At 46.6% G+C, this 71,021-nt stretch overlaps 3 protein-coding genes across 24 annotated transcripts; all 3 read right to left on the bottom strand.

Moving 5' to 3' along the window:
* Positions 1-17,495: 17,495 nt before the first annotated feature.
* LOC109773424 (E3 ubiquitin-protein ligase SINA-like 10) lies at positions 17,496-21,535 on the bottom strand. Of its 18 annotated transcripts, none has more exons than XM_020332120.3 (9): positions 21,007-21,535; positions 20,077-20,811; positions 19,825-19,974; positions 19,466-19,734; positions 19,255-19,329; positions 19,095-19,181; positions 18,783-18,940; positions 18,490-18,645; positions 17,496-18,402 (listed from the first exon to the last, which is right to left on the bottom strand). In XM_020332120.3, the coding sequence occupies exons 5-9, from the start codon at positions 19,322-19,324 to the stop codon at positions 17,722-17,724; spliced, it is 1,152 nt and encodes a 383-aa protein (XP_020187709.1). In that variant the 5' UTR covers positions 19,325-19,329; positions 19,466-19,734; positions 19,825-19,974; positions 20,077-20,811; positions 21,007-21,535; the 3' UTR covers positions 17,496-17,721. The 18 variants fall into 18 exon arrangements, 16 of the variants coding, with proteins under 16 accessions (XP_020187709.1, XP_020187708.1, XP_040245256.1 ...); XM_020332119.3 differs by having other exon boundaries at positions 19,413-19,734; positions 21,007-21,526; XM_040389322.2 differs by having other exon boundaries at positions 18,783-18,959; positions 19,095-19,147; positions 21,007-21,526.
* Positions 21,536-26,063: 4,528 nt separating this feature from the next.
* On the bottom strand, positions 26,064-34,930 carry LOC109773423 (uncharacterized). 2 transcript variants are annotated; one of them, XM_020332115.4, is made up of 14 exons: positions 34,607-34,930; positions 33,368-33,469; positions 32,365-32,433; positions 32,047-32,187; positions 31,705-31,964; positions 31,320-31,473; positions 30,922-31,031; positions 30,760-30,847; positions 29,358-29,669; positions 29,197-29,271; positions 28,481-29,106; positions 28,294-28,402; positions 26,853-27,032; positions 26,064-26,389 (listed from the first exon to the last, which is right to left on the bottom strand). In XM_020332115.4, exons 4-14 carry the CDS (start codon positions 32,185-32,187, stop codon positions 26,228-26,230), a joined length of 2,217 nt encoding a protein of 738 aa, XP_020187704.1. In that variant the 5' UTR covers positions 32,365-32,433; positions 33,368-33,469; positions 34,607-34,930; the 3' UTR covers positions 26,064-26,227. The 2 variants fall into 2 exon arrangements, with proteins under 2 accessions (XP_020187704.1, XP_020187705.1); XM_020332116.4 differs by lacking the exon at positions 33,368-33,469 and having other exon boundaries at positions 34,607-34,903.
* Positions 34,931-38,144: 3,214 nt separating this feature from the next.
* LOC109773422 (uncharacterized) lies at positions 38,145-46,539 on the bottom strand. Of its 4 annotated transcripts, none has more exons than XR_012185031.1 (14): positions 46,240-46,505; positions 45,132-45,518; positions 44,247-44,421; positions 42,374-42,457; positions 42,040-42,281; positions 41,717-41,954; positions 40,656-40,735; positions 40,458-40,542; positions 39,896-40,027; positions 39,695-39,808; positions 39,100-39,625; positions 38,875-38,959; positions 38,723-38,779; positions 38,145-38,632 (listed from the first exon to the last, which is right to left on the bottom strand). XR_012185031.1 is itself a non-coding variant. In XM_020332114.4 (14 exons), exons 2-14 carry the CDS (start codon positions 45,341-45,343, stop codon positions 38,511-38,513), a joined length of 1,674 nt encoding a protein of 557 aa, XP_020187703.1. In that variant the 5' UTR covers positions 45,344-45,518; positions 46,240-46,539; the 3' UTR covers positions 38,145-38,510. The 4 variants fall into 4 exon arrangements, 2 of the variants coding, with proteins under 2 accessions (XP_020187703.1, XP_020187702.1); XR_012185030.1 differs by having other exon boundaries at positions 46,155-46,500; XM_020332114.4 differs by having other exon boundaries at positions 39,100-39,147; positions 46,240-46,539.
* Between the last annotated feature and the right edge of the window lie 24,482 nt (positions 46,540-71,021).

The following is a 71,021-nucleotide window of genomic DNA, read 5'->3' as shown; positions in this document are numbered from 1 at the left end:
AAAGCTCATAAGGTGACGACTATCATTACGACTTTGAGGCCTCTCGAGCTCATTCACTTGGATCTCTTTGGGCCTCCATCTTATGATAGTTTGGGAGGGAGGAGGTATTGCCTTGTCATTGTCGATGACTATACAAGATATACATGGGTGTTCTTTCTCAAGACTAAAGATGAAACTCAAGACACCTTCATCAACTTTGCCAAAGAAGCTCAACGTCAACATAATTGTGAGATCAAGGCAATTCGAAGTTACAACGGCACCGAGTTCAAAAATTACACTATGAACGAGTTCTTGAGCGATGAGGGGATCAAGCATCAATATGCCGCGCCATACACTCCCGAACAAAATGGTGTTGCGGAAAGGAAGAACCGGACTCTCATGGAGATGGCAAGGACCATGCTTGACGAGTACAAGTCTCCATACAAGCTTTGGGCCGAAGCCATCAACACCGCGTGCCATGCTACAAACCGGCTTTATCTTCGTAAGCTCAAGAACAAGACTCCCTACGAACTCCTAATCAGGAGAAAGCCTAACGTCAAATACTTTTGAGTATTCGGTTGTAAGTGTTTCATTCTAAATAAGAAATCCCGTTTAGCTAAGTTTGCGCCTAAAACTTATGAGGGCATATTTGTTGGATATGCATCAAACTCTCATGCTTACCGTGTTCTCAACAAATCCACCGGATGTATTGAGGAAACGGTAAATGTGGAGTTTGATGAAGATAATGGTTCCCGTGCGGAGCAAATTGTTCCTAGTGTTGTAGGTGATGAGGCTCCTTCACAAGCTATAAGGACTATGGGGATAGGCCACATTCGTCCACAAGAAACACCCCAAGTCCAAGTAGAAGAAGAAGGAGTAAGAGCCCCTCTTGTGGATTCTCCACAAGGGAAGTCATCACCGCCACCACAAGGTCAAGATGCTATGGGAAATCATGAACCTATCCAAGAACAAGATCAAGTCCCTCATGTTCCCGAGCAAGATCAAGGGCAAGCTCAACCAAATGGCGAAGAACCAATCCGTGAGGCCCAAGGTCAAGCTCTTGATCAAGATCAAGATCAATCCCAACCTCAAGTGTCTTCCACATCATCACATCCAAGTGATCAAGAACTAGAGGTTGTGAAGAGAAGGGTGTCTCCAAGGCTAAAGCATTCCCAAGGCCAAGCTTCTTCCACAAGTTCAAAACCAAGTGAAGAAGAGCTTACCCTCAAAGTGCAAAAAGCGGCCGCCAAGTTAAAGCATCTTCAACATCTCACCGACAACATTTATGGAAGCATCAACAAAGGGGTAACTACTCGTAGACGTTTGGCAAACTTTTGTGAACATCACTCATTTGTCTCTTGTGTTGAGCCCCTTAAGGTTGAAGATGCACTTGACGACCCGGATAGGGTAAATGCCATGCATGAAGAACTCAACAACTTCACCCGCAACAAAGTATGGACTCTTGTGAAGAGACCCAAAGAACATCATAATGTCATTGGAACAAAGTGGATCTTTAAGAACAAACAAGATGAGCATGGACAAGTCACTAGAAACAAGGCAAGGTTAGTGGCACAAGGGTTCACCCAAATTGAAGGTTTGGACTTCGGTGAAACCTTTGCCCCCGTTGCCCGTCTTGAGTCCATTCGTATCTTTCTTGCATATGCTTCACATCATGATTTTAAATTGTATCAAATGGATGTGAAGAGTGCATTTCTTAATGGTCCTCTTAAGGAGTTGGTGTATGTCAAACAACCTCCCGGTTTCGAAGATCCCGATCACCCCTCTCACGTTTATGAACTCCATAAGGCGCTCTATGGACTTAAACAAGCACCTCGTGCTTGGTATGATCACCTTACGGCGTTCTTAAGCGAGAAGGGGTTCCAGATCGGGTTAATAGATTCCACTCTCTTCACGAAGAGGGTAAAAGGAGAATTGTTTGTGTGCCAAATATATGTTGATGATATTATTTTTGGTTCCACTAACCATGCTATTAACGTTGAGTTTGAGAATCTTATGACCAAGGAATTTGCTATGAGCATGATGGGAGAGTTGAAGTTTTTCCTCGGATTTCAAGTGAAGCAATTGAGAGGAGGAACCTTCATCAACCAAGCACTTTATATTCAAGACATGCTCAAGAGGTTCAAAATGCAAGATGTCAAGCCCATGAAGATGCCCATGCCCACAAATGGCCAACTTAATCTTGATCCCAATGGTAAAGATGTGGATCAAAAGGTATATCGCTCTATGATCGGTTCTTTGCTTTACCTTTGTGCATCTAGGCCGGATATTATGTTGAGTGTGTGTATGTGTGCAAGATTTCAATCCGCTCCCAAGGAGAGCCATTTTTCGGCAGTGAAAAGAATCCTTCGATATTTGGTTCATACCCCAAACTTGGGCCTTTGGTATCCCAAAGGAGCAACTTTCAAGTTATTGGGATATTCGGATTCGGATTGGGCCGGAGACAAGGTAGACCGCAAGTCCACTTCCGGGTCATGTCAATTCCTAGGGAGGTCATTGGTAAGTTGGTCTTCAAAGAAGCAGAATTGCCGCAGGAAGTTGTTGTGCACAATTATTATGGATGAGGCAAACTTTGATGGATTATGGTGTCAAATGTGACAAAGTGCCTCTATTTTGTGACAATGAAAGTGCAATCAAGATCGCCGACAATCCAGTGCAACATAGCCGAACCAAACATATTGAGATTCGTCATCACTTCATTCGAGATCATGTGGCCAAGGGAGACATTGATTTATTCCATGTCAACACCGAGAAGCAACTTGCCGACATTTTCACCAAGCCACTTGATGAAGCAAGATTCCGCGAGTTAAGGCATGAGCTGAATATCGTGGATATAAGTAACTTGGATTGAGGTTCTTGCATACACACACATACTCTACTAGTATCTTGTTTTAGATGTAGGCACCTAAGTAGGGGGAGCTAGCTCAACGAATGAGCTATCTTATCCTACTAGTGCATAAATTGAACAAAATCTTTCACATTAGCCATTTGAAGATGGCATTTGTGCTTCAAAGATGAGTATTGGTCTTGGGCCCAAGGTTCATATCTTCGCGGTGCCATACCAAACAAACTCAAACATGGTGGCTTCGGCCACCGCCCTCCATTGGAGGTTGGATCTTTTTTTTTCCTTTTTTGTGTGGTTCTTCTTGTCCTTGTGTTCGTGTTTCGGTGTGTGTGTGTTTCTCGATTCTCTTCCAGTGCAAGTGCTACACATACTCCTTTCTAGTAATGTTGGATTTCTTCTGCGACGTGTTCAGAAGTGAGGCGGAAATGCTCTTTGGGGTCTTGGTAAGAATTTGCATTCAGCCATAACCCAACAAGCTTCTTCCTGTCAAAATCCTCTAGATACCCCGTGCCCACGGCCCTTGTACCGTGCGCACGGGGACTCCGTGCCCACGGCCCTTGTACCGTGCGCACAGGGCCTTTAGCCCGTGCGCACGGGGTCTGCGGTTTCTGGCCCTGAAGAGGTGGGACGTGGGGGGTTTGGGTTCTTTCCCACCCAGTCGCCCCCTCCACGCCCCAAATCGCCTCCAGGCCGCCGCTGTCGCCTCCTTGTCGCCGGTGCTCCTCCGTGCGCCGTGGGACTTCGCTGCTCCGTGGAGATCTCCCGGGATGGGGTCCTCCTCTGGTATCCCCCTCCCCTTGTCCTTCTTTTTCCTCCTTGGATCCTTATTAGTCAAGGGTTTCCTCCTCTACTAGTCTAGACCAGTCGTTCCCTTGTGATAGACTAGAATCGGATGGGCATTACTGTGGCGGTTCTCCCTGCCGCACTCACTCCCGGATCTCGATCTGGAAGTGGTTGCCGCTGGGCAAACCCCGTGTCCACGGGCCTTGTACCGTGCGCACGGGACCCCCGTGTCCACGGTGGTCAGACCCCCGTGTGCACGGGGTACACAGTGGTGCCAGTCCTGTTTCTTCTCTGTCTTCCATTCCTCGCCAGCTTCTCGAGCACTTGTACTTATTTGTGTCTCTCGTGTTTGTTGTGTTTTGTTGTTGTTGTGTTTCAGACTCTGCTGGCAAGAGGTCCGAGCTCCGTCGCAAGCGCACCAAGGCAGGTTCCAGGGAATTCACTTTGGCTCTTCGTCAGCCGTCCGAAAGAATTGGTCAGGGCTCTGAGCTGAGCCGTGTTCGCCGTGCCGCCTCCAAGCAGCCAGTGATTGAAGCCTCCGAGGATTCAGAAGAGGAGTATGATTCGCAGGAAGATGCTCACTATGAGAACCCCGCAGATGCAGAGATAGAAGATGAGGATGATTCTGCTGATGATGTTGATGAGGAGGAAGGAGAGGAACATGTGCTCCCAGGAGGTCGGAATGTCAAGAATCTACCTCTCTCTAAGTGGACCAAGGCAGAGCTTTGGGCTCGCAGGCAGGATTTCCCCTATGTGCCAAACACTGATGCAGGGGTTGACCCAAGATTCAAGAATGATTTTCAACACCGTGTGTTCTCTGATCTGATCATGACCAAGAAAAACAAGTTTGCCCCCCACAAGCAAATCAATGTGGAGTCTCTTCGAGACAATGATCATATCTATCCCGGTGTGTATAATGCTCTTGGGAGGCTTGTCTTGATCCCGTTCGTCGCCTTCCACCATCCGTATAGTGAAGATCTTGTGATGCAGTTCTTTGCCACCGTATACTTCCACAGTGATGAGGCTCGCACTATGACTTGGATGTCTGGCACATATGAGTGTGAGGCCTCCATGGCCAAGTTCTCTGACATCATTCCGTATCGGTTCTTTGCTGAGGAGCATCCTGAGTATGGCCGTGCTCGGGAGACAGGTAGAGACAAGGATGAGATTGCTTTTGCTTACAAGCCAGACAAGGCCTTCACCACCGGTTCTATCAAACATTTGAAGCCAACCTATGATACTATGCGTCACATTCTTAGGTACACGCTTAATCCTAAGACCGGGGACTCTCACAATCTGAGGAGCTCCATGTTGGACATCTTTGTCTACCTTCATGACAAGAAGAAAGTGGATGTTCTGGACTTCATGTTCTTTGAGATCAGGCAGTGTGTTCAGGAGAACAAGTCATGTATCTATGCTCCGTTCATCCAAGCTTTGATTGAGTCTGTCTGTCCCGCCAGGTACATTGCCAAGTACCGCATCTCCTTTCCGAAGCGTGATGCCAACTGGCTTCCGGCTGCTCCTCCACCATATGTGCCTCCCAAGAAAGGGCGCAACCCCAGGCCTGAGGATCGTGCTACCTACACTGAGGGATGTTCATCCTATGTGCGGATTCCGCGTAGCAAAGGGAAGCAGGTTGCTACTGATGCCAGTTTCACCAGAGAGGAGAAGAAGTCTCTTATGAAGACCGTGAGCAACATGTTCAAAATGTGCCAGTCCATTCAGCGCCGTGAGGTCAAGGAGATCAACAAGGGCAAGCTGGTGAGGCGTCAGAAGAAGGCTGAGCGTGCTGCAGCTGGTGAGGAGGTTGGTCCAGGGTCCGAGGACAACGACAGTGTGGCCACAGCTCGTTCTTTTCCCTTGGAGGGATGGCACTTTGATGATGATGATGATGCTTCGAGCGCACCTCCTCTTGTCTAGAGTCTCGTTAGCATCGCCTTTTCCCTTTTTTGTTGTCTTGATGACAAAGGGGGAGAAGTGTTCTATTAGGGGCGTTTGCAGTTGGTTTCAGTTGGGTGAGATCTCAAGGCCTCGTTTGTTTTGGTTGTGTTTATTTGGCTTGAGATACTCTTATTTACTTGCTTTCGCGGTGTGGTCGTGAGCTACCTAGTCTATGTGAGAGACTATCTACTTTATGGAATTTATCTATGCTTATGTTGATATATCTTGTGGAGTATGATCAAGCTTCTATAGGTTAGTCACGTTTTCTGCTCACCACACTTGCATGTGATCTAGGCACCGTGTTGGGTATTATTATGTTGATCGCATGCCTTGACAATGTGGATCTAGGGGGAGCCTCATATGTGTGTGCTTGATGCATAATCAAGCATTTTTTTTCCTTGCACATATATAGGGGGGGCTCCTTTGATCAACTATTGTCGCATGGCTGTTTACTTAAGTTGTATCCTGTATGCCATGTCCTAACCATATTGTCATCAATGCACCAAAAAGGGGGAGATTGAAAGTGCAAGTATCACTTAGATTATATTTTGGTGTGATGACAATGTGGTTAGTGGAACTAATGTTGGTTGCTAACGTTTATCTCAGGACTTTGGTTCCAAGGTGTCCATTGATGGAGGTGTGCGACCCCCCAGTCCAAATAGATCAAAGGCGTGGTTACCGGCGACTCAAAGGTTTTTCGTTTTGGTTCGATTTGAGTCGTAGGTAAAACCGCACTATCAAGAGGGGTCTTCGTGGATTTAGTGTCGTGTGGGAATGCCTCCAAGACAGATACACCAGCCCTCCTACACCTCCTCAGATATTCCACTTATTGTGTGCTTTGCCGTGGTGTCCTGTGATGTTTCATCAGAAATCTTCTGGACACCCCGTGCGCACGGGGTAGTCAGAATATTTCGGGACACCCCGTGCGCACGGGTGCGCATGGGGTACCTCCAAACTCACTGGACACCCCGTGCGCACGGGGCTGACTTGGCCCGTGCGCACGGGGTCCAACGGGCAGAAATCCCCTCCCGGCCAAGAACACTATATAAGCCCCCTTCTTCCTCCTCCATCCCTCAACCCTAATGTCTTGTTGAGCTCCTCCATTGCTACACCCCATTTTGCTCACTACTCTCAATCCCTCCACCCAATCTTGTTGAAACTTTGGGGATTGGGAGAGCAAGACCCGATCTACACTTTGACCAAACCAAATCGCGTTCCCCGCAACATTCATCCACCATGACTTGTTACTCTTGGAGCTTGGGCTCCTAGGCGGTTAGAGGTTCCTCCGGAAGCTTCCTTGCTTGTGGTGTGCTCCGGAGAAGTTTGTAAAGGTGTGGTGGTCGCCTTCAAGACCAACCCCGAGTGATTCGAGGCTCATCCGTTGGGGGTGACTCGAAGGAGATTACGGTGAGCCTTCGGTGGCGTTCCGCAAGCTTTGGCTCCGGCACCGCTCCAAACGGAGAATAGCTCTTCCCCAAGGAAGAGTGAACTTCGGGATAAAATCCGCGTCCTCGTCTCACTTGTGGTTAATCCTTTCCCGCACTTTACTTAGCCTTGTATGCTTGTTGGCTTGCTAATTAGTTTGTTGCCTAGCATATTTAGCTTAGAGCTTGCTTGTCATATAGGTTGTGTTCACCTAGTTGCATATCTAGTGAACCCTTTTTATCCGCTAAGCCTTAAAATTGACAAGAAAGAGTAAAATTTGTAGTCTCCTATTCACCCCCCCCCCCCTCTAGTCGACCGTATCGATCCTTTCAATAGTACACCAAGGAAAACAAGTAGCATGCCAATCCGTGCAAGTATTATTCAATGTTCAGTGTAGAAGTACCAAAATTTAGCTCACAAATGATAATGGGTGGAAACTCTAGGTTTTAATGGGTGGCGATTTAGGCAAAAAAACAAAATGGCCAATGCCATAAGCAAAAGCTCTGACAACTTTTTTTATGTGTTTGTGTGGCTATATAAATCAAGTAAGCATTCACCCTTTTATGATTTTTTTCTTGGAATCAAACTTGCTGCTACAGATCAGGCTATTCTCCTAGACATCTATTGCCCTTTTTAGGAGTTTTCCCTTATTTGTGGGATTCACAGGCTATTGTATTCGTTACGAGAATGTTTTGTGGCAACCTGAAGGCTGCAAGATACAAATGTTTCAAACTATTAATTTTTTAGAAGGTAATTATTGGGGGTTGATTTCAACCTGGATTAGGATGTTAATCCATTATGACATACAGATTGTGTAAGACTCTTTGCGACCTATTGAACTTATGAATGGGAAAGGAAGGTGATTTGACTTCTGTAGCAAATCTGTCAACTATGAATCTACATCTGGCAATAGTGAATATCTGTTAGCTCTGTGGTTTGTCGGTGTCCAGTGCACATGTTAATGGTGACTCTTGCGGGGCAAAAACTTTAGATGCGTTTATGATCGACGGGTATGCAGCCAAATCAGAACTAGTGGCTCCTATCATGTGACGAATGCGTTTGGAAAGAACTTCAGGAAGGAGCTATGTACAAGTGTACAAATGAGTTTTGCTCAGGCAGAAAGCAAAATCGAAGAAGGTATGCACCAGGGTTTTTAGATTAATATTCTGCAATCATAAATATCATGTTGTTCCATCAGAACTGCAGACCTTTTTCTGAAAGGATGTCATGTTGTGAACAACAACCTTTTGTATCTACGACAAAATATTGCTATCTGCACTTACTTGCAACAGATGGATAATTTTCTCTCAATTTCATCGCGGTGGATCTTCTTTTTCTTCCATTGTGCAGCACTAGCAACTGCCGATGTAACTACCACAGTCAGTTTCCTCGATCACTTTCTGTCAGCGCCACGACGAGTAAGCAGAGCAAGGGAGCCGCTGCCATGACGATGGGAGACCAGAGCACAACCATGGCAGCGAAACAGGCCCAAGACGGCTACATGGCGAGAAGGGAGTCCAGCAGGCCCAAGAGAATCATTCAGCCCAACAGAAGGTTCATCGGGCCCGGTTGGACCCGCTGACCGCGTCGCCACCAGCTACTTAGTCCAGAAGCATCGATTGGATCGGCATCCATAGGGATCAGGCAAAGGACGGCAGCTCTCTTTCTCACCTACTTTCCTTTCCTTCCCTCTCCCGCAAGAACACCATCGATGTATGAACTGATTTGATTCTTGGGAGTGTAATAGATCGATCCGGTACCCTAACATCCTGGTATCAGAGCCCACCACCACCACCAATCTCCGCCGCGACACCCTGGAAACTCGTCAACGCACCCACGCTCGGCAAGTCCTCCTCGCAGCCATGGATCCCGCGCTCAAGGAATACCTCGACAAGCTCCATCAGGACGCGAAGAGCGACTCCGCAAGCGTCCTCAAGCAGCTGCAAGCGCAGTCATCGCAGATCGAAGATCTTCTCCGCTGGAAACCCGATCTAGAAGCCCGCTTCACCAAGCTGGAGAACACGGTCGCCCTGATGCAGGCGACCCCTCCTCAACCAGCCGCACCGCCTTTGTCGAGTGGAGTGACGACCCAAGCTCCTCCGCCACCGCTGCTTCAAGCGCGAGGAATACTCCACGGGCCCAGTGGCCACGGCGACGTCGATCTCACCGGGGGGCTCCCGTCGGTGACCATCGAGTCACCGGCGGCACTCCCGGTCACGGGTACGTCTTAGCACCTGACAATCGCTCCTCCAGAACCCATATCTCCATCATTCCTGGCCAATTTGGGGCAGAATCCACCCCCCATGAGTTTTCCACTGTTCACCGGCAAAAACCCGCAGCTCTAGAAAACGCTCTGTGAGCAATATTTCCAGATGTTCGCCGTTCATGATGCATACCGCGTTCCTATGGCAATTTTGAACTTCTCCGGCCCTGCAGGCATCTGGCTCCAATCAGTTCAGAAGAAACTGATTGGATTAGATTGGGAGTCATTTACATCCCTACTCTGCACTCGATTCGGGCGTGACAAACACCAGATGCTCATCCGTCAGTTTTACGCTATCAAACAGCATAGTACTGTCGCGGATTTCATCGAACGATTTGAATCACTGATGAATCACCTCATTTCCTATTCTGAAAGTACTCACCCATATTTTTTCTTGACACGTTTTGTCGAGGGATTGCGACCGGACATCCGCGCGGTGGTGCTTGTGCAACGACCACCGGACCTGGACACGGCTTGTTCGCTGGCCCTACTTCAGGAGGAAGTGGTCGACGGCGAATTGCCTTACAGGCGCTTCTCCAACACCAGCCCAAGGCCAAGCCACACGGTCAGATCGACCCCACCCTCCTTCTTCAGTCGACCAGCGACACCTGTGGATGGCTCTGAAGATAGGCGTGGGACCGATGCAGCTCGAGCCACATCTGAAACAAGCAAGATCGCAGCGCTGCGTCAGTTCCGACGAGCAAAAGGGCTTTGTTTCAAATGCGGCGAATGCTGGGGCAAGGACCATGTGTGCCCACCAATGGTACAAATGCACATCGTCGACGAACTGCTTGCCATGTTCAGCCTGGATGATCCAACTGGTGACTCACCACCCGATTCGCCCGTTTCTGAAGAAGAGAACATGTGCACTATCTCACGTCAGGCGGAAGACGGATCATCAGACCCAGGTGTCCTGCAACTACAAGCATGGGTGCAAGGGCAAGAAATACTTCTGTTAGTGGACTCCCGCAGTTCAACATCTTTTATTGACAGTACTCTCGCGGCCAAGCTTACTGGAGCCACTTCCTTGCCGAGACCATGCCGCGTGCGAGTTGCAGACGGAGCTACCATTCCATGCACTCGTTACATACCTGCATGTCACTGGGTCACACAAGGACACGAGTTCCAAACAGATTTCAAAATCCTCAAGCTGGGATCGTACGATGCTATCCTTGGTATGGACTGGCTCCGCAAGCACAGCCCTATGAACATCGACTGGATCGAGCAATATCTGACAGTCACTACACCCGAAGGCCAACTGAAACTGGCTGCAATTTCTTCAGACCAGACACAATGCTCCGTCATATCAGCTCCAGAACTGCTCAAAGCTTGCAAACAGGGCTCGGTCGCCCATGTCGTACACCTGAATTCACTGGATGGAAGCAGCAAAACTGACACCCCAATACCAACTGAAGTTCTGCGCTTGCTGGAACAGTTCACTGATGTGTTTGAAGACCCAAGATGCCTACCCCCGCGACGCGAATGTGATCATAGAATTCCCTTGATGACGGGAGCACAACCAGTCAACCTGCGGCCATACAGATATAAGCCTAAACTCAAGACAGAAATCGAGCAGCAGGTACAAGAGCTACTCGACGCCGGCATCATTCAAAAAAGCTCCAGCCCGTTCTCCTCTCCAGCACTACTTGTCAAAAAGAAAGACGGTACCTGGCGTCTCTGCATCGATTATCGATGACTCAATTCCATGACGGTGGCCAGCAAATACCCAATTCCCCTCATCGACGAGCTACTGGACGAGCTTGCGGGCGCCAAGTGGTTCTCCAAATTAGACCTGTGCGCGGGGTTCCATCAAATCAGAATGGCAGAAGGCGAAGAGTACAAAACGGCATTCCAAACCCATTCTGGCCATTGGGAGTTCCGCGTCATGCCATTCGGGGTCACTGGAGGACCAGCTACATTCAACGGCGCCATAAACACCACTCTCCGCCCTGTCAACCGTGTCTGTGCTATCTCATTCTTCGACGACATTCTCATCTTCGGCAAGACGCTGAAAGAGCACATTCAGCACATCAAGCAAGTGCTGCAGTTACTTCGAGCAGATCATTGGCAAGTGAAGCAATCCAAGTGCTCATTCGCACAGCGACAGATATCTTACCTTGGACACGTCATCAACGAACAGGGCGTTTCCACCGACCCCAGCAAGATTCAGACAATTGAGAATTGGCCAACACCCACTTGCGCCAAGGAGGTGCGCGGGTTCTTAGGCCTGGCAGGGTACTACAGAAAGTTCGTCCAACATTTTGGAATCATAGCTCGGCCGCTCTTCAATCTGCTCAAGAAAAATCATCAGTTTGTGTGGACCAGTGATACACAGCAAGCATTCGATGCTCTGAAGCAAAAATTGATCACAGCTCCTGTACTGCAACTGCCAGATTTCAAGAAAACCTTCACTGTCGATACAGATGCTTGCGCCTACGGGGTGGGTGCAGTTCTTCAGCAAGAAGGTCACCCCATAGCGTACATGAGCAAACCCCTCGGTCCCAGGAACAGAGGACTATCCACATATGAAAAAGAATGCATGGCGATTCTTATGGCCATAGAGCAATGGCGCCCCTACCTGCAGAATGAAGAGTTCATCATCCGGACAGATCAGCGAAGTCTAATCCACCTCGATGACCAACATCTCTCCACCCCGTGGCAGCAAAAGGCATTCACTAAGCTCTTGGGTCTGCGCTACAAAATCTGCTATCGCCCAGGCACTACGAACTTAGCTGCAGATGCGCTGTCGCGACGAGCACCTGATGCAACAGCGACAGCAATTTCAGTCTGCAAACCAGTGTGGTTGGATGATATCGCAGCAAGCTATGAGCACAACCCACAAGTTCAGAAGATTATCAGTGATCTCAAGCGACGACCGGACCCCAAGCAGCGCTTCTCCATGCGCGACGGTCTGCTGTATTTCAGAGACAGGCTCTGGCTGGGTGGTTCCCCCACCCTCCAACAACGCATGCTCCAGGCCTTCCATGACAGTACAGTGGGTGGCCACTCCGGCGTGCCCGTTACCTATCGCCGTCTCCGCCACCTCTTCGCCTGGCCAAAGATGAAGGAGCACACCAGACGGTACGTTCAGTCCTGCTCAATCTGTCAGCAGGCCAAACCAGAGCGTGTGCGCTATCCCGGCTTGCTCGAACCACTTCCAATTCCAGACGGCGCATGGAAAGTGGTGACCATGGATTTTATCGACGGACTACCATCATCAGGCAAGTTCAACTGTATTCTTGTTGTGGTGGATAAGTTCACGCGCTACGCGCACTTCTTGCCCCTCAGTCACCCTTTCACGGCTGCCAAAGTTGCTCACTCTTACCTGGAGAATGTGTACAAACTGCACGGGCTACCTGAAGCTATCGTCTCCGACAGAGATCCAGTATTCACCAGTAGTTTCTGGCGCGAGCTGTTCAAGACAATTGGCACTGAACTCAACATGAGCACGCCATACCACCCGCAAACTGACGGGCAAACGGAGCGCGTCAACCAGTGCTTGGAAATTTATCTCCGGTGCTTCACACACGCCAACCCACACAAGTGGCATCAGTAGTTGGCCCTTGCAGAGTTCTGGTACAACTCCAGCTTCCATTCTGCACTGAACACTTCCCCCTTCGTCGCGCTCTACGGCCATGAGCCTCGCCATTGGGGAATCGAAGCTGCTTCCACTTGCAAGATTCCACAGCTCCAAGACTGGCTAGAAGAACGAAAGCACATGCAACAGGTCATCTCGGAGCACCTCCACCGCACTCGCAATATCATGAAGGCCCAGGCGGACAAGAAGCGCACCGAGCGCTCCTTCCAGGTGGGCGATTCTGTCTTTGTCAAGCTACAACCTTACATCCAAAAAACAGTGGTACGCCGCTCCAACTACAAGCTCTCCTTCCGCTACTTCGGCCCCTACAAGATCATCCGCGTCATCAACCCCGTCGCCTACGAACTCGAGCTACCCGCCGGCGCCAAGGTCCACCCCGTCTTCCACGTGTCTCAACTTCGCCGAGCTCTCTCCCCCACCACCCAGGTCGAGACGGTGCTACCAGTACCCACAGACGAGCCATTGAAGCCGGTGGAGATCATCGACACAAGATGGCGCCAAACCCCGCAAGGCCGGCGAGAACAACTACTCGTGCGCTGGTCAGACCCGTCAATCATGGACGCCACATGGGAGGACGCCAAGGCCACGCGCGAACGCTACCCCGCACTACTGGCTTGGGGACAAGCCACTTCTCAAGGAGGGGGGGATGTCAGCGCCACGACGAGTAAGCAGAGCAAGGGAGCCGCTGCCATGACGACGGGAGACCAGAGCACAACCATGGCAGCGAAACAGGCCCAAGACGGCTACATGGCGAGAAGGGAGTCCAGCAGGCCCAAGAGAATCATTCAGCCCAACAGAAGGTTCATCGGGCCCGGTTGGACCCGCTGACCGCGTCGCCGCCAGCTACTTAGTCCGGAAGCATCGATTGGATCGGCATCCATAGGGATCAGGCAAAGGACGGCGGCTCTCTTTCTCACCTACTTTCCTTTCCTTCCCTCTCCCGCAAGAACACCATCGATGTATGAACTGATTTGATTCTTGAGAGTGTAATAGATCGATCCGGTACCCTAACACTTTCCTAGCAGCCACCACGAACATGACCAAGCTGTTACGAAGAAAATGAAAAACCTGGACCTAGGCGGCGAGGGGGAGCTCGTGAAGCCGATGGGACCTGAGAGCATCTTCAAGACCAGGTTATGCGTGAGCTTGTCGCCGGCGGGTCGTGCGCCTTCGGCGGCAGATGCCCATGAGAAATTTGAATGGCGCAATCCTGCTGCATCTCGAGAAGTCGAAGATCAAGTGATTCTCATGGTGTTCATGATGATCGTGCATCTTTTATTTTGCAGAAATGCCTAAACAAAAACTTCTCTTGTCTATTCTTGTTGTAATAGGTGTGTTCATGAAGATCAACTTTTCTTGTCTATTCTTATCCATTTCTTTTTCCGTTCAATCAATTCATGATAGGCAAGACATCAAAAATGGAGTGAACAGAAACCCAGTATCAATGAAGGCATTTTTCGATAAAGGGTGAATTTTATTGACTCAAAATGAAGCATCAAGAAGATACATAACACAGTGAGCATACACCCGGCCTCTGCATAGCTAGGATGCACACAGCCAACACCACACACGCACGCAAAAAACACGTCCACAACTAGCAAAGTCATATAAGACCAAAGCTATGCGTAGGCGAGAAAAAAAATCCCAAAGCGATCTGATGTGCGATCGACAAACTACAACAATAACCATATCCGCACCAACTATCTCATGACATATAAGATCAATAGTCATATAAGATCAATGAAGGCATGGTAGACGCCATTGTCCAAGATATTAATATTAGAGCATCAATGTTTTTATCTTGGAAGTTCAAGCCTGTAAGTCGCTGGACTAATGAGGCAGCCCATGTTTTTGGCAAAATCTGTCGAGAAGTCGAAGATCTGTGTACCTGATGTTATCAGGACACTGTTTGCAACGATGAGATTATGAATGAAATGAAAGGGTGCCCTAGGTTTATTTCTGTCATCATGTATATAACTGGCTAATTGATATGAGTGCCGTCCTACATTGAGAATACACCGCGTGCACATGCTGATCTGTTTGATTCTGTTCCTGGTACATGTCTGTTTTCTGCTATGTAGTCTTGGGCAATTTTTGCAAGAACATGCTGCTTTCTTGGGGTAAGATGCAAATGTTTCAAGGGGGGGCATGTAAATATGCTAGCAACTTGATCTTGTCCCTTCTTCTCACATCCAACGCACCACATGTTTTAGAGCATCTCCAACAGCGGCTGAACGCGCCGCGCGCTAAAAACTACTTTGCCGCGCGCCCATCGCCTGGTTTTGCGCGGCGGGCAGCGCTGGCTCCAGCAGCCGCGCTAAAATGCAGCGCGCGCGCAGGTCCAGCGACGCGCAAAAATGCAGCGCACACGACTCTCGCACAAACAACATATGCATTACAAAACAGAAGCAAAAAGATCAAACACAAACAAAATAAATCAAAATAAATAGTTCAATTTCGTTATTACAACTCAAACAAACAGTTTATCGTTCAAAACAACAAATAGTTCAACAATACAATATCGAACGCACAAATCATGATGCTCTTTGTCGTTCATTCCATGCCCACCACTCCTCAATGAGATCCTTCTGAAGATCATCATGCGTTGCGGGACGTCGAATGGCATGATAGGAGGCAACAAAACGGGCCACCCTTTCAGCCCTCCGTCGCACTCGCACGGGATATCCCAAGAGCTCATACTGAGAGTAGTCTACATCTTGGCCACGCTCATTCTCGATGATCATGTTATGCATGATCACACAAGCGTGCATGATGTACCAAAGCATTTTTTGATCCCAAAATCTAGCCGGTCCTCTCACAATAGCAAATTGGGCTTGCAAAATCCCAAAAGCTCTCTCCACATCTTTTCTAGCCGCCGCCTGAGCATTGTGGAAATCAAGATTTTTCTTACCTTCCGGCTTTTTCAACGGCTTCACAAAGGTTTGCCACTTTCGATAGATGACATCCGCTAGATAATAGCCATAGTTGTATGTACGGCCATTTGCTACAAACTGCACCGGTGGTAAATCACCATTTGCAATCTTATTCATCAGTGGTGACCGGTTGACAACATTGATGCCATTCAAAGATCCAGGCATTTCAAAGAATGCATGCCAAATCCAAGTCTCTTGATCGGCCACCGCTTCAAGGATTATAGTGGAACCCTTTTTTTGGCCGTGGAATTGCCCATGCCATGCCTTTGGACAATTCTTCCAACTCCAATGCATGCAATCTATTGAGCCAAGCATACCAGGAAAGCCGCGAGCTTTGTTCATCTCCAATAGCCTTGCGGCGTCTTCAGCATTGGGAGATCTCAAATACTCCTGGCCAAACACTTGCACAATTCCGACTGCGAAGCGCTTGACACACATGATGGCTTGGCTCTCACCCATAGCCAGGTGATCATCAACTAGATCAGCCGGGATACCGTATGCCAACATACGCAAAGCAGCTGTCACCTTCTGAAAGGTGCTATGCCCGAGCTCTCCGGCGGCATTCCTCCTTTGCTGAAAAAACTGGTCATGGCTCGCTAGTTTCTCTGCAATGCGCCTGAACAACTCGGTGCTCATCCTAAACCGGCGACGAAAATACGACTCGGGGTATGTGGGATTCTCCGCAAAATAATGCCTGATCAATCTGTTGTGGGCATCGATCATATCCCTCCAAATTTTCTGCCGACCCATAACCGAACCACCGTGCTTCGGTTTTTTATTGATGTGCATAGCTAGGATCATTGCAAGATCCTCCTCCTCTTCCATATCAAATTCTTCTTCGGAAGAATCATACGACGAACTCATCTACAATGTTCAATACTATGCTATAAAAACTACAATCAACATGCACCAAATTCATGAAGTTTGAGCAATACATACCTTGCAGGCGTTTTGTCGAACACCTTGCGGGCGCCGAGCAGCAGCGAGCGCCCGGGCGCTGTTCGTCGGAGGACAGATGCGCGCGAGGGGCGGCGGTGACTAGAGGGGGGTGGAGGAAGCCGTCGCGGCGCGGGGATAGGCCGGGGAAGCGCCGGAACGGTCGCCGGGTGGCGCGGGCGGTGGCGGCGCCGCGGCTGGAGGGCGGAGGGTGAGTTGCGAGCGAGCGCGCGAGAGTCCAGCGCGCGGGAGCGGGCGCAGCAAATAAGCGGCACGCGATGGAGTTTCGGCCCGCGCGCTGAACTAGATATGCTGCGCACGCAGTTTTTGCGCGCCCGCTGGAGCCACTATACCGGTTGCGCGCGCGCTAAAATGGGCAATTTTGCGGCGCGACACTTGTTTGATGCGGCTGTTGAAGATGCTCTAGCAGCATATCACCCTATGCATAGTAGCACCAGATATTTTCCCATGTCATCTATTTGGTCTTGATGAAAAATGGTATGCTGGCCAGAGATGTTTTACAAAAGAGAGGTGGCACCTGTGACTCTTAGCAGCCTTTTTTGTGATATATGGATTGATGAATCCATTAACCACTTAATTTTTATTGTCCTCTTGCTGGGTGGGTATATTTGGAACATTGTTATAGCTGTTCTTTAGGAATTGTCTGTCAATTCCCTGATGCTAATTCTTCCTCCTATCATACAAAGATCATACACATGTCACCATCTCTCAATGTATTTCTCGTGAGCATGCTGAATTAACTAGCCTCTCTTGTATGTTAAACAATGCGCACTTCCATTCATTGAAAACTGTCTTGTTGCTACATTCACAGAAATGGCCGCATTGTATGGAGCAGCAAGCCAGCAACACATAGCATTGGATCACGGTTACCAAAACACTAGCTGCAACAACACATCCTAATTGCAACCAAAAGGCAGCATTACTTACCAATCACATACTACTCCGGTTCCAACTAATTCTTACTAAACTAAGTTCAGAATCACATCTTGTTAACTCGAATCTCAAGAGACAACTCCTTGGATGCCCCAGCCCCAAACACATGCGTAGGCGGCACAAGCAAGACGAATGGCAGCTTCTCCGCGACGACATCGCGGGGCTTGGAGCTGCTCGTCACCGCCTCCGTGTCCACCATACATCTGACGCCTGCAACGTCCGGCGGACCATATGCCCACATCATGGCTGGGTACTGCAGCGACGGGGACGTGCTGGCCCTGATGCACACCACTGACACAACAGTGATCGCATTGAGCAAGCCCACAACAAGAAGGAACACGCCGCCGTCCTCCGCGAGGAGCAGACGCCGCGGTTCTGACACCGGAACCTGAAGCCAGAGAACCTTGCCGTACTCAATCTTGTGCACAGGCCAGGAATGCAGGGTGGCAAGGTGGCCGAGGAGCGCCGGTGGCGGGCCGGCGAAGCTGCAGCCCGGCTCCGTGCAGAAGCAGGGTGCGTGTGGGCACGCACTATGGTGATCGTCATGCTCATGGTAGGTGACGTGGCTCTGGCAGCCATCGTGGGAGCACTTTATCGTTGCCGACGAGACGATGCCGTCCATTGCAAGGCAGGGGGCAAAGCCTCCACCGCCATGCTTGCACATCGGGCACTGTCCGCCAGGGAGCTCGACAAGGCATGTGCCACAAGCTGAATGCCCGCCATTGCACTGCACAAATTCAAGATCATAGCAAGAGGTTAGTATTAATGCTGCCTTTCTCAGGTGAATGGAACAAAGAATTGGTCAAGTATTTGCCTGGAAGACAGGAGGCTTTAAGGGGCGGAAGCAGAGGCGGCAGTCAAGCAAACTTGTTTCCACTCTGGCCTTCCGATCGCCTTTCTCCATCGTCAACAGAGAACCCCTGTTTCTTACCATGGAGGTGCCTGGAGCAACTTGCGTCCCCTCCGTAGTCTGCAAAAAAATCATGGAGTACAACACATAACATACATGCCATGCCGTGTGGAATTAGCACCCACTATGACTATGCACAGAAATTTCTTCCGCAAACTCTTAGAACGCTGTGACAAAAGTGAATAGCATCTACATACTTGGGCAGCCTGAGGTTTGGAGGAAGGCCCGTTGGACCGCAACTGCTGGCTATCTCTTGGAGATTTTCTGCGTTCTTGCTCCAGGGAGAGATAATCTGTTCTGACAGCATTGGCGGTCATAAACACGCTCCCCTGCCTGGTGTGAATGTCTCCGTGAGCTGCAGTTAAGAGTTTTATCTGTGATGTAAAATCAACATGAAAAGAAAAATATAAAGTTCTACAAACACAACAATTCAAATCCATGTGCAAATTCATGAGATATGTAGTTTGCTTGAACATCCAGTTCCATGAAATTCTAACACCTTCATATACCTCCACATGAACCATCATGAACTGAAGCAGAGTTGTCCAGATCATCTCTGCTGCTGTCAACAGTAGGCAGCAGGGAAGGTGATCGAGCTACAGAAAAGATGGGTTAATGCAAATGATATCAAACTAGCATAAAAAGAAGAGAGTGTGAATATAAAATAACCTTGATTCTTGTCAGGTAGGATTGTAGCATTGGTCTTGTGCCTAACATCAAGATTTGTTTCCTCCATCATCTCATCTTGAAAAAATAATAGGTAATGCAAAATGAGTCGTTAAAAGGTATGAAAACACAAAAAATAGTAATGAAATGGTGGACCATACAGATGAACAGATCTCATCACAACATGGACATCTAGATCCATCATATTCAGAACCTTGGTATAACTGGGGCAAGGGCACTACGTCCTGTCTCTAATGTCTCAACAGTTTGGGAGGGTTGTCCGGACGGAGATAAATGATCAAATTTTGCAGGCACCTCCTTACTAACATTGGGTTCACCAGATGATCCATCATGAACTGAAGCACGATTGTCACTATAATTTGTGAGAACTCGAACAGTAGGCGGCGGGGAAGGTGGACAGGCTGTAAATAAGAGCTGAGATTGGGAATCCTCGAAATAGTAGGTACCCTCCTTGGGCCTAAGCTGTTAAAAGTAATATAGTGGTGTCACTTAAAATCTGAGACTACAGTAAAGAATGTATCAATGATGTATGGTGAGAACAGTAGCACTCACCGCAAGTTTACCATATGTTTCAAGGCCATTAGCTATCTGTGTATCCTCATGCAAGATATTCGCTATAATATCATTGGTGAAGTGTGCGATACGTGGGATTTCAATTGCATCAAGCCGATTCATACTTAATAGGTTGTCCAAATAAAAAATCTGCAAAAAGTAACAACATAGTATATCAAATGCAGATCACATCCTTTGATTAAAAGAGAAAAGAAGAATAAGAACAAAGTAACCAAACAGGGAATGACTTACAATACAAAAGAGGGTGCAACTAGTGAGGGACAGGGTTGGTTCAGACAATTTCTTGGAATTAGCCAATCTCTTGGGATAAGCCAATCTCTTGGACTTCCAGGAAATTACAGCGTGGCTAATGTCGTCAACAAGGACCTTGCACCAATCAATATTTGGGAGATTGTGTAAGTCAGAAGTCCAAGCCGCATCCCTCCCTGTGATATATTTACTCGTAGTGGGGAATAAGAGACGATTGAACACAATTATAATGAAGCATCTTATCGTCAAGTCGTCATCGCCCCCGAGGCGTATGCGTTGGTACAAGACTTCAAAATCAATGTTTTTCTGCTTAGGGACACCAAGTAGTTTCTTGAGCGTCAAAAGTTGCTCTCTTTTTTGTGCACAGGAGAAAGGAGGTGGATCTATGCCGCCATTGGGTAAGCCAAGGACACAATGCACAGCATGGGGTGTAATCTTAAGACCACCTTGCGTGCCAACATTGATCACAAGGGATTCACTTGTATTGTCCATTAGAAACACGGGCAGGTTCCTTGTCCGGAGCGCATCAACAGTCAAACTGAGCACCCACCCAAAACCTAACTTCTTGATCCTTTTCCTCTGGCAATCTTTTAGAATTTCAATCGCTGATTTAATAAACTCTGGAGCACACCTTATGGTGGGACGACACTTCTTCTTCTTCTTCTTCTCGTCATTTTTTGTGGGGATGGTGGAAGAGTTGTTGGAGACTTTCTTAGCCTGCATATAAAAATATAATAGGTAGAGGCAGCAAACTATTAGACTTAGAACAGCAATAGCAACCCAATTTCCCAAATAAAACGGTACTAATTGGTACCTAGGTGTGACCCAAAAAGAGACATGAATTGACAGCAGTATGTAAATAACAAGTAGCAACACATGGAGATTCAGCAAGGATGAGACAACGTAAATCACCTTGGCAGCCTTTGATTCATGGGTATTCTTATGCTTGGATCGCCGTGGGGGAATGAAATCATCTTCGTCGTCGCTGCTGGAAATGAGTTCCGGGGAAGTGGAATGCTTCTTCCTCTTGCGCACCGAAGGTTCCGTATTCGAAGAACCAGCCGAACTAACTGGCTGCTCCATGCCCTCCGTTTCAGATCGGGATTTCGAGCGATTCGCCGCCCAAACGCGCCCCGGGTGGCGGCGCCCTTGTCCGAAGCCGCGGCTCCCAACCCCTCGCGGGCGGCCCGTCGATCTGGATGGGACGCGCAGCGCCGCCTCCGCCGCGCGGCCGGGCCGGTCGATCCGACTCCGGCACGCGGCCTCCTCCTCCTCCGCGATCTCCCTCCGGCGTGCTTGGCTGCCAGTGGCTGAGGTCCCTAGTTAGCGTTGGTACGGTGGATTGGACTGGATTTGCGCCGTGGAGCTGGTGCTAGTGCGTGTGCGCATTGGCGGACCCAGAGGGTGTGCCGGGTGTGCCGTGGCACACCCAGCATTTTACAGATTTTTTCACTATATGTCATCTTTTTCTGATTTTATTGGTTTTACAGTACTAGAACTAATTCATCTGAAGCTGTACACGTACATGCGAACCTAGCAAACCGTAGAAGCAGCTCAACTTTTTTTCTACTAGCAGCACTATGTGTGTGTCCAGCTAAAGACTCCTGTACACATACATGAGCCCGGTAGAAGCTAGCTAGATCAATTTCATCGATCAATGTTGGCAAAAAAAATCAACCCTAGCAGCGACTCGTGTAGATTGCAAACAGAAAAAACGAAAAAAAAATTAGGACTCTTCGGTCTGCCCCGTTATTTCTTGAGACAACTTCGACCTATCATGTGCTATTTTCAACGTTTTTCTTTTTTCGAAAAGGATCAAATCAACTATAAAGGTTCACTGGAAGTACAAAACACCTCAAGCATAATAAAAATTACATCGAGATCCATGGACCACCGAACGACCAGTGCCGCCGACGCGCCGCTGTCGTCGCTCCCCTACCGGAACGGCCTGATCTTGTCGATGACAGCCGGGAAGTCTTCGTGCACGTGCCAGGAAGTCTTCCCCGAGGAGCTGGCAGGAATCTACGCCGGAGCTCCGTCTAATCCGTCCCAACGAACGAAGTTGAGGAGGATTGGAGCCCGGAAGATTGACTCGAAGAAGAAACGCCATCATTCGTCTGAACGCCGCCCCTGCGAGGACTAAAATCCTACCTATCTACTAGCCGGATTCGACACATCAGAAATCCCCTCCCTGCCACCGGCCGCCGGAGTGGCAGGCGGAGAGAAGGCGAATCCACGTACTCGCTGGTGAATCGAGGGGGGGAAGGCTTTCCCTAATTGCCCTGCGAGAGGGAAAAAAAACTAGGTATAACGAGATTTGATACTTCCTGCCGTCCACGTCCGCCGTTCCTGCATCTCCGTACTGGTCCTAGCTCAAGTGTATTTCTTCTTTTCAATATTTACAGACGCTCGTGAATCTTCCATGCCTATTTAATGCATCAAATCCCGAGACGGTACTCAACCGCCCATATATAGAGTGCATTCGCGCTCGAGCGCAGAAACACCACGTCCGATTGGTAGTATTATCTCCATTTTGTTGAAAACATGAGGTCAAATAAAGAAGGTTGCAGCTGAAGGGCAAACCGAAGTTATTCTTGTGTATCTTTCATGTAAGACTATTTGTATTGTAATTTCGCAAATTTGAAATTATTTTCTAAAACATAATATTGTGAGACTTGATTGAGCTATTTGTGTTATTCTTTTGCCATACATGATATGACACTTAGACTAGGCAGATTTTTTTGAAGTGTGCACACCCTCCATTTTTTCCAGGTCCGCCACTGCGTGTGCGTGAGCGAGTGGATAGAGCTGGAGCTGGATGGGAAGAGACGCGAGCGAGGAGCACGGGAGGAGGCAGCACGAGCTCAATGTCAGAGTAGAGTGAGTAAACTGTGTTTACTTCTAGTAGGTACCATCACCCACCGCTCGTGCTGTGCTACTGCTGTCTTCTTCTTTTTTCTAACATCTTTTTGGCAAAAAAGTTTTCACCCCGCTTTTATTTATATATAAAGCCACGATCAATACAGATAAAACGTGCAAACACACAAACAACTGAAACATGGAACAAAAATAAGATAGCATCACCACTCCAGGGCACACATCAACCAACTTGCCGGTCGAAATAAGATACCATCAGTTTGACGGAGGAGGGTCAAATAAACGATGCCTCCAAAGAGGAGACCGCCATCCACGGACGGCGGCGGCGGCGAACTGACAAGGTCAAGCACGACATTTGCCGGTGCCACGCCAACAAACCCGAGAGAGCATCACTGGCAACCAACTACCACACCCAATGCGTCTTGCCTAAAGAAATACATCTGACACCCTACCAGCATGACACCGATCCCGGCAACCCCCTGGTCTTAGGATGACCTCGCATACCAAGAAGATTATCGTCTAAAAGAGGCCAAAGGACACATCGAAGCACATTGCCGGCAACAAGAAGCCCCTGGAGGAACATTGGTGCCGAAATTACTGGTGAACACCATCGAAGAAGATGCCGGGATGGGTGGCCGTAGTAGCAGCTAGGGATGTCGGATAGCCTAGGGAGGATGGACGGTCGCGTCCGTAGACGTTGTCGTTGCCAACAACTACCAAGGCCTTGCACAGCTTTCGGTGAACCGTCCTCCTTAGGCACTGCTACGTGACCGCCCTGCCAAGGAAGAAAATATATGAACATAGCACCGCTCATCATCTTGAGAAGACCGCCGGACCCTGCCAAGCCAACCGGTCAATGCCGGCCCCGAGCCCCAAACCAGCGACGGGACCACGGATGCACGAGCAGACGTCGATGGCCCTGACCCCCTGATCACGGCCGTCAATCCGGCTCAACGACCCCATGCAGGTCGTCAGGCAGCAAGCCCCCGGCACAAGGCCGACCGAGGCGGCCACCAGCGCGCCTGGTCGTGACCACCTCAGGAGGTAGGTGGCGGCCACAGCACCCCAAGCTGCGACCACCAACCTCGGCCGAAGATCCTAGTATGGACTACATACGAAGCAAAATGAGTGAATCTACACTTTAAAATATATCTATATACATTCGTATATAGTCCGCATTGAAATCTCTAAAATGACTTGTATTTAGAAACGGAGGGAGCATACTGAGCTAGTTTAAATACTCCATTTGAAATACATTACGTAATTGGTTTTGTTCTTGGTCCAACTTTGGAAGCTTACGAAATTTATAGAAAAATATCAACATCTACAGTACAAAATAAATACAATGTGTAATTATTTTTCATGATGGATCCAATGTTATGGGGGCTGGCGTTTTGGCTCGCGGGAGCATTTGCTCTTGAGTGAACAGTAACACAAAAAAATATTAAATGTTTTCGAAAAATTCTGAATTTTTCTGTAGATGATTGTATTAGTGTCGCAAACATGCATGACAATTTTCATGCGAAACGGAGCTGCGTGTTTCGTCGGCAAAAAAAACAAATTTGGGATGACATTTTGGGGTAACTTTTGGTGTTTTATGTTTTTTTTTGTACAAGCCAAAATGTTTAATCTTTTTGCCTCAAAATTTGCAGGTAGCATTTGGATGTGACTAAGTACACAAACAAATTTTGTCTTGATTTGTTTTTCATTTCAAGAATTGTTTTTGGCCCCGGGAGCCAAATTGACTTTCCGCCAATGTTATCAACTAATTATTGTGAACATAAGTACTTTTTTTCTACAACTTTAACCAAACCTCCTAATTTAACTTGGGACGGCAAATTTTAGAAAGAAAGCATATTTATGTATTTTGAAAAGAAAGTACTCCCTCGGTTTCATAATGTGGTGCATATAGGGAGGTGTTTGTTTCATCGTTTTTCGTCCGTCATCTGTTCACGACATAAACAAAAATCTTACGGGCGTTTGGTTGTGTCTGTCCGTAATTGAGTCCCTCCGTAATCAGGTCCAGCCTAGCTAACGGTTGATACCCACCGGTATACCTGGCCATGGGCAGCCCGGCCTGAACGGCCCGACCCGACCCGGCCCGAAAATCCCAGGCCGAGCGAGCCCGAGCGTGCCATCGGGCCGGGCCGGGGCCTGAAAATCAAGCCCATCAGGCAGGTCGGACCGTGCTCGGGCTTGCACAAAACAAGATTTTAGCCGTAGCCGGGCCGGGCCGACCGGGCCATGTCGGGCTTGGGTTGGGCTCGGACCCAATTTAGTAGGCCCGACGGTCGTGCTGGGCCGGGCTCTTTTTTTGGGCTTTTTTTGGCCCGGCCTGAAGCCTGGCCCGGCCCAAGGTATGCCCACTCCCCGAGCCTAGCGCCGCCACCTTTCCCCTGCTTCGAGCCCCCCTCTGCCTCCCCTCGATCCTCAGCAACGCGAGGTGCCCGTCGTTCCTGTTCTTCGAGGGGTTCATCGGCGACGACCACGTCTACAGGGTGTCACCGCCGGGCATGCCGCTTGCCGCTGTCGCCGACCAACCCCTGGTGCCCGTGGGCCGCCAGCCTTCCCACTGCATCAGCAACGTCCCCGGTGTGTCGCCCCTCTGCATCAGCAATCACGATCATGCCAGACCCAGAGAGAGCCCTGCCGTGGCTGCTGCTTTGAGATTTGTTAGCCTTTTTTCTTTTCTGGAGACGAATTGATTACGTTACAGTCCGCAAGTTTGAGTTTTGTTCGTTCACGTTTACAGTCCCAGCGTAATTTGCGGTGTTTCTCTGGAACCAAACACCTCCTATATTTTTTGAGAAATCAAACTTACAAACTTTGACAAAGTCTAAAGAAAATTATTTATATCTACAATACCAACTATATACAATATGAAAATATGCATCGTGATATACTATGTATTTTATACCAAACTTTTCAGGTCTGCTCGAAATTGACTCGTTGTCAGCTCTCTTGTACTCCCTCTGTCCCATAATATAAGAACGTTTTTGGCACTAGTGTAGTGTCAAAAACGTTCTTATATTATGGGACGGAGGGAGTATTTTATAACCAATTTTCAGACGAGCTACCAAAGCCAAGCCAAATCAGCGAATCCACCCAAAGCAACCGAGACCATTAATGATGACTTCGGAGTACAAGCATAGATATCTTTTAAACAGGGTGAACAAAGTCGTGAATTATTACACGCTTCCTCCAAACCTCAACAGCATCAAAAAGAGAACCGTCCCGCGGAATAACGATGCATAGTTCAGACCATTTCCAACAGTATGTGCCGATATCTGCTATAGTCCAACGTCGTCTTGAAACTCGGCGTGAGCTCAGCAAAAAAGCTCAGCACGGCGGCAAGGTTCGGCGTGCTGTTCTTGGCCACGGCTTCCTCCAAAAACAGGGAAGGCTGCACGGTGATAACCTGGACCAATCGTCATGTCAGCAACAGCCCGTTGGAACAAAGCATTCGGACAAAGTCAGGATGGACTAACTTGAGCACCGATTTTCAGACAATCAGCAACTCAGGGAGTAACAAACTTGGTTGTAGTAAGTTGCAATGAATACAATAACACTTCCTAATTACTCCCTCCGTTCCTAAATATTTGTCTTTCTAGAGATTTCAACAAGTGACTACATACGGAGCAAAATAAGTGAATCTACACTCTAAAATATGACTATATACATCCGTATGTGGTAGTCCATTTGAAATCTCTAAAAAGACAAATATTTAGGAACGGAGGGAGTAGTTGTTTTCAAGTTGATACATGGATGGAAATAGAAACGGGAAGCACTCAACAATAATTAGTTGTTTTCAAATCGACACATGGAAGCAGCAACAAGAAGCACCCAAAGATAACATAGCAACAGTAGGGGTAGGCGAATACCTTGTATTTTCGAGCATAGCGTAGAGCCTCCAGGTAGTACCCGTCTTGGAGTAATGCGGCAACGTAGTCATGGTGCAGGCACCTCTCCCGGAGCATGTCGACTCCCAGCTTCCTTGTCAGTGAATGCTGTCGACCCAGTTCAATGAGCTGCATTGCGAGTTCCCTGGACGGCTCTAGGATCTGCAGGAATTGGTCCATCGCCAAAATGAAACCATACTTCTTAGCCACATTCACTTAGGGAGTTGATAGTGGTCAATTTGTTTTGTTCTTTTACGTGGAAAAGGTCAATTTGTTTTTTTGGTAGAACTCTCAAAAGTCACTGCAGCGTGCAAGCATAAAAGCATAGTGATTCGTGCTACCAAAATCTGATGGCCACGATGAATTTCCATCTGTGCAATGAACTGATGGGCTCAATTAGAGGCCTGTCGATCGAAGCTCAAGTACAGGGGGGTGTCATCAGACGAGTCAGGTGCAGGCTCAGATTCAACAATAGTCAATGTTACTAGAGACAAGCCTCAACTGAAACTTTACATAAACAATATTCAAAAACTAATAGTACTACTTAAAGGAAACTGCAAACTACAGTTGACATATGTATTTCCTTCAGAAGTGAATGGCTTCTGCTCGTTTCCAATCATGTTGGATTGGACATTATCTTCTATGTCTAAATAGCTAGCCCCCACTAACCTATTTCTCTCAACATGCAAGAATGCCACCTCATCATTCAACATGCATGGGAAAAGGCCCACCTCAACATGCACCCATGCATAAGTAAAAGCTACCTCAACATGCAAACATGCATGCGATTTTTTATTTTATCCAAATTTAATAAATATTTTACAACTAAACAATAATCAAACACAATAAATCATTAGTATTTTAATTTTTAGTTGTCATATTATTACTCCAAATATTCATGTTCCATACAACCAAATCTCATTAAAATATATGCAAAACATTCCCACAACAATGTGCGGGGTATCATCTAGTTCATATAGTTTTCATCCAATGATGGATGAAAAAGGTTGTTCGATTGGACACTATTCATACAAATTTAAGGCATGTGAAAGATAACAATTTGCTTGGAATCATACTCGTCAACATATTTAACCCTACTTGCGCTAGTGATTTCAATTTTCTTCGCAAAACAGTAATATATTTAACCATCAGCACGCCTGACATTATAATCGTAATTGCCGCACAGATCATTAATAATGGTGTTGAAATAATGAAAAAAAAGGTAATATATTTAACCACCAGCACACACGACATAATCGATTGTGCTAGTCTAGTTAATGGTAATCGCCCACTGATCATTAACAGTGGTGTTGGAATAACAAATTGACCTTCTTAGATACAACATCATGATTGATTGTGCTAGTCTACTTAATGGTAATTGCCACATTGATCATTAATAATGGTGTTGGAATAACATACTGACCTTGTTCGATACAAACAGTGCTATTTCAGCATAACGGTTGCTGCAGGCCAGCAAAGCAGTCATCATGACATAAAGGTCAGGAGGAGCCTTCAGCCCAGCTTTTGACAGGCTGTACAAAAACAGGACAATACTTAGCGTTCCTTTTCTTTGTTGCTTCTAAATTAATTTTAAAGAACACTAAAAGTACCTTCGTAGAAACTCCATGATGACAGCAATAAGGTATGCAGGATCACCCATCATTTCATCTTCAACAAGCACAAAGACGGACTGGACCATTTCAATTGGTGAAATTGCCACACTAGCAACATGTGTTCCATGCTGCATTGATGTACCAGAAGCCAATGGTTGGCTATCCTCGCCTACAACCTGCGGTCTTTTGCCAGTGGCGTCAGATATCTGGGAGCTTGATGTTGCCTGACTTACCGCTCTCGATGTATTGGTAATACCGTCAGAATCAGAGGATGTGTTTAAAGATGACCTATCTACATGTGCTGCCAGGTTAGCAATTCCATGCTCAACTCCTGAATTTGACTGTGACTGTCTACTCTCAACCCCACTTGCTGAATCAGTGTTGATAACAGGTCCAATCATGGTTCCAGGAGGTTCCTGAGAAACCACACGGGAGTCCTCAACAGGCTGAAAACTTGACTGTTGGTTTTGCTCAGACGTCCTCCTAACCCCAGCAGCACCGCCTACCGTTTTCATCGAACGAGAGTATGAATCAAGAATGATATCCATTGCCTTTGCAACCAAAGTTATTGGCCTCCTTTCCAAGATGGTTGTTCGAACTATAGCAAGGCTTAGTGTCTTAACCTGAACCATAAGTTTCAATAAGAAGTATTATGACAATGGTAATAGATGGCGAAAACTGAACTATCACGAAGTAGTGAAATTGTATTTTACCATACTCAGGTCAGACTTTCGTCTCTGAAGGAATTCCAAAATCGAAGGAGCATCAGAAGTACTAGCAGCAATAGCCTAGATTTCAAGCTACTCATGTCAGGAAAATTGTATTTGTGTTGAGGATGAATTAATCAAGGAATAATCCATTGCCGATTCCTTACCTCCAGATCTAAATGAAGTTTCCAGAGTAGCCCATTCTCAGCATCACAGATGAGGTCAGGAATGAGAAAGTTCCAACCTTCTCCATATAAAGTCCCGCCATATGCACTTGATTGCTGATCTGCAGGTTGTGCTGCTTGCTTACTATTGCTGGCCAGTCCTCTCACAAGCAATGGAAGTGGTGCAGATATTGGTGCGTAAGAATCCATAAATACATCGTAAAGTATGACAACTTTCGCATCAATTTGATGGACCATGATTATATTGTCAACTGCACTAACTGCAATTCTGCTTGAATATACTGGGAGAGTACCCTGAAATAACAAGCTATGAGTTAGGGGACTATGGTTTTTTCTTGACAGACGAAATAGAAGAACATTCCCCAACAGGGATTTCAGAACCTAGACCAGACTAATTGGTTTTGTGATCACCGACTAAGACACTCCTTAAATCTCTCATCTTAAAAGGAAATTTGCTGGTATCCCAGTGGCAGAACTTGGCCAAAAGCAGCAATACGGCATTTTTCAGCCAAACTTAGAGCAGTTTATAACTTTTCAGGAACGCAAGTGTTTACTTACAAGGGACAAATGAACATTTAAATTTTAATTATAAATTGTGTAACTGTAAACAGACCTACAGTTTAATGTAAACCGAGTAGTTTCCTACAACCTAACCAGGCCCAGGATGTCAAACTGAGGCACAACTCATAGACCTTGTGTCAACTTTAGCTCCAGCTACCACAGCTTTCTAGGGAAGGAAACAACACACTGGAATCGAAGCGTGTAATGTAAGCTTACATTACAGTCTATTCTTCATGTCCTTATAAGAACCAGTTACCATCGTCTTTAATATTAAAGGGGAGTTGGGGGATTGTACATTGCTTTTTTGGTACATTCACGCTCTCCCTTGAGTGTCCTGTTATGGAGCATGAGTTGTGACGGTGGAAAGTGGTGCCGCAGCATCGTGGGCATGTGAGGCCTATGTGTCAGGGTGTGTTTGGTTGGCTACAAAGGCTTGCAAGCTGTGATTGAATTGGCGGCTGATGAATAAACAGAAAAGTCATCTCCTCCTCTTGTGCCTCTCCTCTGTTCTTTATCTCAAGTCAGGCAACCACCGTGAGTCACACGTCGGCAATCATACCAGCAAGTGGATAGTTACACAAGATAATGAAAACACAAGAGATCCCCATCGCCTTAATCTTAATCACCTTAAATTAAAGTCATTGCAGAATATGTTGCGAACATGACGAAGGGTGGTAATTTTCATAAATATTAAATAAATGCTACTTAACTTATTATCGGAATCTACAAACTGAAACAGACACCTAACTTGGAAAGAAACTATCTGAACATGACATGTATTTCTTAAGAAAAGAAATTGGAGATCGGCTCATATCGTTCAAACCTGTTGTACAACAGCATCACGGTAGAATCGGTACAGGTTCAATGCCATGCCGACTCTATCCAGCTGCAAGCAGTAAATCCTACCATACCTGCCAAATTTGGGAAATGTTATCGGAATTTATGTGAAATTTGTATTTAAAAAAAAGAGGGACAGAAAGCATACACTGTTACGATGTGAACATCAGCAGCAGCTAGGACAGGCTTGTTATTTGCTTCGGATTTAGACATCACCATCTCAAACTTAGGCAATTTGACGATCCCACCAGCAGAAAACTGTTAGAACCATATATATAAGTTAGCATACAGTTTCAGAGTTAAATCAATGACCAATGTCAATTTAATGGAAATAGAGTTCAAAATAAATTTCCAAGCCTGCACTCTACTACACAAAGATTACTTTAAAATGTCTCAGCTCGGAAGCCTGCACTCAACTACAGCATCAGCCCACCAGAATGAGCATGGTTAAGAAAAGTTAAATACCAACCAACATGTATAAAAACAATCCTCATCAGAGTTGTTTCTATGGGGTATGTTATCTTCAATGGGTGCATAATGCATTACCTGATATCCAGTGAACAGCGTACATTGCATTCCAGATGCAAGAAGAAGCAACCTGCTTTCATGAGTGTAAAGATACCAGGTGGCATTGCACTTTTTTGACTCCACTAACCGAAGAGCATTTGATTGAGGCTCATAGACAAGCATATCTAGCCCACTGCAATAGAGACACATTTCACAAAAAATGAACCAAAGAACAGGATAGCTTCCTTCTACATAGAATTAAAATATGAATGAAGTCAGTCCCAAAATAAGAACATGACTAATTGGTTCATCTCACAAGTGCTCCTGTGGCTGTGAGCCTGTGACAATAGGCTAATTGGATATTTGGATGCAGAACATATAAAGTTTCTGTTATTTATATTGTAGCAACAACACCTTTACAAACCTTGTTTTTATAATTATGACATCACAAGTGGGACAGTCGGTCCAGAAAAATCCCAGTATGGTCTCAGAATCTGCTCTGCACTTCTTACTACAGCCTTCCCCTGTTTCTCTATTTCTAAACTCCACCTCATGACTGGATCGCTGAATCCCTATGGCTTTCTGATCCAGAGAAAATCGAACTGATAAGATGGGGCCTTCATTAATTGGATCAGAGTTTGGAGGTCCAGATTGAGTAGATGCAGCTATCTTCCAGTATAATATCTGCAGCAATGTAACCAATTTACTTTGTAATAACCAAGTATCTAGCAGAAATGTAAAGTCAATTAATTAGACATTCAAATACCCGATCAGCTGTTGGGGCTACAAGAAACTTATTCGCATCATCATAAAATAGCCCCTTAATATCTGGAATGTCACACCGTAGTGGAGGATGTTGTACATAAGCATGAGAGAGCGCACCAGGGCTGCTCAAACCTCCTTGCATCTGATTGTGCACAATTCATTTGTTATTTCAAGCGAGTCAATTAGTGATCTTGCAGTTTACCAACATGATACAAAAGGGAGCTGCTGTCATGATGCACAGCTCTTTCTTATTACATGGTTATAAAACACCATGCTATCCATATTTTCTTTGAGTCTTAAAATACAGAGCTAGACTCACCTGAGAGCACACTGAAAGGTGGTTAACACCAAACTACAGACGCCTTGAACTTCAAGCCTTATTCTTGACCTTTGAGGGCAGAGTAATGAAAGTTAGGACAGGAAGATAGATCCACGTTCAAGAATGAAAAGAATACATAGAATGTAAGCAGTCTTTTATAAACCAAATACAAATTTAAATCCGTAAGCCTATGGATGGACAAAAAATAAATTAATGTAACGACTGTGTATGAATTGACAAAAATAAATTAATTTAGGGACTGTATATTAATCAACAAAATAAATAAATTCAGGAACTGCACACTGACAGTCAACTGTTTCCAATTGGCCAACAGTCGAATTTCTGGACCATGGGACCAAGATTAGCCCTCAGCTCTTTAGACTTCTCTCACCCAGCTCTCACCTCCCGATCATCCCATCCTCACAGCCACCCATTCCCCAAGGTCCGCTGCCCCCTGCATCACAAGAGTCGCTCTAGCGCAACGAGGCCTGCCCTCCAGCACCAACACCAGCAGTTCCCTCATCCCCCTCTCTCAGCAGTCGCTATCTAACCATTGCCCCCGCCATCTTCCCTGTTGCCGCGGCCGCTGGATCTGCCTCCTAGTATCAACCACCACCAACATCTTCTCTCCCAGATTATCTGCCCACCGATGTTCTTGACATGCCCAGACGGACTGCCACCCTCACCGGTTATCCCTTTAAGCCCCACAGGTGCAGAGAGCCACCATCCACCCCAAAACCTCGCCAGTGATGATGGAAATGGCATGGTCATAGGGGGAAGATGGACGGAGTACGCAGCAGCAGTGGAACAAAAAGAATAAACAAACAAGAGGAGGAACAAAAATGGGTAGAGAAGTTGATTGTTGGCCAAGAAGAAAACAGTGATTTATTTAGAACAACCAAAGGCCATTTCCATTTGAATTGGGTGCTTAATTGTACAGGTGAAAGTTGTAACAGTACGATTTGATACAACCAAACTATTTTCTTAGTAATGGGAAGATTACCGCAGTTTGCATGCATGCTCTGAGTGCTAGAAACTCCTTAGAACACATATTATGTTCAATCTCAGGGACCTTTGCTGCTATGCATCTCCCATAATCTTTTGCCTGCATAGCATAGTTGATAAATAGAACACTCGCGACATTATAAAACAAAAAAAGACCAGATCATAAGGTTATTGAGTATTCACTCATCTTCACCAAGCCAATTGGCGCTAGCAATTTGAATTGCATATGGTATCACCAGTAAAGCAAGTTACATAACCCTTCAATGTCAAACTATTTCTTTGGGGTGAACTGGGCGTAGCTCAGATGGTTAGGTTCCTTGTGGTTGAACCAACCCACCCGGGTTCAAGTCAGTGCTCGCATTTTCCTGAATTTATTCCAGGCTTTTTTGGCGATGTTCGTTCAATGGGAGACGATGTTCCCATCAACTAAGAGGTGCCTATGGTCATGTGGTGACTTCATCTATCTCAACATTTGCCGGCTCAGTTTCCCGGAAGTGCTCATAGAGGTTGGGTGTGTGTGCGTGCGTCCATAGGGGTGAGTTTATGCACGTCTTTGTGAACGTCTACATTTGTACTATGTTTCTCAAAAAAAAAACTTATTGGGAAATGTGCATGGATACTTCCAGTTCACTCCTATTTAGCTGCCATTCATATCATGCTATTCGATTCAGTGTAACAACATATCAAAATCAGCAACAACAAATTTGGGTGTAATTGACAAATTGAAGTGCACTTCCTAAATATAATCACCCAAGGGCAGAGGAGCAAGCAACTAAGCAGCAGGCATCCTCCTCATAGGCGAAAACCAAAATCAGGACCAAGCTGACACCCACACGGATCAAATTAGACCGTATAACAGGCTTCCAATGATCCGGTAGCAACAAACTACCTTTCGCGAAGTACGTACCTACCAGGTATAATAACAACTAGTAGGAGAGACACTAATTACAACCGGGTACCTATATCACCCATCGTGATCTTCCCAGCAGCAACACCAGACCAATCTGCAAGGGGAAACCTACCCAAATCTAACAGCAGCACCGTGACCACTTGCTGCTTACCAAAAATAAACTACTACTACTACAAGGGAATTCTGATCCCCCGATCCTGCTCCGGCGTATCAGCAACCCACAGACCGCAGCAGGTAAGGCAACTAGTAGCTACAGTAATAACGAGTGAACCATCACACTTGTCGGCGAGGATTAATGGGTGGAGGAGCGAGCGAGCGGGCGGGCACCTGGGACGCGCAGGTGGCGAGGATCCGGGCCAACGCAGAGGGGGCCGCCGGCTTCCGTTCCTTCATCCAAACCCTGGCCAGATCACGCGGCCATACCAGGTGGGGAGAAGGGGAAACAGCGACGGCGGCGGCAGCAGGGAAATTCCAGGGGGCCTTCGAGCTGGGGCGGCGGTCGAGTGAAGAGGGGCTGGGATTTGAGTCTCCTGGTCGGGGGTGGTGGTGGCGCGAGCTCGTACCGTCGTCCTCTTCGCCGGCCGGTCCACGATGAGGCAGGCAGGGATGGAGAAGAAGGTCCGCGGAGAAGGGTTCGGTAGAAGCCAAGATGGGAAAATTCACCGGCTCGGCTCGCCGCGGTGTCTGGGCCTGGCGCTGGGCCGAATAGTTCGCTGTAGGGGCATGGGCAGCCCGGCCTGAACCCGAAGCCCAAGGGACATGCCGGGCTCGTGCTCCAGTTTTGGCCCAAAAGCCTGAATTGCCTCAAAATTAGGGTTTTATCAGGAAATATAGCTGTTACTCGAAGACACTGGCGGAGCTTAGGCAAGGCCGAATGGGCCATGGCCCGCCCAGCTCATGGGTTGTAGTAGAATACAATCTAGTAGTAATCCTTCACAGTGTGGCCCACCCAGCCCGCCCAGCGTTTTTGTGCAAGCTCCGCCACTGCTCGAAGAATCAAAGTTTGAACCTCATAAGCTAGCTAGGTTTGGTGTTTCTCTTCCTGTTGGAAGACACCTATGGTTGGGTACTCCACATGACCCAATTGTAATTCTTGCAAACATTTCAGCTGATCAATAAAGCCTAGCAAGCTTTTCTCAAAAAAAAAAGCTGTTACTCGAAACAAATATAGCTATAATACTATATTAATATATTCCCCTAAAATACTTAACATAATATATTTTTAATATGAACAGCGTAATGTTTAGTTGTTTTAGGCCGAGCCGAGCTCAGGTTTTGGGGGCCAGGCCGAGGAATACCCAGGCTAGTCACACAACTTTGTACATAAAAAATCATGGAGATAAGTATATTTACTATGCGTGAGCACGCCTTAGAGCATCTCCAACAGGTGCATAAAAATTCCGCGCGCTAAAATAGTTTTAGCGCGCCGCTGTAGCACTTTTAGCGCACCGAACCCAACATTGGTTTACCAGATGCCTAAAAACGTGCGCCCAAAAAAATACGCAGTGCAAATTATGAAAGCGCGCGCACTGCGGCGCCCCAAATTTGCAGCATGCGATGGCGCTTTTTAGCGCGTGCATAAACCTTTTTGCGTGTGCACTATTTTTTACAGCTTCTGTTGGAGCTGTCCGGCGCCCAAAAAACCTGAGTTTTAGCGTGCGGAGCAGTTTTTAGGCGTCTGTTGGAGATGCTCTTAGAAAACCACTTCGTGAGACAGGGTCAAGGCGTGCGACTGAAACCCTAGCCGCCACCCCGTCTTCTCCCCTTCTCTCCATCGCCAGGGTGCATCACCAGGAAAAGGCCGCATAGCGTCGGCGCCGTCGGGAAGGTTGCTGCGGCCATGGTTTTTTTTATCATTTATGATAAGATATTTTGCAAGATATGCAAAAAAAAAATGTTATTGTACATGAGGCTGTAATACAAGTCACACGGCTTATTCTGCAGAAAGGTTGTTTGTAATTTCCGCACAAGTCACAAGTGGTAATACTAAGGGGGCGTTTGATTTTAGGCCTAGCAATGCCACACTTTGCCATACAATGTTGCCAAACTTGCCTAAGGTTAGTCCTTCAAGATGAGAGCCACAAGTTGGCAAGCCTAAAGGAATCTTGCCACACTTTTTGTATGTATGTCATGTGGGACCCTAGTGTGACTTGTCTAAGGTGTGGCTTGAATCAAATACTCACCTAAGTTGGTCAAACTTACCTAACCTTAGGTGTGGCAATCTTTGGCAATCTTAGTCACAAACCAAACAGCCCCTAAATATAAAATGCAAATTTCTACTAAATACTCAGTCAGTTCCAAATTATAAGGCATTCTATTTTTTTCCGAATAGGACGCATATAGATATGTTTTAGTGTGTTTGTTCACTTATTTCAATTTGTATATAATCTATATCGCAATATCCAAAACATCTTATAATTCGGAACGGAGCCAGTACATACATGCTTGAACATTCCTTGTAGAGATCGCGCCCTTGGTGGTGGCCAGAGTCAGGACGCAGGTGGCAAACAAACGCCTTGTCAGGGATGGGCTATGTTTGCACGCCTGGACAAATGACATCGTTGGGGATCTTGACACCGACGCTCTTGCACAATTCATTCGGCTTTGGGAGGCTATGATGGAGGTGCAATTGGATCCGGAGCTAGAGGACGCTCCGCTCTGGGCCTGGAACGAGTACGGCAGCTACTCAGCGTCCTCGGCGTATAGGGTGCTTTGTATGGGAGGGATACGATTCCACTCCTTTGCGGCCATCTGGAAATGTTGGGCACCGCTATCCTGTCGGATCTTCATGTGGCTCACGGTGCAATATCGTCTTTGGACCTCGAACAGGTGAACTAGGCACGGTCTGCAAGACCAAACCTCACCATGCTACCTTTGTGACCAGGACGAGGACACGGTGGACCACATCCTGCTCCAGTGCGTGTATGCACGCCATGTGTGGTACCTCTGCTTCACTAGGATCAGCGTGGATCAAACTATGTGCCCCACGTCGCAGTCCCAGATCGCAACTTGGTGGAGCGAAGCGAGGAAGCAGATGGACAAGAGGAGCAGGAAAGGCTTCGACACGGTTGTCATGTTAACCTGCTGGTCGCTGTGGAAGCAAAAAAACGCTAGGGTCTTTGGTAGAGGTGGCACGTTAGACGTCTTCGGAGTGACTGAGGCTATCTTTCAGGATCTGCAAAACTGGAAGAGGGCTGGAGCGAATGGAGTGGCGCACGTAGTTGAGTAGTACGTAGTGTATATGGGAGTAGAGTGGAGGCTGCGTCACGGTCGACTTGTGACCTTGTGACTAGCAACTAAACTTCTCTTATACATATTTTTTTCCTCTTCTATAAAGCTATGGTACGCCTTTGGCGTACCCTCGAAAAAAGAAAAAAACATTCCTTGCACTGTATTATTGCCGTGTGACTTGTATCACACACTGAAGCTGGCAAAACGATGTGAAAACCCATGCTTCCATCTTCAGCTCTGGTTAGCTCGGAAGATTGCTCATTGTTGTCTTTTGACGCGCAAATGCTGGCTTCAAGTGAGAATATTGGTCCCTGCCCCCCTGATGTACCATTTCTCCTTTCGCTTTTGACGAAGAAATGCAAGTGGTGAGCGGTACTCAACATGTTACTCTCCACACACGGGCAACAAATCCCCTCACTTGTTCCAAGCATTTGCATGAACTTCACCACTTTCAAATGATTCTGCAACTGAGCCAGTGCAAGAAATTACAAGTTTCAGAACTCTTAGCGCACATAGAAGCGTCAAAGCAAACCGAGCAACATGATTGCAATAGGGTTCGGTAAGGCAAAACCAGAACGAACGTAACCCACAAATCATCATTGCCTGTCAAGTTCTTGATAACCATATCAGTCAGTTTTACTGTAAGCTATAAAAATCTCTTCGAAAGGTTCAGAAAAGCAGAGGTGAATTAAATTGTAATACACATGCTCGTCAGAGCTGGTAACAAGTATACACTTATGCTGTAGCCAGTAATAGCCGGGGACCCATCGCCGAGACTGTCAAACCAACATACGGCGAACCAAACAGGCATCACTGCTAACATCAAACACCATACTATTTTGGAGACAGGGGGTGGATTTTGTTTTAACGAATTCACTAAAAAGAAAGCATCGGTTAGGATTTACAAAAGCTGGACGGGGTAACACCAAGACCAAAAGGCAACAGTTTTTTTTTCCTCTCTTTTACTTTTCTGTGGTTTACTTTTTAAAACCTCCATATCCTATTTACGTCGAGGTTGGTATTGTTCTGGTGGGGCGCTTGAGTGAGAAGAAGGTTGTCCCTCCTTATGGGGCAACATATTTAAGAAACTGCCGTGCACAGGTTCATCTTCATCCATGCTCTCTGTTTCAATACGAACAAAGGTAAATGGATCGTGATCAATAAATGGTGAGCTGGGGAACCAAATGTAAAATACTGGCCAGTGCTAGTTACCAAACAATGTCTTGATGGTTGGCCGTTTTGATTTGGAACTCTTTTTCTTCAGCTCGGCTGTTGCATAAAAGCACCATTCAATTCTAAAACTAACGAACTAAGAATACAAAATCCCAAGGCCAAAGGCAATAGTGCAGTCAAGAAAGACTAACCAATCCCGGCAACTTCATCGTCATTCACAATTTCAAAGTTCTTGTAGGTGTATCCAACAAAATTTGCATCCTTGGATGGAAGCATCTGGAAGAAAAAAAATCTTAAGTGCCGACATGAAGCTGAACATGAGTGAACTCAATGTTCCCATGACATTATTATTTTTAAGCTAAAAATGCACGCTGCAAACGCATGCATGCTGCATTTCATGCTGAATTCAGGCATACCTTTCTCCATGGACCCGCCTTAGATGAACTCTGAACTTGTGCTCCAGTCTGCAAAAATATAGTTGAAACAAAGGTAAATGTAAGCATGACACCTTGAGCTTTCGACACAGTTCTAATTCAAGTCTCAACAGCATTTATCATGGAGATCTATCTAAGTAGTGGGTACATGGGAAACATAGCCCGTATTTTAGAAGTTGTGTCTTCCCTGTGTCAAAACCTGCTTTGGGAATATTTAAGTGTATTTAAAATTAAAGTGCAAACCTCTAAAAATAAAAGGTGAAAACAGGTAAAAAGAAGGTTATTAGCAGCTTCCATGCGAACTGCAACTGCAGTAGATGCATATTTCACTGCTCGGAAATATAAAACGCACAGCATTCTGGAATCTCTTAAGTTAGCCACTGCATAACTGTGAGCCATGCCAACAGTCAATGCATGACAGACCACCGTCAGCACCAAAAAAAAGTGGGAACATACTTCAAGCCACTTTGGTTATCGACTGTCATGCACCGCAGAAACCATCAAGTGTCTGGAGCAGGAAATACTATTAATGCATATTGTCTAGAAAGATATACAAAGTGGAACCACAGAATATTACCTCCTCAAATTTCTCAAAGTTCTGAGTATCCAACTCGCCATTAACTTCTGGTATGAAAGCAGCTTTCATCTGATACAACTTTTCCCATTGGACACCTCTAAACCATGTATGTGCCTGAAGTGGATGACATGGTGTTATCAGCTAAGCAGGTAACTGAGAGAAATGAGGGTGTACTGTGTAGAACCAAGGTAAGGGACACACTTTTATTTCATGGGCTCCTTTTGTTCCAAGTCTCTGCTCAACATTACAGAGAAGTTTGCTAATGAGATCCTTAGTTTCAGAAGAAAGCTTTGCTTCTTCAGGAAATTTCAGGTGACTTCTCCAGTTCACAATCTGGATGAACAAAAAAGAGTATCAAACAGATCAGATTGCATTTTTGTACAGTTATACGAGTATTCTGTGTGCCAATGAACAAGTTAGGTGAATTGTTGGATATAAATTCCTACTACAGAACACTAAACAGGGTAAACCCAATATCATGCATGCAATGAATAATATAGTCCATATAAGGTGTATAGTAGGGAACTACTAGATATGAGCTGCAGTGACCAGCTGCAACTATCAGAATCTATCCACAGGGTAGTAAAACTACGGGCAATTCACACTACTATGGTGCATCTATGCATTTTGCCCTGTCCTATGTGTTATAGATTTGACTAAAGTCAGTCTCGTGCGCGTCTGGCAAGCGTTACATAGGCTGAAGATACCAAACCAAATAAACATCCACAGTGATTGATTCATGAAGCCTGTGTGAGAGACATACCTTTCTGCAGGTTGACATTGGATCCTCCGAATAAAATGGGGGATAACCAACTAGCATTTCGTACATGATAGCACCAAGGGACCACCTAATAAAGAAAGAAATGTCAGACCAAGAATCCATTAAATACATAAAGCATGTGCAATGAAAATTAAGAAGTTTAACGACTAAAGAAAATCATTACAAGATAAGAAACCTAACCAGTCACACTCCATTCCATATCCTTTCTTCAATAGAACCTCTGGAGCAATGTAATCAGGAGTACCAACTGTAGAATACGCCTGTATGACACAAGAATGACCAACATGTTAGCTATGCCAGTGGGGCATACTAGCTTGTTAACATAGCAAATCATAGACAACATATATGAAAGGAAAAGCCAAGTCAAGATACAAATCCCACATAAGAAAAACCAATGTTTATCAAGAAGTACCATAATACATCATTTACACAACCCACTAGAAGTTCAAGCTTAGAATATGAGGTATTTGATTTCCTTGCAAATAGTATATCGCCCCACTGAAGGAAGGTAACTGGGTTTCTTGAGCTGGGCAAACACTTTATTTAAAAACATCCTGCAGTTGGATTTGACTAGGTTCAACACCGTGAAGATTGGCATGTTACACCAAAACCATGCCTCCTTAGATCTGGACAGCTTATGTTTATGTTAATGTTTCTGTGTTCTTAATTTCTCATAGTTCTTCCTTGAGAAAGATTCATGTTTAAAGTAACTCCGACACATTTTCAGCGAAACAATAGATAAAAAGTTGAAATTTGATATGGTTTTTTGCAAGGTAGGAGGTCAAGAAAATGGATGCCTAGGAAATACGAAGACAGCATAAAGCCTGGTAGGACCATAGGGTCTGTCTCGTTTGATGCCCCAAGTTGACAAGCCAACATTTCAGCAATGTCAAAAGTTGCCATGTTTCGGTATGAAGGTTGGTTTTCTGCCAATTCTGTGCCAAATTTTGGCAAGGTGCATTAGGATAGACGATAGTGATTGATTTGCTATCAACATTAGAGACGAGATAATGCCTTGCCAAATTCAGTCAAATCCTGCCAACATTCATGGAGCCAGAAAATTGGGGACCACATTTCTACAAACTATTTTGGCAAGGCAAAACAAGGCATGAAACCAAGCATGCCCGTAGAACTGTACTACAAACATTAATATATCAACTTATTAGACATGGCATCATAACATTGTTAATATTGTTTCCCAACCATCAATAAGTTGATTCCATCCTAGATGTGTTACTTACCAACATCCGACGGTTCTTTTGCCAATGTGACAGCTGCTCCTGCTGCGTACGCTTCGGTGCAGAAGAGTTAGTTAATCGACTGGTGTTATCGGGTAAAGGTTTAGCACCTTTTCCAGGTGTATAGTCCGGTTCGTTCAAATTTGGAAAATTACTGCTATCCAAAGGTTTGCACAATCCAAAGTCAGAAAGCTTCAAGTGACCACTGAGATCTAACAATAAATTATCTGGCTTGATATCCCTGACAGAAGAAACACAAAAATATATCTTAGATTACCTACGTGGCAGAATTATTAACAGAGCAAGAGAACCGTTATACACGATACCTGTGAATGTAATTGTGCTTGTGAATGGACTCTATTGCTAGTACAGTTTCAGCGATGTAAAATTTGGCTTCATCTTCTGTCAGAGTGTCCTTGCGCATGAGCAAAGTCATCATGTCACCACCAGGAAGGTACTCCATGATGAGATACAAGAACTCATCATCTTGAAAAGAATAGTAAAGCTTTACTATGTACGCACTATCGACTTCTGCAAGAAGGTTTCTTTCGGCTTTGACGTGTTCCACCTGAAATGTGTACAAACATGACACTGTGTCAGAGGACAGCATATAACCAGAAATGGAAAATACAAAAAAACGGATAAACCGTACACGGTTACCTGGCCCCTACGAAGCATTTCAGATTTCTTAAGCTTTTTCATTGCATATACACTTTTAGAGGTCTTCTCTCTACAAAGACGCACCTGCATAATCACAATTCAGAATGACATTAAACATGACGCACATAGCGATGACCAAAAAAGTACAAATAACTGGAGATGGTTACTTTATTAAATATGGCCCAGTTCTTTTGGCGGCTTATGACAGTGCCGCCCCCTCCCCAACTTATTCTAGAAGCCGCCCCCCATATTGGTTGGAGCTTCTAAAGAAGCGCCCACGGATATGGGGGGCCGTCTTGTAAACTAAGCTAGGGAGGGGGCAGCTTATTATAGAAGCCGCTAAAAGAACTGGGCTGTAACGGGCTAACTGGGCATACATTTTTATAGTGCAGGGGAAAGAACAACACAGCTGGAGAAGAATAGGGAAGGCATAGGAAATAACTGAAAGAAAATATATCAGAAGAACAGAGCACACCACTAAACCAGGCCAGCCTGTAAACGTTGCTTTATAAGTATACGGGTCAACTGCACTATGCAAAAACATTATTCTCATGTTCTCTTGCTGAAAAGGATGAAAGGGAAATCCTTGTATGAAGGGATTCTTTTTATCCTGATGTGATATATGAAGAGCGGGCTTAGCGCAGTGGTAGAGTCTCCACTTGTGGCCTGGAGGTCCTGGGTTCGAACCAGCCTCCTTGCAGAATTATTATGCAAGGGGTAAGGCTGACCCTACCTTGTGTGGGAGCTTTCGGCACTGGGTACACGCTTTTTTTTACGTGACTATATATCTCTACTTCACTACCATCTTATAAATTGGAGTTGGTGGTAGCGGTGAGTCCCCCCAAACTCCACCTCAATTTCCCTCGTCTATCTAGGACCCACTAGACCCCTTCCGTTTTTAAAAAACTAACAGAAATAATGCAGTCGGGGAGCCTCGAACCTCACACTTGCCTCTACACCCAACTCAGTCAAACCAACAAGCTGCCACCTCACGCATGTTTCGAATGGGGAAGTCTTTTATAAGTATATACATGGCAATACGGGAAAAAAAAACTACCGAGACGAACCAGCCAGTCAATCTGCCAACCAATTGTTTTCCCTGCTGTGGCTACTCCCCAATCCATGTCTTCCGGCCGGCCCTCCTTCCAACCTCAATCATCATCATCATCATCAACAACAAACCCTTTAGTCCCAAACAAGTTGGGGTTGGCTAGAGTAGAAACCCAAAAGATCTCGCAACCAACTCATGGTTCCAATCTCAATCATCCTAGCTTTCAAATTTCAAAATCCAGACATGGCTCTGCCGCTTCAAATCTTGCACTGGTGCTCCCATGGCCGCTGCAGTTACGCAAGGCCAGTGTTGCTGCTTGCTTGAGTTTTTCTTCGCAGTGTTGCAAGTGTGTTGGTTGTTCTATACTCTTAATTCAATACAACTACAATCATATTGTGGTTCCGTAGCAACGTAGGACATTGTTTTTAAGGCGTCCTGCCTTGGACGCTTAGGTGGCAAGGCACCCTAGCAGCGCCTTTCAATTTTTCCTGCCTTAGTCGCTTAGGCATCAGGGCGGTGGGTGCTCGCCTTAGGTCACCTTACCGCCTAAAGAACAATGACGCATGGGCATGCTTGTAGACAAAGAATACACAGGACGTTCCGTGTTGAGCGGCAAGTATAGAGGGAGCACAGAGCAGCACAATTTTGTGATTACATAAGAGATCATGTTTATGGGGAAAAGGTAGGATGAGCAATAGTGTCAAGCCCAATATTGGTCTTCTGAACCTACTATTGACAACCAGAATTAGAAGACCAAGAAGTCATGCCACATAGGAGGTTATAAACATATAAATAAACAACAGGGACCAAACTGAGAGGTACCTCTCCAAATGCACCTCTTCCAATAATTGTCAAAAGTTCAAAATCTTCAACCCCCATCTTGTGTCTTTGCAAACGCATATATTCAGTCTCCTTTTTCTCCAAATGTTTTAGAATGTTGTTCTGCTCTTCTGCAGGAACTTCAGCATCCTGTAATTTCCTCTCCAGCATCCAGCGCCTAAAAGTAGACAACGATATCAGATCAGGATGATGACTAAATTGTAGCCAGTAAATTAGTCTCAAACAGAAGTGGCACATCAAAGCATGAAGCAGATTGAAATGAGTTACAATCGATGCAAAATATACATCTTAGGGAGTAATGTTGATACAAGTTTTAACTGAGAACAAAATAAACAATCAGACGCAGGTTATCGAAATTGTGCAATGCGGAAATTAACAGTGATGGTGTCAACCAAAAGCTCTGAAACGGACTACACGGCTTTCAAAATGGGTATATTAATCACCTTGAGCGAAGTATTTTGAGATTAATATATCAAACCTGAAAACTAATTACAAGTCATATCTGGTAGTGAATTAAATGTTTTACTAAGCCACTTGTGCAACTGGAGGACTCAACAAACCGTTCAAGCTATGTACCTAATTTGGAGCTAGAGCTTTAATCCACTGGAACTCCTATTTATGGTGACAAACAACTTGTGTGGCCCAAGGACTTCATCTTAACAACCTGAATCGGTGTTTACCATTCCAATCCCAACATGGCATGTGATGTGTGTTATTAAGCATCATGCTTGGTAATAGCAACAAGGAGGGTGCTTGTCGCTTTCCTACTCCGCAGCATGGTAGGATACTGAACCAGATGGAGTCAAGTACCTAAATCCACAGCTAAAGCAGGGGAAAGCGCGCCAAACATTTAAGTTGCCAGCCTACCTCTCTTTCCTATCTTGCAAGGACTTCATCTGAGTCTTGTAGTGGTTCTCAATGTACTGTTTTGCCGCGGCGACCTTCTGCTTGGTCGCGCTAGAAGGCGCGTCGTCGACTGGGGGCTTCCCAGGATCCTTCCCATGGCTGGCAGGCACCGCCGGGCTCTTGGACTTGTCCCGCGGCTGGAACTTCTGGAACCAACTTCTCGCGGAATCCATCTTGTGCTCACAATGGCATCATCTCTAAGACCAGAGAGCGTATTATATTGACCAATCCAGCAGCCGCCCACAGGCCAGAGGAGCTCTGGCTCTGAAGCGGTCAATACCCTCCAAATGGATCAGATGTCCAAACCGGCACCTCCTCCGTAGAACCCGATGCTGGAATGATGCCTATCTGGAAAAACCATAGAAAATTACCATCAGTCAGAATCGTTCGCACAAGTTGCCATCCATCGCACGACTTACACGGGCGAGGGAGGGAACGGTCAATAGAATCCTTCCAAGTTTCTGCTATTTTCGGACACGACACCTAAACCCAGTCAAAAATCCCGAAACTAAGCCGCACTGGGCATGAATCCTCCGTCGACAGCAGCGGCTGACGCGCCGGTTACGAACCAGTAAACGGAACGTAAGATCCCAATTCCCAGCCGAAACCCCCACCCCCCACCAAAAAAATAATCCTCGAACAGCAGCATTCCGGCGCGGAGATTCGCGGAATTCGACCCGGAAATCGCATTGCCGGCTCGCGCGCGCGAGGCGCCCCGGAAAAACGCGGACGAGGAGCGGCGCCAAAACCCCCCGTCAAACCACCGAAACACACGCCACCGCACTCCCGAGCCCGCGGCCGCGCGCGGCGTCGCGGGGCGCCGAATTCGCCACCGGGGGGCCGCCAAAGCCCCCGCTCCCGACCGCAGCGGCGGCCACTACCCAATCCAGGGTGAAAGAGAGAGAGAGGGGAGGCGGGGATGGGAGAGCCATCTGGAACCGCGGGGTTAACCGGACGGCGCGGATCGGCGGGCGGGGCGCTCACCTCGGCGCGGGGCGGCGGCGGGGGCGGGCGCGGGGCGGATCTCGGCGGCGACTGGAGCAAAAGGGGGAGGGAGGGGGGGACTCACGCCTTTTTTTTTCTCCTTCTCCTCTCTTCTCTTCTCTTCACCCCTGCCTGGCTGCGTCGCTCCGGGTTGGTTGTCCTTTTCGTGGGCAAAGGCAAAGCGTGTGAGGGGGAGGGAGGAGAGAGAAAAGGCCAGCCCCGCCGCGCCGATGGGGAGGGAGGGAGGGAGGAAGAGCGCTGCCTGCGCTGTGCGTGCGTGCGTGTGAGAGAAGCGTGGCTTGGCTTTGACTCCCCGGAACGAAACTTCCGCGTGGCTTCTCTACCCTGTTTGGAGCCTGCTCTCTATGGTTGTGCTAGTTGTTGTACTGCTGCGGCGCCGGGGTCGGGGTCCCCCACCTGCCGCGCACAACGCGACTGGCCCCGCTCGCTCCCCGGCCTGCACCGTCGCCGTCGGTCGGCCCATCAACCCGCTCGTCCCGCCCCGATGAGTGCCTCCTTTTTTAATTTGTTCCATTTGCTTGTGCGGATACGGCACACGCCGCCTGCCGCCTTCGGGCGGCTCGGCGGGTTATCTCGTTGGCAAACCGTGTGTCCACGTTTTCTCTTCTTCTTTCTTTATTTAAGAGGTGTTTATTACTTATTTCTCAATCCATCGATCTAAATGGTTATTTTTAGGTTGAGTTTTATAGGCGGACATTGATGACCTTGAGCCTTGTGTGCTTGCAAAAATATAATGAGTAGGTGGGATGGTTGTTAGCACCGGCTTCAAAATGGTGACAAACCCGCATCGTTTCAGCTGTGCGCTGCTAGGAGTGTCGGTCACCCTTCTCAAACCGTGATTTTCTGAAGTGAAAAAAAACCTTGATCTGCACTTTTTCTCGACACTAGCATCATTGCCACCTTACATGATGATGTCGTTATATGATCATCATGGATCGTCTGTATGTACTCGTGAAGGGGTAGTGGTAGTAGACGACAATCGTTGCGCCATTGCCACCTTAACGGGTCATTGATGTGTTCTTGCCTAGGTCGGTAACAGTTGCCGACATCGTCCATTTGTCGTCATATGCCGCCCACGGAGGACAACGCTAGGATGATGACTCATTGCCTCGCGCCGTCCTAATATGGCTCAACCAACAACAACCCCCCACCTCGCATCTGCTTTTCCAGTGTACGAGTTGGCGATAAGTTGTCTTTGATGGAGCCCTAGCCTCCCTGGCGTGGTTTAACTCCGCCTCGTTGTTCCCTTGCCCTGTGTCACTTTGCTCATTGTTGCATTGCTCGTGGACGAAATATTGTGAGGGTATTGATTCTGATCCCAGTGATTATTGGAGGGTGTCGAGGGGACTCAATCTTGCGTTAGATTCATGGGGTTTTATGATTTGTTTGATCTGCGCATTTTGCCATTTGCACTCCGGGGTATTGAAGATTTTTAAGCATTGTGTTTGACTTGTCTCTATGGTTGTGACTTTACAACACCTTTTTTATCATCCATGTGATCCATGATAAGGCCTCATTCGGTTTGGAAGATTTTTATAGAAAAAACATAGGAACAAGGATTCCGGAGGAAATTTTTTATATATGCATTCGGTTTGTAGGAAACGCGTACAGGAATTTCATAGGAATACTACTAATCTCCTGTATTTTTAGAGAAAACTACACACCCACTCAAAACTCATTTTGCGCGTAGGAACGAGGCAAGTCAATTTTTTAGGATGGCAAGTGTCGTCCTATCAAATTCCTATACTACTCCTAATTCCTACGTTTTGATTTCGTCTAAACTGAATGAGCCCTAAACGACTAGCCGGTTCAAAGTTAGCCATGGAAACCGACTAGCCATTTCCAACACCAGGTCCACAAATCAAGGCCTCGCCGACCATGCCCCACGGCGATCGGCATGTTTCCGACGAGATCCATCGACGTTCACACAGTTGTTACATCCCGTGGAAACACACCCACAGACGCATTTACAAGTCGGCAACGCCCGAGTAGAGTACAGCAGCGACGTAGCGTACGTAGTCGTATAATCGTATTAAAAGCCGCCGATCGATAGTAGACTAGACACACGCACAATCCTACGTACGTACCGCTCCTAGAATTGATGCGCCACCTACCCAGAGCCCGCCGCTTCGTACCTACGCGCTCGGTTGCCAGTTCGCCATACCACGAGTGCCTCGGAGCTATACCTTAGCGTAGTATACGATAATACGACTGACAAATCCTTTTTTTTTCAAGCGAGTTGCTAGCGTATCCTGAAGAGTTGGCGATTGTGTTGCCACCAGCCTCGTACCGTTGAGCAAGCAAGTAAAAGAGAAAAAATCACGCGACGTTGTCACCCGTGTGCTCCCAGTCCCTCCCAACAACCTGCGGATGCGTTAGACGGAACGTAAAGCAGGCAGCTACAGGCAGCTGGGGTAGTCCCGACCCGGTCGATCGACCGCGACGGTGCGAACCCAACGCAAGCGAGGAGTCGCCGGCCGGCCAGCCGTGCTGATGATTCCGGCCTACCCCGCCCCTACCATGTCCACCACGTAGCTGCCGCTTCCCATCGACGGTGGAGTCGTCATCGGGGTCGGGCGAGGTTTCTTTGGCTTCACCCCAGCGCCGGGGCAGGTGCACCCACCCACCTCGTCCTGCCGCACTCTCGCCGCGGACGATGCGGACTTGTAATATACTGTACGACGAGCTAGGGACGGTTTCTTGCGGGGACGCACGGTGGAGTTGGAGGTTTGGCGGCTGATCCATCGCTTTCTTGGGGAGGACGACGGACAGGTCTGTGCCTGATCCACGACGAACAGAACAGCCCCTAAAGTCAGACCCAACCCGATCGCTGATGCGGACTTGATTAGTGTTGTGGACCGAGGAGCAGGCATGGGTCGAGTCGTGGATCGGTCGAAGCCGATACGTATTCACACTCATCCATGGGCGAGGACTGGTCATTTCTTCCTTCTCTCCGATCCTTCAAGTCGGAAGCACAAGACGGGTGCTGTCAGATGTTTTCAACTGTCATTTTTATCTGATGAGTAGGGTTTTCAATTGTCAGATGTTACGGGTGCTTTGGCCAGACGGATGCATGAGTCGATGTGATGATCTTTTTGGTCATAACGTAGGAGGTACGGGTGGTAGTGGTACCGCGGTCACAATTACTTTGACGCGCGATCGAAAAGGAACCGCAGCTTTGGGGTGAAGATGGTCCGTACGCGGAGTTTCGGTGTGGAGCAGCTTTGATCAACCATGCTGTCGTGTAATTAATCAGACGGAGACGGCTGATGGTCCATGCGCACTTGAAGCTTAGGCCTCGTACAATGTAAGGTGCTTAGAGAAAAGATGCTTGAAGAAATAAACCAGGCTTTTCTTAAACACCGATACTTATTTATACAGGGCAGACGCTTAATTAGGCACCTCTTCTGTAAAAATAAGCATTGGTGCTTCAAAACAACTGGTTTATTTTCTAAGCACTTTCCTAAGCACCTAGCATTGGACAAGACCTTATTAAGCCGACCAGAGTGGTCATCTCGTCCTCTTAATGCTAGTCGTGTGTAAGTTAATCATGTTGTTAAGATTAGCCAAATACCTGTGTGTTGTCACGAGACAATAAAACATGACACATAAGGTACAATCGAAGTCGCTAACGTACACGAGTGTAACATCTTCTCTCACTGAACTAACATCACATGGCAAGTCTAAAGCTTAAATCCTGTGGGCTGGGGATACCACTGTCCCACTAACCATCCAACCACACGCTGGTTCACCACCATATGCAATCTTTGACATAGTCATTTCCTTCTTTGTTTCTCCGCCTGACAAATACGTCGATATACAAACCCTATTCTCTATAAGATCATAAGTTGTACAATTAGCCAATATATGTCACATCATGTAACGATTATATTGTTGTTCTCCATGGAGTCCAAATAGCACAAAGGTCACACCATGTAATGATTATATTGTTGTTCTCCATGGAGTCCAAACAGTACAGATTAATTCTATTTTCGATGAAGAAACCACATGCTTTTTAGCAAGCAATTGCTGTTTAGGGTAATAGGCAATTCTTTTGAGCAAATATTAGCAAGATTGTGAGAACACCGAAGAAATTTAGATAAGCTTCGCCATAAATCAGTTATATAATTTGAAGTAACAACATCACGTCTCCTTTCCCAAAGGCTTGCCGTCCTTAATCAAAATATTGCATTTGTATGCAGCTTACCGGATGGAACCATGGGTCCGTGGCGGAAGGCTTTGCCTACCATCATTCTTGGGGCCGCGTCATGGGTGCAAGCCCCCATGTGGATGTCCTCCAACAATTACCCCTTCTTCTAACAACACACACCGCTGAGAGATGCTTGTAATGCTGTGTTTGTAGAGCTTCCCTTGAATTACAGTATATGCTTTGGCCCGACAAACTATGTGTGGGGCTCATTTTTGTCCGTCGGGAGTTCCTAATTGATGGGGTATGCGAGCAATGACTCGGTCCATGCTGGGATGACCGCGAGGGCTTTGCCTGTGGAATTGCGGAAGCCGGGGCTTCCCCTGGTCCTCTTGGATCTTGACAGGTGGCTTGTGTATGAGCTCCAGGAATCTGTCGGTTGTGACGGGTTCTTGAGCCGCGCCCATGCGGGGCATGGCATCTGCAACCACGTTATCTGAGTGCTTGACATGATGTAGTGTGATGCCGTCTAATTTCCTTCCAGTCGGCGGACCGTTGAGCAGTAAGCTGCCATCTTTGGATCTTTCATATCGAAGGTCTTCATTACTTGTTGGACAATGAGGCCGGAGTCGCCGCGACAGATGAGACGTCGAATTCCCATGGAGGCCGCAATGCGGATGCTGTGCAGGAGGCCTTTGCATTCTGCCGCATTGTTGGAGTCGGCGAAGTGAATCTATAACACGTAGCTCATCTTGTTTCCTTAGGGGGAGATGAGGACTACTTCGGCTCCCAACCGTTGACGGTCACGGAACCATTGAAATACATGAACCAATACTCGAGGCCTGCATTTTGTAGGATTTGTTGTGCCTCTATCCATTCCACGATGAAGTCTGCAAGCGCTTGAGACTTGATAGCTGATCGGGGCTTATAGCTGATTTTGAATGGTAACAGATCGACTATCCACTTTCTTCATCCGCCCAGTGGCAACCCTATTGTTGACGATGTATGATAATGGGGTGTGGCTGACGATTGTGATAGAGTTTGCCTGGAAGTAGTGACTCAGCTTTCGGGCTGCCATGGGGTAGCGAGTCTTGCATGGAGACAATACTTCACTAACATGGCACACTAGGTGCTAAACCCGTTGGGCTTTGCCCTACTCTTTTCTTTCCACCGCCATGATGACGTCTTGTGTGGTGGCAGATATGTATAGTGGTATGGATTGGATTCGATTGGATTGGAAGAGGCGCTTGAGGGTCCTCGAATGCTGGTCTTTGCCTCATCACTCCATTGGAAGTTTCATCTCTTTCGAGGGAGTCTGTAGAGAGGAAGAGCTTTTTCCCTGAGCCGGGAGATGAACCGGCTTAGGGCTGCAACAAGCTTTGGGACTTTGTATACTATTTTCTGGTGGCTCGAGCTCGATGATGGCCTTGATCATCTCTGTTGGAAATATGCCCTAGAGGCAATAATAAAATGGTTATTATTGTATTTCCTTGTTCATGATAATTGTCTATTGTTCATGCTATAATTGTATTAACTGGAAACCGTAATACATGTGTGAATACATAGACCACAACATGTCCCTAGTGAGCCTCTAGTTGACTAGCTCGTTGATCAATAGATGGTCATGGTTTCCTGGCCATGGACATTGGATGTCGTTGATAACGGGATCACATCATTGGGAGAATGATGTGATGGACAAGACCCAATCCTAAGCATAGCACAAGATCCTGTAGTTCGTTTGCTAGAGCTTTTCTAATGTCAAGTATCATTTCCTTAGACCATGAGATTGTGCAACTCCCGGATACCGTAGGAATGCTTTGGGTGTACCAAACGTCACAACGTAACTGGGTGGCTATAAAGGTGCACTACAGGTATCTCCGAAAGTGTCTGTTGGGTTGGAACGAATCGAGATTGGGATTTGTCACTCCGTACGACGGAGAGGTATCTCTGGGCCCACTCGGTAATGCATCATCATAATGAGCTCAATGTGACTAAGTAGTTAGTCACGGGATCATGCATTACAGAACGAGTAAAGTGACTTGTGTTGGAAATATGCCCTAGAGGCAATAATAAAATGGTTATTATTATATTTCCTTGTTCATGATAATTGTCTATTGTTCATGCTATAATTGTGTTATCCGGAAATCATAATACTTGTGTGAATACATAGACCACAACATGTCCCTAGTGAGCCTCTAGTTGACTAGCTCGCTGATCAACAGATAGTCATGGTTTCCTGACTATGGACATTGGATGTCATTGATAACGGGATCACATCATTAGGAGAATGATGTGATGGACAAGACCCAATCCTAAGCATAGCACAAAGATCGTGTAGTTCGTTTGCTAGAGCTTTTCCAATGTCAAGTATCATTTCCTTAGACCATGAGATCGTGTAACTCCCGGATGCCGTAGGAGTGCTTTGGGTGTACCAAACGTCACAACGTAACTGGGTGACTATAAAGGTGCACTACGGGTATCTCCGAAAGTGTTTGTTGGGTTGGCACGGATCGAGACTGGGATTTGTCACTCCGTATGACGGAGAGGTATCTCTGGGCCCACTCGGTAATGCATCATCATAATGAGCTCAATGTGACCAAGTGTTTGGTCACGGGATCATGCATTACGGTACGAGTAAAGTGACTTGCCGGTAACGAGATTGAACAAGGTATTGGGATACCGACGATCGAATCTCGGGCAAGTAACGTACCGATTGACAAAGGGAATTGTATACGGGATTGATTGAATCCTCGACATCGTGGTTCATCCGATGAGATCATCGTGGAACATGTGGGAGACAACATGGGTATCCAGATCCCGCTGTTGGTTATTGACCGGACAGTCGTCTCGATCATGTCTGCATGTCTCCCGAACCCGTAGGGTCTACACACTTAAGGTTCGGTGACGCTAGGGTTGTAGAGATATTAGTATGCGGTAACCCGAAAGTTGTTCGGAGTCCCGGATGAGATCCCGGACGTCACGAGGAGTTCCGGAATGGTCCGGAGGTGAAGAATTATATATAGGAAGTCCAGTTTCGGCCACCGGAAAGTTTCGGGGGTTACCGGTATTGTACCGGGACCACCGGAAGGGTCCCGGGGGTCCACCGGGTGGGGCCACCTATCCCGGAGGGCCCCGTGGGCTGAAGTGGGAGGGGAACCAGCCCCTGGTGGGCTGGTGCGCCCCCTTGGGCCTCTCCTGCGCCTAGGGTTGGAAACCCTAGGGGTGGGGGCGTCCCCCACTTGGCTTGGGGGGAAGCCACCCCCTTTGGCCGCCGCCCCCCTTGGAGATTGGATCTCCCAGGGGCCGGCGCCCCCCAGGGCCCCTATATATAGTGGGGGGAGGGAGGGCAGCCGCACCACAGCCCCTGGCACTCCCTCTCCCTCCCGTGACACCTCTCCCTCTCGCTGTGCTTGGCGAAGCCCTGCCGAGATCCCCGCTACTTCCACCACCACGCCGTCGTGCTGCTGGATCTCCATCAACCTCTCCTCCCCCCTTGCTGGATCAAGAAGGAGGAGACTTCTTCCCCAACCGTACGTGTGTTGAACGCGGAGGTGCCGTCCATTCGGCGCTCGGTCATCGGTGATTTGGATCACGACGAGTACGACTCCATCAACCCCGTTCACTTGAACGCTTCCGCTCGCGATCTACAAGGGTATGTAGATGCACTCCTTCCTTCTCGTTGCTTGTAAACTCCATAGATGGATCTTGGTGATGCGTAGAAAATTTTAAATTTCTGCTACGATCCCCAACAGTGGCATCATGAGCGAGGCCTATGCGTAGTTTCTATGCACGAGTAGAACACAAACTTGTTGTGGGCGTAGATGTTGTCAATTTTCTTGCCACTACTAGTCTTATCTTGTTTCGGCGGCATTGTGGGATGAAGCGGCCCGGACCGACCTTACACGTACGCTTACGTGAGACAGGTTCCACCGACTGACATGCACTAGTTGCATAAGGTGGCTAGCGGGTGTCTGTCTCTCCCACTTTAGTCGGAACGGATTCGATGAAAAGGGTCCTTATGAAGGGTAAATAGAAATTGGCATATCACGTTGTGGTTTTACGTAGGTAAGAAACGTTCTTGCTAGAAACCTATAGAAGCCACGTAAAAACATGCAACAACAATTAGAGGACGTCTAACTTGTTTTTGCAGCATGTGCCTTGTGATGTGATATGGCCAAAAGGATGTGATGAATGAGATATATGTGATGTATGAGATTGATCATGTTCTTGTAATAGGAATCACGACTTGCATGTCGATGAGTATGACAACCGACAGGAGCCATAGGAGTTGTCTTTATTTTTTGTATGACCTGCGTGTCATTGAATAACGCCATGTAAATTACTTTACTTTATTGCTAAACACGTTAGCCATAGAAGTAGAAGTAATCGTTGGCGTGACAACTTCATGAAGACACGATGATGGAGATCATGATGATGGAGATCATGGTGTCATGCCGGTGACGAAGATGATCATGGCGCCCCGAAGATGGAGATCAAAGGAGCAAAATGATATTGGCCATATCATGTCACTATTTGATTGCATGTGATGTTTATCATGTTTTACATCTTATTTGCTTAGAACGACGGTAGCTTAAATAAGATGATCCCTCGCAATAATTTCAAGAAAGTGTTCCCCCTAACTGTGCACCGTTGCGAAGGTTCGTTGTTTCGAAGCACCATGTGATGATCGGGTGTGATAGATTCTAACGTTCGCATACAACGGGTGTTGACGAGCCTAGCATGTACAGACATGGCCTCGGAACACACGCAATACACTTAGGTTGACTTGACGAGCCTAGCATGTACAGACATGGCCTCGGAACACGGAAGACCGAAAGGTCGAGCATGAGTCGTATAGAAGATACGATCAACATAAAGATGTTCACCGATGTTGACTAGTCCGTCTCACGTGATGATCGGACACGGCCTAGTTAACTCGGATCATGTTTCACTTAGATAACTAGAGGGATGTCTATCTGAGTGGGAGTTCATTGAATAATTTGATTAGATGAACTTAATTATCATGAACTTAGTCTAAAATCTTTACAATATGTCTTGTAGATCAAATGGCCCACGTTGCCCTCAACTTCAACGCGTTCCTAGAGAAAACCAAGCTGAAAGATGATGGCAGCAACTATACAGACTGGGTCCGGAACCTGAGGATCATCCTCATAGCTGCCAAGAAAGATTATGTCCTAGAAGCACCGCTAGGTGAAGCACCCATCCCAGAGAACCAAGACGTTATGAACGCTTGGCAGTCACGTGCTGATGATTACTCCCTCGTTTAGTGCGGCATGCTTTACAGCTTAGAACCGGGGCACCAAAAGCGTTTTGAGCAACACGGAGCATATGAGATGTTCGAAGAGCTGAAAATGGTTTTCCAAGCTCATGCCCGGGTCGAGAGATATGAAGTCTCCGACAAGTTCTTCAGTTGTAAGATGGAGGAAAACAGTTCTGTCAGTGAGCACATACTCAAAATGTCTGGGTTGCACAACCGCTTGACTCAGCTGGGAGTTAATCTCCCGGATGACGCGGTCATTGACAGAATCCTTCAGTCGCTTCCACCAAGCTACAAGAGCTTTGTGATGAACTTCAATATGCAGGGGATGGAAAAGACCATTCTTGAGGTATATTCAATGCTGAAATCAGCGGAGGTGGAGATCAGAAAGGAACATCAAGTGTTGATGGTGAATAAAACCACTAAGTTCAAGAAAGGCAAGGGTAAGAAGAACTTCAAGAAGGACGGCAAGGGAGTTGTCGCGCCCGGTAAGCCAGTTGCCGGGAAGAAGCCAAAGAATGGACCCAAGCCTGAGACTGAGTGCTTTTATTGCAAGGGAAGTGGTCACTGGAAGCGGAACTGCCCCAAATACTTAGCGGACAAGAAGGCCGGCAACACCAAAGGTATATGTGAGATACATGTAATTGATGTGTACCTTACCAGTACTTGTAGTAGCTCCTGGGTATTTGATACCGGTGCGGTTGCTCATATTTGTAACTCAAAACAGGAGCTGCGGAATAAGCAGAGACTAGCGAAGGACGAGGTGACGATGCGCGTCGGGAATGGTTCCAAGGTCGATGTGATCGCCGTCGGCACGCTACCTCTACATTTACCTACGGGATAAGTTTTAAACCTCAATAATTGTTATTTAGTGCCAGCTTTGAGCATGAACATTGTATCAGGATCTCGTTTAATTCGAGATGGCTACTCATTTAAATCCGAGAATAATGGTTGTTCTATTTATATGAGAGATATGTTTTATGGTCATGCCCCGCTGGTCAATGGTTTATTCTTAATGAATCTCGAACGTGATGTTACACATATTCATAGTGTGAATACCAAAAGATGTAAAGTTGATAACGATAGTCCCACATACTCGTGGCACTGCCACCTTGGTCACATTGGTGTCAAGCGCATGAAGAAGCTCCATGCTGATGGACTTTTAGAGTCTCTCGATTATGAATCATTTGACACATGCAAACCATGCCTCATGGGCAAAATGACCAAGACTCCGTTCTCCGGAACAATGGAGCGAGCAACCAACTTATTAGAAATCATACATACTAATGTGTGCGGTCCAATGAGTGTTGAGGCTCGCGGAGGCTATCGTTATGTTCTCACTCTCACTGATGATTTGAGTAGATATGGGTATGTCTACCTAATGAAACACAAGTCTGAGACCTTTGAAAAGTTCAAGGAATTTCAGAGTGAGGTTGAGAATCAACGTGACAGGAAAATAAAGTTCCTACGATTAGATCGTGGAGGGGAATATTTAAGTCACGAATTTGGCACACACTTAAGGAAATGTGGAATAGTTTCACAACTTACGCCGCCTGGAACACCTCAGCGAAATGGTGTGTCCGAATGTCGTAATCGCACTCTATTGGATATGGTGCGATCTATGATGTCTCTTACCGATCTACCGCTCTCATTTTGGGGCTATGCTTTAGAGACTGCCGCATTCACTTTAAATAGGGCTCCGTCGAAATCCGTTGAGACGACACCGTATGAATTATGGTTTGGGAAGAAACCTAAGCTGTCGTTTCTAAAAGTTTGGGGATGCGATGCTTATGTCAAGAAACTTCAACCTGAAAAGCTCGAACCCAAGTCGGAAAAATGCGTCTTCATAGGATACCCTAAGGAAACCATTGGGTATACCTTCTACCTCAGATCCGAAGGCAAGATCTTTGTTGCCAAGAACGGGTCCTTTCTGGAGAAAGAGTTTCTCTCGAAAGAAGTGAGTGGGAGGAAAGTGGAACTTGATGAGGTGATAGTCACCCCTTCCGAACCGGAAAGTAGCGCAGCGCGGGAAGATGTTCCTTTGGTGCCTGCGCCGACTGGGGAGGAAGTTAATGATGATGATCATGAAGCTTCAGATCAAGTTACTGCTGAACTTCGTAGGTCCACAAGGACACGTTCCGCACCAGAGTGGTACGGCAACCCTGTCATGGAAATCATGTTGTTAGACAACGGTGAACCTTCGAACTATGAAGAAGTGATGGCGAGCCCGGATTCCAACAAATGGCTTGAAGGCATGCAATCCGAGATAGGATCCATGTATGAAAACGAAGTATGGACTTTGACTGACTTGCCCGATGATCGGCGAGCCATAGAAAATAAATGGATCTTTAAGAAGAAGACAGACGCGGATGGTAATGTGACCATCTATAAGGCTCGACTTGTCGCTAAGGGTTATCGACAAGTTCAAGGGGTTGACTACGATGAGACTTTCTCACCCGTAGCGAAGCTGAAGTCCCTCCGAATCATGTTAGCAATTGCCGCATTCTATGATTATGAGATATGGCAAATGGACGTCAAAACGGCATTCCTTAACGGCTTTCTTAAGGAAGAATTGTATATGATGCAGCCGGAAGGTTTTGTCGATCCTAAGAATGCTAACAAGGTATGCAAGCTCCAGCGCTCCATCTATGGGCTGGTGCAAGCATCTCGGAGTTGGAACATTCGATTTGATGAGATGATCAAAGCGTTTGGGTTTACACAGACTTATGGAGAAGCCTGTGTTTACAAGAAAGTGAGTGGGAGCTCTGTAGCATTTCTCTTATTATATGTGGATGACATACTATTGATGGGAAATGATATAGAATTCTTGGAAAGTATAAAGGCCTATTTGAATAAGTGTTTTTCAATGAAGGACCTTGGAGAAGCTGCTTATATATTAGGCATCAAGATCTATAGAGATAGATCAAGACGCCTCATTGGTCTTTCACAGAGTACGTACCTTGACAAGATATTGAAGAAGTTCAATATGGATCAGTCCAAGAAGGGGTTCTTGCCTGTATTGCAAGGTGTGCAATTGAGCACGGCTCAATGCCCGACCACGGCAGGAGATAGAGAAAAGATGAGTGTCATCCCCTATGCCTCGGCCATAGGATCTATTATGTATGCCATGCTGTGTACCAGACCTGATGTAAACCTTGCCGTAAGTTTGATAGGAAGGTACCAAAGTAATCCCGGCATGGAACACTGGACAACGGTCAAGAATATCCTGAAGTACCTGAAGAGGACTAAGGATATGTTTCTCGTTTGTGGAGGTGACGAAGAGCTCGTCGTAAAGGGTTACGTCGATGCTAGCTTCGACACAGATCTGGATGACTCTAAGTCACAAACCGGATACGTGTATATTTTGAATGGAGGGGCAGTAAGCTGGTGCAGTTGCAAGCAAAGCGTCGTGGCGGGATCTACTTGTGAAGCGGAGTACATGGCGGCCTCAGAGGCAGCGCAAGAAGCAATCTGGATGAAGGAGTTCATTACTGACCTAGGGGTGATTCCCAATGCGTCGGGCCAGATGACTCTCTTCTGTGACAACACTGGAGCTATTGCCCTTGCCAAGGAGCCCAGGTTTCACAGGAAGACCAGGCATATCAAGCGTCGCTTCAACTCCATTCGTGAAAGTGTTCAAAATGGAGACATAGATATTTGTAAAGTACATACGGACCTGAATGTAGCAGATCCGTTGATTAAACCTCTCCCTAGAGCAAAACATGATCAACACCAGAACTCTATGGGTGTTCGATTCATCACAATGTAACTAGATTATTGACTCTAGTGCAAGTGGGAGACTGTTGGAAATATGCCCTAGAGGCAATAATAAAATGGTTATTATTATATTTCCTTGTTCATGATAATTGTCTATTGTTCATGCTATAATTGTGTTATCCGGAAATCGTAATACATGTGTGAATACATAGACCACAACATGTCCCTAGTGAGCCTCTAGTTGACTAGCTCGTTGATCAACAGATAGTCATGGTTTCCTGACTATGCACATTGGATGTCATTGATAATGGGATCACATCATTAGGAGAATGATGTGATGGACAAGACCCAATCCCAAGCATAGCACAAAGATTGTGTAGTTCGTTTGCTAGAGCTTTTCCAATGTCAAGTATCATTTCCTTAGACCATGAGATCGTGTAACTCCCGGATGCCGTAGGAGTGCTTTGGGTGTACCAAACGTCACAACTTAACTAGGTGACTATAAAGGTGCACTACGGGTATCTCCGAAAGTGTTTGTTGGGTTGGCACGGATCGAGACTGGGATTTGTCACTCCGTATGACGGAGAGGTATCTCTGGGCCCACTCGGTAATGCATCATCATAATGAGCTCAATGTGACCAAGTGTTTGGTCACGGGATCATGCATTACGATACGAGTAAAGTGACTTGCCGGTAACGAGATTGAACAAGGTATTAGGATACCGATGATCGAATCTCGGGCAAGTAACGTACCGATTGACAAAGGGAATTGTATACGGGATTGATTGAATCCTCGACATTGTGGTTCATCTGACGAGATCATCGTGGAACATGTGGGAGCCAACATGGGTATCCAGATCCCGCTATTGGTTATTGACCGGAGAGTCGTCTCGGTCATGTCTGCATGTCTCCCGAACCCGTAGGGTCTACACACTTAAGGTTCGGTGACGCTAGGGTTGTAGAGATATTAGTATGCGGTAACCCGAAAGTTGTTCGGAGTCCCGGATGAGATCCCGGACGTCACGAGGAGTTCCGGAATGGTCAGGAGGTGAAGAATTATATATAGGAAGTCCAGTTTCGGCCACCGGGAAAGTTTCGGGGGTTACCGGTATTGTACCGGGACCACCGGAAGGGTCCCGGGGGTCCACCGGGTGGGGCCACCTATCCCGGAGGGACCCGTGGGCTGAAGTGGGAGGGGAACCAGCCCCTGGTGGGCTGGTGCGCCCCCCTTGGGCCTCCCCTGCGCCTAGGGTTGGAAACCCTAGGGGTGGGGGCGCCCCCCACTGGGCTTGGGGGGGAAGCCACCCCATTTTGCCGCCGCCCCCCTTGGAGATTGGATCTCCCAGGGGCCGGCGCCCCTCAGGGCCCCTATATATAGTGGGGGGAGGGAGGGCAGCCGCACCACAGCCCCTGGCGCCTCCCTCTCCCTCTCGCTGTGCTTGGCGATGCCCTGCCGAGATCCCCGCTACTTCCACCACCACGCCGTCGTGCTGCTGGATCTCCATCAACCTCTCCTCCCCCCTTGCTGGATCAAGAAGGAGGAGACGTCTTCCCCAACCGTACGTGTGTTGAACGCGGAGGTGCCGTCCGTTCAGCGCTCGGTCATCGGTGATTTGGATCACGACGAGTACGACTCCATCAACCCCGTTCACTTGAACGCTTCCGCTCGCGATCTACAAGGGTATGTAGATGCACTCCTTCCTTCTCGTTGCTAGTAAACTCCATAGATGGATCTTGGTGATGCGTAGAAAATTTTAAATTTCTGCTACGATCCCCAACAACTTGCCGGTAACGAGATTGAACGAGGTATTGGGATACCGACGATTGAATCTCGGGCAAGTAACATACCGATGGACAAAGGGAATTGTATACAGGATTGATTGAATCCCTGACATCGTGGTTCATCCGATGAGATCATCGTGGAACATGTGGGAGCCAACATGGGTATCCAGATCCCGCTGTTGGTTATTGGCCAGAGAGCTGTCTCGGTCATGTCCGTATGATTCCCGAACCCGTAGGGTCTACACACTTAAGGTTCGGTGACGCTAGAGTTGTTATGGAAATTAGTGTGCAGTTACCGAATGTTGTTCGAAGTCCCAGATGAGATCCCGGACGTCACGAGGAGTTCCGGAATGGTCCGGAGGTAAAGATTTATATATGGGAAGTCCTATTTTGGCCACCGGAAAATGTTCGGGATTTTCCGGTATTGTACCGGGAAGGTTGTAGAAGGTTCCGGAGTGGGGCCCACCTGCATGGGGGGACCCACATGAACACGGGTAGTGGGGGCAAGGCCCCACACCCCTGGTCAAGGCGCACCAAGATCCCCCCTTAGAAGGAATAAGATCATATCCCGAAGGGATAAGATCAAGATCCCTAAAAAGGGGGATAACAATCGGTTGGGAAGGGAAATGATGGGATTTCTTTTCCCCACCTTTGCCAACGCCCCAATGGACTTGGAGGGCAAGAAACCAGCCCCCTCCACCCCTATATATAGTGTGGAGGCGCATGGGAGCCGCAGCCCTTCCGCTGGCGCAGCCCTCACCCTCCCCAACACCTCCTTCGTAGTAGTAGTGCTTGGTGAAGCCCTGCCGGAGAACTGCAAGCTCCACCACCACGCCGTCGTGCTGCCGGAGCTCTCCCTCAACTTCTCCTCTCCCCTTGCTGGATCAAGAAGGAGGAGACGTCCCCGGGCTGTACGTGTGTTGAACGCGGAGGCGCCGTTGTTCGGCGCTTAGATCGGAATCAACCGCGATCTGAATCGCTGCGAGTACGACTCCTTCATCCGCGTTCTTGTAACGCTTCCGTGTCGCGATCTTCAAGGGTATGAAGATGCACTCCCCTCTCTCTCGTTGCTAGTCTCTCCATAGATTGATCTTGGTGATGCGTAGATTTTTTTTTAATTTCTGCAACGATCCCCAACAGTGGCATCAAGAGCTAGGTCTATGCGTAGTTTCTATGCACGAGTAGAACACAAGTTGTTGTGGGCGTCGATTTTGTCAATTTACTTGCCGTTACTAGTCTTATCTTGATTCGGCGGCATCGTGGGATGAAGCGGCCCGGACCGACCTTACACGTACGCTTACGTGAGATAGGTTCCACCGACTGATATGCACTAGTTGCATAAGGTGGCTAGCGGGTGTCTGTCTCTCCCACTTTAGTCGGATTGGATTCGATGAAAAGGGTCCTTATGAAGGGTAAATAGAAATTGGTATATCACATTGTGGCTTTTGCGTAGGTAAGAAACGTTCTTGCTAGAAACCCATAGCAGCCACGTAAAAACATGCAACAACAATTAGAGGACGTCTAACTTGTTTTTGCAGGGTATGCTATGTGATGTGATATGGCCAAAAGGATGTGATGAATTATATATATGTGATGTATGAGATTGATCATGTTCTTGTAATAGGAATCACGACTTGCATGTCGATGAGTATGACAACCGGCAGGAGCCATAGGAGTTGTCTTAATTTATTGTATGACCTGCGTGTCATTGAAAACGCCATGTAATTACTTTAATTTATTGCTAACCGTTAGCCATAGTAGTAGAAGTAATAGTTGGCGAGACAACTTCATGAAGACACGATGATGGAGATCATGGTGTCATGCCGGTGACGAAGGTGATCATGTTGCGCCTCAAAGATGAAGATCAAAGGCGCGAGATGATATTGGCCATATCATGTCACTCTATGATTTGCATGTGATGTTTGTCATGTTTACATCTTATTTGCTTAGAACGACGGTAGCATAAATAAGATGATCCCTCATAAAATTTCAAGAAAGTGTTCCCCCTAACTGTGCACCGTTGCGAAAGTTCGTTGTTTCGAAGCACCACGTGATGATCGGGTGTGATAGATTCTAACGTTCGCATACAACGGGTGTAAGCCAGATTTACACATGCAAAACACTTAGGTTGACTTGACGAGCCTAGCATGTACAGACATGGCCTCGGAACACAAGAGACCGAAAGGTCGAACACGAGTCATATAGTGGATACGATCAACATGAAGATGTTCACCGATGATGACTAGTCCGTCTCACGTGATGATCGGACACGGCCTAGTTGACTCGGATCATGTATCACTTAGATGACTAGAGGGATGTCTATCTGAGTGGGAGTTTATTAAATAATTTGATTAGATGAACTTAATTATCATGAACATAGTCAAAAGGTCTTTGAAAATTATGTCGTAGCTCACGCTTTGGTTCTACTGTTTTAGATATGTTCCTAGAGAAAATTTAGTTGAGAGTTGACAGTAGCAATTATGCGGACTGGGTCCGTAAACTGGGGATTGTCCTCATTGCTGCGCAGAAGGATTATGTCCTTAATGCACCGCTCAGTGTGCTGAACCTCGAGCGTCGGTTGTGGATGTTGCGAACATCTGACATACACGTTTTGATGACTACATGATAGTTCAGTGCGTAATGCTAAATGGTTTAGAATTCAGGCACCAAAGACGTTTTTGAAACATCGCAGAACATATGAGATGTTCCAAGGACTGAAATTGGGATTTCAGGCTAGTGCCCACGTCAAGAGGTATGAGACCTCTGACAAGTTTCTTAAGCCTGCAAACTAAGGAGAAAAGCTCAATCGTTGAGCATGTGCTCAGATTGTATGAGTACTACAATCGCTTGAATCGAGTGGGAGTTAATCTTCCAGATGAGATAGTGATGGTTCTCCAAAGTCACCGCCACCAAGCTACTAGAGCTTCGTGATGAACTATAACATATCAGGGATAGATATGATTATCCTTGAGCTATTCGCGACACCGCGAAAGTAGAAATCAAATAGGAGCATCAATTGTTGATGGTTAGTAAAACCACTAGTTTCAAGAAGGGTAAGGGCAAGAAAGGGATACTTCATGAAACGACAAATCAGTTGCTGCTCTAGTGAAGAAACCCAAGGTTGAACCCAAACTCGAGACTAAGTGCTTCTGAAATAAGGGGAACGGTCACTGAAGCAGAACTACCCTAGATACTTGGTAGATGAGAAGGCTGGCAAGGTCGACAGAAGTATTTTGAATATACGTTATATTATTGTGTACTTTACTAGTACTCCTAGTAGCACCAGGGTAATAAATACCGGTTCGGTTGCTAAGTGTTATTAACTCGAAATAAAAGGCTACAGAGACTAGCTAAACGTGAGATGACGATACGTGTTGCAAGTGTTTCCAAGGTTGATGTGATCAAACATCGCACGCTCCCTCTACCATCGGGATTGGTGTTAAACCTAAATAATTGTTATTTGGTGTTTGCGTTGAGCATAGACATGATTGGATTATGTTTATCGCAATACGGTTATTCTTTTAAGGAGAATAATGGTTACTCTGTTTATTTGAATAATACCTTCAATGGTCTTGCACCTAAAATGAATGGTTTATTGAATCTCGATCGTAGTGATACACATGTTCATGCCAAAAGATATAAGATAGTAATGATAGTACCACATACTTGTGGCACTGCCATTTGAGTCATATTGGTATAAAACGCATGAAGAAACTCCATGTTGATGGATCTTTGGACTCACTCGTTTTTGAAAAGATTGAGACATGCGAACCATGTCTATTGGTATATATGCATGAAGAAACTCCATACAGATGGATCATTTGGACTCACTTGATTTTGAATCACTTGAGACATGCAAATCATACCACATGGGCAAGATGACTGAAAGGCCTCGTTTTCAGTAAGATGGAACAAGAAAGCAACTTGTTGGAAGAAATACATTTTGATGTGTGCAGTCCAATGAGTGCCGAGGCACGCAGTGGATATCGTAATGTTCTTACTTCACAGATGATTTGAGTAGATGCTAAGTATATTTACTTGATGAAACACAAGTCTGAATTATTGAAAGGTTTAAGTAATTTCAGAGTGAAGTTGAAGATCGTCGTGACAAGAGGATAAAATGTCTATGATATGATCATAGAGATGAATATCTGAGTTACGAGTTTGGCACACAATTAAGACATTGTGGAAATTGTTTCACAACTAATACCGCCTGGAACACCATAGTGTGATGGTGTGTCCGAACATCATAACTGCACCCTATTGGATGTGGTGCATACCATGATGTCTCTTATCGAATTACCACTATCGTTTATGGGTTAGGCATTAGAGACAACCGCATTCACTTTAAATAGGGCACCACGTAATTCCGTTGAGATGACACCGTATGAACTATGGTTTAGAGAAACCTAAGCTGTCATTTCTTAAAAGTTTGGGGTTGCGATGCTTATGTGAAAAGGTTTAGCCTGATAAGCTCGAACCCAAAGCGGATAAATGCATCTTCATAGGACACCCAAAACAGTTGGGTATACCTCCTATTTCGGATCCGGAAGCAAAAGTGATTGTTTCTAGAAACGGGTCCTTTCTCGAGGAAAAGTTTCTCTCGAAAGAATTGGGTGGGAGGATGGTGGAGACTTGATGAGGTTATTGAACCGTCACTTCAACCAGTGTGTAGCAGGGCACAGGAAGTTGTTCTTGTAGCGCCTACACCAATTGAAGTGGAAGCTGATGATAGTGATCATGAAACTTTGGATCAAGTCACTACCAAACCTCGTAGGTCGACAAGGATGCGTACTATTTCAGAGTGGTACGTAATCCTGTCTTGGAGGTCATGTTGCTAGACAACAATGAACCTACGAGCTATGGAGAAGCGATGGTGGGCCCGGATTCTGACAAATGGCTCGAGGCCATAAAATCTGAGAGGATCCATGTGTGAAAACAAAGTACAGACTTTGGAAGAACTACTTGATGGTCGTAAGGCTATTGGGTACAAATGGATTTTAAAAGGAAGACGGACAATGATGGTAAGTATCACCATTAAGAAAGCTCGACTTCTCGTTAAGATGTTTTCCGACAAGTTCAAGGAGTTGACTACGGTGAGACTTTCCCACTCATAGCGATGCTAAGAGTCTGTTGGAATTGTATTAGCAGTTACTGCATTATTTATGAAATCTTGCAGATAGGATGGCAAAACATTGTTTCCTCGACAATTTTCTTGGGGAAAGATTGTATGTGATACAACCAGAAGGTTTTTGTCAATCCTAAAAGATGCTAACAAGTATGCAAAGCTCCAGCAATCCTTCTAAGGACTGGAGTAAGCATCTCGGAGTTGGAATATACGCTTTGCTGAAATGATCAAAGATTTTGGTTTTATACAAAGTTTATGAGAAACTTGTATTTCCAAAGAAGTGAGTGGGAGCACTATAGAATTTCTGATGAGTATATGTTGTTGACATATTCTTGATCACAAATGATGTAGAATTTCTGGAAAGCATATAGGGTTATTCGAAAAGTGTTTTTCAATGGAAAACCTGGATTAAGCTACTTGAACATTGAGCATCAAGATCTATAAGGATAGATCAAAAACGCTTAATAGTACTTTCAAATGAATACATACCGTGACAAGATTTTGAAGGAGTTCAAATAGATCAGCAAAGAAGGAGTTCTTGGCTGTGTTATAAGGTGTGAGCATTGAGTAAGACTCAAGATCTGACCACGGTAGAAGAGAGAGAAAGGACGAAGGTCGTCCCCTATGCTTTAGACGTAGGCTCTACAGTATGCTATGCTGTGTACCGCACCTGAAGTGTGCCTTGCCATGAGTCAATCAAGGGGTACAAGAGTGATCCAGGAACAGATCACATGACAGCGGTCAAACTTATCCTTAATAACTAGTGGACTAAGGAATTTTCTCGATTATGGAGGTGGTAAAAGAGTTCATCGTAAAGGGTTACGTCGATGCAAACTTTGACACTAATCCGGATGACTCTAAGTAGTAAACCGGATTCATATAGTAGAGCAGCTATTTGGAATAGCTCCAAGTAGCGCATGGTAGCTGCACCTACAAGATGACATAGAGATTTGTAAAGCACACACAGATCTGAAAGGTTCAGACCCGTTGACTAATAACCTCTCTCACAAGCGAGATATGATCAAACCCCATCGGTGTTGGATTCATTACAATCACATAGTGATGTGAACTAGATTATTGACTCTAGTGCAACTAGGAGACTGTTGGAAATATGCCCTAGAGGCAATAATAAAATGGTTATTATTGTATTTCCTTGTTCATGATAATTGTCTATTGTTCATGCTATAATTGTATTAACTGGAAACCGTAATACATGTGTGAATACATAGACCACAACATGTCCCTAGTGAGCCTCTAGTTGACTAGCTCGTTGATCAATAGATGGTTATGGTTTCCTGACCATGGACATTAGATGTCATTGATAACGGGATCACATCATTAGGAGAATGATGTGATGGACAAGACCCAATCCTAAGCATAGCACAAGATCGTGTAGTTCGTTTGCTAGAAGCTTTTCAAATGTCAAGTATCATTTCCTTAGACCATGAGATTGTGCAACTCCCGGATACCGTAGGAATGCTTTGGGTGTACCAAACGTCACAACGTAACTGGGTGGCTATAAAGGTGCACTACAGGTATCTCCGAAAGTGTCTGTTGGGTTGGCACGAATCGAGACTGGGATTTGTCACTCCGTATGACGGAGAGGTATCTCTGGGCCCACTCGGTAATGCATCATCATAATGAGCTCAATGTGACTAAGTAGTTAGTCACGGGATCATGCATTACGGAACGAGTAAAGTGACTTGCCGGTAACGAGATTGAATGAGGTATTGGGATACCGACGATCGAATCTCGGGCAAGTAACATACCGATGGACAAAGGGAATTGTATACAGGATTGATTGAATCCCCGACATCGTGGTTCATCCGATGAGATCATCGTGGAACATGTGGGAGCCAACATGGGTATCCAGATCCCGCTGTTGGTTATTGGCCAGAGAGCTGTCTCGGTCATGTCTGCATGATTCCCGAACCCGTAGGGCCTACACACTTAAGGTTCTGTGACGCTAGAGTTGTTATGGGAATTAGTGTGCAGTTACCGAATGTTGTTCGGAGTCCCGGATGAGATCTCGGACGTCACGAGGAGTTCCGGAATGGTCCGGAGGTGAAGATTTATATATGGGAAGTCCTATTTTGGCCACCGGAAAATGTTCGGGATTTGTCGGTATTGTACCGGGAAGGTTCTAGAAGGTTCCGGAGTGGGGCCCACCTGCATGGGGGGACGCACATGAACGTGGGTAGTGGGGTCAAGGTGTTGGGGAACGTAGCAGAAATTCAAAATTTTCCTACGTGTCACCAAGACCAATCTAGGAGATGCTAGCAACGAGAGAGAGGGAGTGCATCTTCATACCCTTGAAGATCGCTAAGCGGAAGCGTTACAAGAACGCGGTTGATGGAGTCGTACTTGCAGCGATTCAAATCGCGGAAGATCCTATCTAGCGCCGAACGGATGGCGCCTCCGCGTTCAACACATGTACAGCCCGGGGACGTCTCCTCCTTCTTGATCCAGCAAGGGGAGAGGAGAAGTTGAGGGAGAACTCCAGCAGCACGACGGCGTGGTGGCAATGGAGCTCGTGGTTCTCCGGCGGAGCTTCGCTAAGCACTACGGAGGAGGAGGAGGAGTTGGAGGAGGAGAGGGCTGCGCCAGGCCAGGGGTGCGGCTGCCCTCCCACCCCTCCACTATATATAGGGGCAAGGGAGAGGGGGCCCGGCCCCTTAGATCCCATCTGGTGGGAGGGGCGGCGGCCAGGGAGGGTGGCTTGCCCCCCAAGTCAAGGGGGGCGCCCCCTCCAGGGTTTCCCCCAACCCTAGGCGCATGGGCCCTAGGGGGAGGTTGGTGCCCAGCCCACTTAGGGGCTGGTTCCCTTCCACCTACAGCCCATAAGGCCCTCCGGGGCAGGTGGACCCTCCCGGTGGACCCCCGGAACCCCTTCGGTGGCCCCGGTACAATACCGGCATACCCCCGAATACTTCCGCTGACCGTATGATGACTTCCCATATATAAATCTTTACCTCCGGACCATTCCGGAACTCCTCGTGACGTCCGGGATCCTATCCGGGACTCCGAACAACCTTCGGTAACCACATACTATTTCCCATAACAACTCTAGCGTCACCGAACCTTAAGTGTGTAGACCCTACGGGTTCGGGAACCATGCAGACATGACCGAGACACCTCTCCGGCCAATAACCAATAGCGGGATCTGGATACCCATATTGGCTCCCACATGTTCCACGATGATCTCATCGGATGAACCACGATGTCGGGGATTCAATCAATCCCGTATACAATTCCCTTTGTCAATCGGTATGTTACTTGCCCGAGATTCGATCGTCGGTATCCCAATACCTCGTTCAATCTCGTTACCGGCAAGTCTCTTTACTCGTTCCGTAATGCATGATCCCGTGACTAACTACTTAGTCACATTGAGCTCATTATGATGATGCAATACCGAGTGGGCCTAGAGATACCTCTCCGTCATACGGAGTGACAAATCCCAGTCTCGATTCGTGCCAACCCAACAGACACTTTCGGAGATACCTGTAGTGCACCTTTATAGCCACCCAGTTACGTTGTGACGTTTGGTACACCCAAAGCATTCCTACGGTATCCGGGAGTTGCACAATCTCATGGTCTAAGGAAACGATACTTGACATTAGAAAAGCTCTTAGCAAACAAACTACACGATCTTGTGCTATGCTTAGGATTGGGTCTTGTCCATCACATCATTCTCCTAATGATGTGATCCCGTTATCAATGACATCCAATGTCCATGGTCAGGAAACCATAACCATCTATTGATCAACGAGCTAGTCAACTAGAGGCTTACTAGGGACATGTTGTGGTCTATGTATTCACACATGTATTATGGTTTCCAGTTAATACAATTATAGCATGAACAATAGACAATTATCATGAACAAGGAAATACAATAATAACCATTTTATTATTGCCTCTAGGGCATATTTCCAATAGTCTCCCACTTGCACTAGAGTCAATAATCTAGTTCACATCACTATGTGATTGTAATGAATCCAACACCCATGGGGTTTGTTCATATCTCGCTTGTGAGAGAGGTTACTAGTGAACGGGCCTGCAACATTCAGATCCGTGTGTGCTTTACAAATCTCTATGTCATCTTGTAGATGCAGCTACCACGCGCTACTTGGAGCTGTTCCAAATAACTGCTCCACTATACAAATCCGGTTTACTACTCAGAGTCATCCGGATTAGTGTCAAAGTTTGCATCGACGTAACACTTTACGACGAACTCTTTTACCACCTCCATAATTGAGAAAATTCCTTAGTCCACTAGTTCTAAGGATAAGTTCGACCACTGTCATGTGATCCATTCCTGGATCACTATTGTACCCCTTGACTAACTCATGGCAAGGCACACTTCAGGTGCGGTACACAGCATAGCATATTGTAGAGCCTACGTCTAAAGCATTGGGGACGACCTTCGTCCTTTCTCTCTCTTCTGCCGTGGTCAGGTCTTGAGTCTTACTCGATACTCATACCTTGTAACACAGCCAAGAACTCCTTCTTTGCTGATCTATTTTGAACTCCTTCAAAATCTTGTCACGGTATGTATTCATTTGAAAGTACTATTAAGCGTTTTTGATCTATCCTTATAGATCTTGATGCTCAATGTAAAGTAGCTTAATCCAGGTTTTCCATTGAAAAACACTTTTCAAATAACCTTGTATGTTTTCCAGAAATTCTACATCATTTCTGATCAACAATATGTCAACAACATATACTCATCAGAAATTCTATAGTGCTCCCACTCACTTCTTTGGAAATACAAGTTTCTCATAAACTTTCTATAAAC

This window comes from Aegilops tauschii, chromosome 1 (assembly GCF_002575655.3).
Source record: "Aegilops tauschii subsp. strangulata cultivar AL8/78 chromosome 1, Aet v6.0, whole genome shotgun sequence".
Taxonomy (NCBI): domain Eukaryota; kingdom Viridiplantae; phylum Streptophyta; class Magnoliopsida; order Poales; family Poaceae; genus Aegilops; species Aegilops tauschii.
The sequence above is the reverse complement of the archived record's forward strand: the minus strand, read 5'-3'. Positions and strand labels throughout refer to the sequence as shown.

What these genes read in the sequence shown, in the direction of transcription:
- LOC109773424 (XM_073500508.1), bottom strand. Translation starts at nt 21,177, where the DNA reads ATGGAGCAGCCAGTTAGTTCGGCTGGTTCTTCGAATACGGAACCTTCG. An exon ending in ATGAATCAAAGGCTGCCAAG is followed by an intron (nt 20,812 to 21,006) that starts GTGATTTACGTT and finishes TTTTATATGCAG; the next exon opens with GCTAAGAAAGTCTCCAACAA. An exon ending in GTTGCACCCTCTTTTGTATT is followed by an intron (nt 19,975 to 20,076) that starts GTAAGTCATTCC and finishes TACTTTTTGCAG; the next exon opens with ATTTTTTATTTGGACAACCT.
- LOC109773423 (XM_020332115.4), bottom strand. Translation starts at nt 32,187, where the DNA reads ATGCAAGGAGGTTTGAGCAGCCCTGGTGCGCTCTCTCATGCTTATGTA. An exon ending in TAGCCCCAACAGCTGATCGG is followed by an intron (nt 31,965 to 32,046) that starts GTATTTGAATGT and finishes ACATTGCTGCAG; the next exon opens with ATATTATACTGGAAGATAGC. An exon ending in CACTGTTTGTATCGAACAAG is followed by an intron (nt 27,033 to 28,293) that starts GTCAGTATGTTA and finishes CAATTCCTGCAG; the next exon opens with ATCCTAGAGCCGTCCAGGGA.
- LOC109773422 (XM_020332114.4), bottom strand. Translation starts at nt 45,343, where the DNA reads ATGGATTCCGCGAGAAGTTGGTTCCAGAAGTTCCAGCCGCGGGACAAG. An exon ending in AAATGCTTCGTAGGGGCCAG is followed by an intron (nt 42,282 to 42,373) that starts GTAACCGTGTAC and finishes TACACATTTCAG; the next exon opens with GTGGAACACGTCAAAGCCGA. An exon ending in TATGGAATGGAGTGTGACTG is followed by an intron (nt 40,543 to 40,655) that starts GTTAGGTTTCTT and finishes TTTCTTTATTAG; the next exon opens with GTGGTCCCTTGGTGCTATCA.